Here is a 72,089-nt window from a genome sequence, read left to right on the forward strand (position 1 = left end):
TGTACAAGGAAGTTGAGATACTACTTAGTTATATCCTAGATATTCGTTGATTTGGTATTAGTAAACGTTGTTAGGCCTATGAGGGAGGGAACATGCGCTCCTAGAGTAGCCTATGTGTTCGTGTCGGAGAGGATTTTCAATGTAAATTGAAATGTACATTTTTCTAATAATTTCTACGAAGTCATTTTAGTGAAGTTATCCCAAAAACTGTGTGTCTTTAGAGTAATAACGTGCTCTCTGTGCGACTTTGTACTAGTTTTTCGCTTTCTTTGAAATTGTGGAAATTGTTTTATTCGTTTGTAAATGGACTAGCCTACTAAAGCCGGGTGCGCTGGTAGTTTACTTGAACTTCCTATTGTTAAACTTGCACTGAGTCACATGGCGAAGATCAGGGCCGGCCCTAGCATTTCAGCAGCTCTAGGCGACGGGGGGACGGGGACGGGGGGTGCTGCTGCGCGATTTGTTGACGGGGGGGGAGGTGCTGCTGCGCGATTTGTTGACGGGGGGGGGGGGGGGGGGGGGGGGGGTGCTGCTGCGCGATTTGTTGACGGGGGGGGGGGGGGGGGGGGGTGCTGCTGCGCGATTTGTTGACGGGGGGGGGGGGGGGGGGGGGGGTGCTGCTGCGCGATTTGTTAACGGGGGAGGCGCCCGGCGCTGGGCGGAGGCGCCGCACCGCATTGCGAAGCGTAATAGAGACAGTAGGGATTACGGAATGAAATTATTTTAATAAAAATAAAAAATAATTTTTTTTTTTTTTTTTGGTGCTCCTTGGCCAGGCGCCCCTTGGCCATTTGGCGCCCTAGGTGACCGCCTATTTCGCCTTTGCCTCGGGCTGGCCCTGGCGAAGATGGTAATTGGTGTATTTTTTGTGTTTTTTCCAGGTTATGACGGTGTCCAGAGGGTGATGGTCAACCGATCGTCATCACTGGAGGTGCTTCAGGGGTTGGACTTCGGACATAGGCCTCCTAGTGCGACTAGCAACCTCACCATAGTTGAAGTGGCTAAGCTGCAGCAGCGAGACAAGGTAGATGTAAAATTGTGCATGAGAACATTTGATTGTAACTGTAGATCTGGAATGAATAGCACCATGCATAGATGTGTTTGTTGAAATATAATTGTTTTTAACAGATAATGGAAGGGTGTGATTGTCTGTGAACTCAATATAATGTCAATGTACATTGTACATATAATGTACATTATACAATGTACATATAATGTACATTGTCATTGTACATTACAGTGAAGGTTCTTCACTATGCGTATGTGATAGGAAAGAGTGTTTATAGCTGCATGATACATGAATATCTGGGTTAGGCAAGTTTCCAGGATGGACAGAATATTGTTTTTTTTTTTAATGTCTTGAGCGTAACTATGTGTTTTTTCATTGTCTAGGTTGGCGAGATTGTGGTGAAGGTGGTGAGCTGCGAAGTTGCCAGTGAGATGGTTCCTGTGTATGGAACCCGGATGGAGGTGAAGGCCTGCAAGGTTGCCGACCGGAGTGGGCACATGGATGTGAAGCTGTGGGGAGGCTTGATTGAGCAGGTGGCTGTAGGGTCCTCCTACAGCATGAAGAACCTGACTGTGCGGCGGGATGAAGAGGTTCATTTGTCCACCACACGCCAGACCATCATTCAGCGCATTGCAGATGTGGAGGTGCCAGCAGAGTACGAGAGGCAGCTGTGTGACGAGCCACCAGAGGAGCTGTCTACCGTGGAGGGGAACATTACTGGCTTGGGCCTCGTGGACAAGTGGCAATGCAGTGGTTGCCACCGGAACCAGGCATCATTTGACTGTAAGGCTAGAAAGCATAGGTGTGAGGGGTGTCACATGTTGCAGTGGGTGGACAGTTTTCTGCCATCCATAAGTGGGACAGTGGATGTGGAGGATGTGGATCATCAAAAGAAGAGGGTCATGTTGGTGATGTCTGCACTTGTGCAGTATCTCAATGCCGAGAGTTTGCAGAGGTTGCTTTATGACTTGGAAGCTCTTGAAGACCACTTGATGGAGGGAGGTGTATTTCAAGTGAGATACAGCCTCAATGGAGTCATCACGTCTCTGAAGTCGGTAAAGGATGGCGAAGAGGTGGTGGATGCTGACCTGATGAAGGTCTGTGTAGATGTAGAGGCACAGCCATCCACCAGTAAGACTGTGTAAAAGTATTGTGTATATGTAAATTGTGTGTTGTGTAAAGGCATGTGCTCAAAATTGAGCACTTTATAGCTGTTGTGTGTTTTTTGGGGGAGTGCTTTTAAATAAAAAGAACAACTGTTTGCTGTGTGAGAGACGTGTCCTGTCTTTTAATATGTCCAAATGTTGATTGTCACCACTCACCAGCCGAGGATAGTATAGTATTGCAAATAGGCTTATGTCCATTATATATGTTGATCTCTTTGTCATTCTTTATGTAAAAAAACATGCACCAGTGTGGTGCTGAATGCAGAATGGCATTAGGATAAGATGAACAGCATTGATGAAATAGAGAGTAGTGCAAATTTATTGTATATTCCATTAAGATAATATCAAATGAAAGTTTTCGCAATACTAGAATCTATTGCAGATTTATATTTTAGTTAATGCAAGTGTCACCATGAAAAAGTGAGTGCCAGCTAACAGTGCAGAACAGGTTGCACATTGAACTTGACAGTCCAAAATGGCAGCGGGGTGGCTCATTAGCGGAATCAGGGAGTGTCCTCTCTTGTCATTTCATACTCTTTGACAGCGTGGTTACGTGCTCGTAGAGAGTGTTTGTAGGTTTGTACTGATTGTACAAGTTTGGAAAATTCGACAACGGCTCCTTTAAAGTTATTGAGGTAACGTAGTTGTACACATCAGACAATGTTCTTTTTCCAACAGAAATGTTTTCTACAAATTAACATTTATTTGGCGTTTCCTGGCGCAGCATTGTTGGTGGGCTAGCTTAGCCAGACTAGCCTGCTAGCTAGCTAGGTGAATGGCTAGGCATACTGGTAGCTTCGTCATGTAGCTAACGTGAGCTTTCACCCCGCTGTAATGGTGTGTTCGTTTGTGGTCGGAGGTGGCAAGTCGCAAGTGGCAAAATACCTACCTCCGACCTGTGTGCATTCGAGCTATATACCATTATATCACAGTTACCTAGTTATATCTATATACCATTATATCACAGTTACCTAGTTATATCTAGTGCATTCGAGCAACTGGGGGCTGAGAAACATATACGAATTTGCGACGAGGAAGTGCGAGTTCATGCGGTGTTTTATTTAATAATTCCTAGTAGCAAGTCGCAATTTGCCACCTCCCAGTTATAAACGAACGCACCATAAGTATCGGACAATGCTAGTTAGCCGAGCAGAGCACGTGTTTACATGTTGCTAGTGCATGTAAGGTAGCTTGGCCAGCTACTGCTAGCAACGTTTTGTGTGTAGCTCCTTTTCATAAGCTAATTAGTCGACGTAGGGACCAGTTAAGACTTTGAACAAACTATGCAGGTATTTATTTGACGTTGTCAGGCGCAGTAAAGCTTGCTTGCCCCAGGAGTAGTGTAAGTTAATTTGGGGTTCCTGTTAGTATTGTTATTGTTGCAGTTTATTGCTAGCTAGCTGGCGGTATGTTATTAGGTAGCTGTATGGCTAGGTGTCTTTAGTAGTCGAGCGATTTGTGCTTTGTTTTTCCATGAATATATTAGTGTTTGTCTGCAGGTGTCCAGTCAGGCTTTTCCCTTTGCTGTATACTACATCTGCATTTCAATAAAGTAGTGTATGCCAGAATTGAGCTGTATTTTACTGCATTTAGCAGAATGGTGTATTTGGCAAAAATGTGGCTGTGTTGTTTGTTTGCTGGAATGTTTTCTGTTGTGGATGTATAATTTTACAATATAATGTCATGCTTTCTAATGAGTGACAGCAGTTATTATTATAGAGTTAAATTGATGTTATCATCCGTATATTGTTTGGATATGTTTCAACAATAATCTGTGTACTATTTATATAGTCTGTGAAGTGTGGTGGTGGGGGCGGGTTTGTGTATACTATGGTAGTAGGACATTGCTTTTTATGGTCCGTATTCAAATGCTATCAATGTTCACACTGCAATATACTCGTGATCTGAAGTATGCCATTGTTTTTTTCCACAACAGCTGACTCCAATTACAAATGTGTGCTTCTCTGCAATGTGTTTTGACTCCAGTTTTGTACCTAACATAAATTTAAGCATTACAGCAGTTTTAACTCTCGACTGCCATACACCATCGCAGAATGTTGTGTGGCAGTCATTAGCCAAAAATGTAAGCATGTTTGCTGTGGTGTTGTAGATTTGTAATCTTTCAACCCAATGTCTTGCTTTATAATGAGTTACAGTAGTTATTATTTTGGGGTTGAAATTATCTTAATATCTGCATATAGTTTGGATATGGTTACACCATTAATTGGTGTACTCTTTATGTAAAGGACAATAAAGCTTTGAAGTGTGTGTGTTGGGGGGCCTTTGAGCAATTATTTTTATCACAGGGACATACATTTTGCATTCATTGAATACTAAGCTTTAAGGGGGGCTGTGTGATATGTTGGCTGTACTATAGATTAAATTAGATTAGATGTCGGAGTGGAGCAAATGGCAGAGCGGCAACATACGATAGTAGGGTACTACTTTTTATGTTTGGAATTCAGTGATATTAAGATGTAGATTACAAGTGATGTAAGCAGATGATACTTGAAATTGAGCTTTGTACTGTAAACCTTTAGTCTAGGTAGCCTATTTATGTGGTGTTTTAGCGTCGTTGTGGAAGTGTTTATGTTGGCAGGCTCCATTACTTAGTATCACTGTTAACACTGCAATGTGCTTGTAATGTAAAATATGCAATCCATTTTTTCCCATTCTAGCTGACTCCATCTGCAAATGTGTGTTCTGTGCAATGTGCTTTTGACTCCAGTTTTCTTGTTAATGTAAGTAAGCATAACAGTAGGTAGTTTATTCCACAGAGTTAAAGTACTGAGTTGTGTCAGGCAATGATGCCTGGAGGCAAGGATAAGATAAAAAATGGTCCCTCTGTCTCTCTCATGAAGATGTGTAGTTAAGTTGTCCAACTGTCTTGTGTTCTCTGTCTCTCTTTCTGTAGTGTAGTTGTAGAGAGCAATGCAGACGTGCTCCCTAGCTGTGTTTTAGATCATTCTTTTGAATCATGTAGCTTTTTGAAGTCTAACCAAGTTATAGGTAAATATGGATAGCATTGATTAAATAGATAGTTGTGCAAATCAATTGTATATTCCATGAAAATAATTTTCATAGTTTTTGCAATACTGGAATTTCTTGCTGATTTATATTAGTAAATGCAAGTGTCACTATGAAAAAGTGAGCTAACAGTGCAGAACAGGTTGCACATTCAACTTGACAGTCCAAAATGGCAGCGCGCTGGCTCATTAGCGGAATCAGAGGAGTGTCCTCTCTTGTCATTTCATACTCTTCGACAGCGTGGTTACTTGTGTAACGTGCTCGTAGAGAGTAGCTACTGATTGTACAAGTTTGGAAAATTCGACAACGGCTCCTTTAAAGTTATTGAGGTAACGTAGTTGTACACATCAGACAATGTTATTTTTTCAACAGAAATGTTTTCTACAAGTTAAGATTTATTTGGCGTTTCCTGGCGCAGCTTTGTTGGTGGGCTAGCTTAGCCAGACTAGCCTGCTAGCTAGCTAGGTGAATGGCTAGGAATACTGGTAGCTTCGTCATGTAGCTAACGTGAGCTTCCACCCCGCTGTAAGTCTCGGACAATGCTAGTTTCCCGAGCAGAGCACGTGTTTACATGTTGCTTAGTGCATGTTAGGTAGCTAATGTAGTTGGGCAGCTACTGCTAGCAACGTTTTGTGTAGCTCTTTTTCATAAGCTAATTAGTTGATGTAGCGACAAGTTAAGACTTTGAACAAACTATTCAGGTATTTATTTGACGTTGTCAGGCTGTGTTTTGACTCCAGTTTGAATTTAACATGAATTTAAGCATTACAGCAGCTTTAACTCGACTGCTATACACCATCGCAGAACGTTTCGTGGCAGTCATTAGCTAAACATGTAAGCATGTTTGCAGTGGTGTTGTAGATTTGTAATCTTTTAGCCCAATGTATTGTTTTATAATGAGTTACAGTAGTTATTATTATGGGGTTGAAGTTATCTGAATATCTGCATATAGTTTGGATATGGTTACACCATGAATTGGTGTACTCTTAATGTAAAGGATAATAAAGCTGTGAAGTGTGTGTTGAGGGGCGTATGAGCATATTTTTTATGACATGAAAATACATTTTCCATTCATTGAATACTCAGCTGTAAGGGGGGCTGTGTGATATGTTGACTGTACTGTAGATTAAATTAGATTTGTCAGAGTGGAGCAAATGGAAGAGTGGTAACATATTATTGTAGGGTACAACTTTTTATCGTTGGAATTCAGTGATCTTAAGATGTAGGCTATAATTGCAATTGATGTAAGGAGTTGATACTTGTAATTGAGCCTTGTACTGTAAACGTTTAGTCTAGCTAGCCTATTTTATGTGGTGTGTTAGCGTAGTTGTGGAAGTGTTTATGTTGGCAGGCTCCATTACTTAGTTTCACTGTTCACACTGCAATGTGCTCATAATGTAGAATATGCAATCCATTTTTTCCCATTCTAGCTGACTCCATCTGCAAATGTGTGTTCTGTGCAATGTGCTTTTGACTCCACAGTTTTCTTGTTAATATAAGTAAGCATAAGAGTAGGTAGTTTATTCCACAGAGTAGAGATGTGATGGTAGTAGAGATGTGATGGTAGTAGAGAGATGTGATGGTAGTAGAGATGTGATGGTAGTAGAGAGATGTGATGGTAGTAGAGAGATGTGATGGTAGTAGAGAGATGTGATGGTAGTAGAGATGTGATGGTAGTAGAGATGTGATGGTAGTAGAGATGTGATGGTAGTAGAGTTGTGATGGTAGTAGAGATGTGATGGGAGTAGAGAGATGTGATGGTAGTAGAGATGTGATGGTAGTAGAGAGATGTGATGGTAGTAGAGAGATGTGATGGTAGTAGAGAGATGTGATGGTAGTAGAGATGTGATGGTAGTAGAGATGTGATGGTAGTAGAGTTGTGATGGTAGTAGAGAGATATGCTAGTAGAGATGTGATGGTAGTAGAGAGATGTGATGGTAGTAGAGATGTGATGGTAGTAGAGATGTGATGGTAGTAGAGATGTGATGGTAGTAGAGATGTGATGGTAGTAGAGATGTGATGGTAGTAGAGAGATGTGATGGTAGTAGAGATGTGATGATAGTAGAGAGATGTGATGGTAGTAGAGAGATGTGATGGTAGTAGAGAGATGTGATGGTAGTAGAGAGATGTGATGGTAGTAGAGAGATGTGATGGTAGTAGAGATGTGATGGTAGTAGAGATGTGATGGTAGTAGAGAGATGTGATGGTAGTAGAGATGTGATGGTAGTAGAGATGTGATGGTAGTAGAGATGTGATGGTAGTAGAGTTGTGATGGTAGTAGAGTTGTGATGGTAGTAGAGAGATGTGATGGTAGTAGAGAGATGTGATGGTAGTAGAGAGATGTGATGGTAGTACAGATGTGATGGTAGTAGAGATGTGATGGTAGTAGAGAGATGTGATGGTAGTAGAGAGATGTGATAGTAGTAGAGATGTGATGGTAGTAGAGATGTGATGGTAGTAGAGATGTGATGGTAGTAGAGATGTGATGGTAGTAGAGATGTGATGGTAGTAGAGTTGTGATGGTAGTAGAGATGTGATGGTAGTAGAGAGATGTGATGGTAGTAGAGAAATGTGATGGTAGTAGAGAGATGTGATGGTAGTAGAGAGATGTGATGGTAGTAGAGAGATGTGATGGTAGTAGAGATGTGATGGTAGTAGAGATGTGATGGTAGTAGAGAGATGTGATGGTAGTAGAGAGATGTAATGGTAGTAGAGAGATGTAATGGTAGTAGAGAGATGTAATGGTAGTAGAGAGATGTGATGGTAGTAGAGATGTGATGGTAGTAGAGAGATGTGATGGTAGTAGAGAGATGTGATGGTAGTAGAGATGTGATGGTAGTAGAGATGTGATGGTAGTAGAGTTGTGATGGTAGTAGAGAGATGTGATGGTAGTAGAGAGATGTGATGGTAGTAGAGATGTGATGGTAGTAGAGATGTGATGGTAGTAGAGAGATGTGATGGTAGTAGAGAGATGTGATGTAGTAGAGAGATGTGATGGTAGTAGAGATGTGATGGTAGTAGAGAGATGTGATGGTAGTAGATATGTGATGGTAGTAGAGAGATGTGATGGTAGTAGAGAGATGTGATGGTAGTAGAGAGATGTGATGGTAGTAGAGAGATGTGATGGTAGTAGAGATGTGATGGTAGTAGAGATGTGATGGTAGTAGAGAGATGTGATGGTAGTAGAGAGATGTAATGGTAGTAGAGAGATGTGATGGTAGTAGAGATGTGATGGTAGTAGAGAGATGTGATGGTAGTAGAGAGATGTGATGGTAGTAGAGATGTGATGGTAGTAGAGATGTGATGGTAGTAGAGTTGTGATGGTAGTAGAGAGATGTGATGGTAGTAGAGAGATGTGATGGTAGTAGAGAGATGTGATGGTAGTAGAGAGATGTGATGGTAGTAGAGAGATGTGATGGTAGTAGAGAGATGTGATGGTAGTAGAGAGATGTGATGGTAGTAGAGATGTGATGGTAGTAGAGATGTGATGGTAGTAGAGTTGTGATGGTAGTAGAGATGTGATGGTAGTAGAGAGATGTGATGGTAGTAGAGAGATGTAATGGTAGTAGAGAGATGTAATGGTAGTAGAGAGATGTGATGGTAGTAGAGATGTGATGGTAGTAGAGAGATGTGATGGTAGTAGAGAGATGTCCGTATTCAAATGCTATCAGTGTTCACACTGCAATATACTCATAATCTGAAGTATGCCATTGTTTTTTTCCACAACAGCTGACTCCGATTACAAATGTGTGCTTCTCTGCATTGTGTTTTGACTCCAGTTTTGTACCTAACATAAATTTAAGCATTACAGCAGTGTTAACACTCGACTGCTATACACCATCACAGAATGTTGTGGCAGTCATTAGCCAAAAATGTAAGCATGTTTGCTGTGGTGTTGTAGATTTGTAATCTTTCAACCCAATGTCTTGCTTTATAATGAGTTACAGTAGTTATTATTTTGGGGTTGAAATTATCTTAATATCTGCATATAGTTTGGATATGGTTACACCATTAATTGGTGTACTCTTTATGTAAAGGACAATAAAGCTTTGAAGTGTGTGTGTTAGGGGGCCTTTGAGCAATTATTTTTATCACAGGAAAATACATTTTCCATTCATTGAATACTAAGCTTTAAGGGGGGCTGTGTGATATGTTAACTGTACTATAGATTAAATTAGATTAGATGTCGGAGTGGAGCAAATGGCAGAGTGGCAACATACGATAGTAGGGTACTACTTTTTATGGTTGGAATTCAGTGATCTTAAGATGTAGATTACAAGTGATGTAAGCAGATGATACTTGAAATTGAGCTTTGTACTGTAAACCTTTACTCTAGGTAGCCTATTTATGTGGTGTTTTAGCGTCGTTGTGGAAGTGTTTATGTTGGCAGGCTCCATTACTTAGTATCACTGTTAACACTGCAATGTGCTTGTAATGTAGAATATGCAATCCATTTTTTCCCATTCTAGCTGACTCCATCTGCAAATGTGTGTTCTGTGCAATGTGCTTTTGACTCCACAGTTTTCTTGTTAATATAAGTAAGCATAACAGTAGGTAGTTTATTCCACAGAGTTAAAGTACTGAGTTATGTCAGGCAATTATACCTGGTGGGAAGGATAAGATGAAAAATGGTCTGTCTGTCTCTGTCATGAAGCTGTGTAGTTAAGTTGTCCAACTGTCTTGTGTTCTCTGTCTCTCTTTCTGTAGCCTAGTTGTAGAGAGCAATGCAGACGTGCTCCCTAGCTGTGTTTTATTTAATTCTTTTGAATCATGTAGCTTAAAGCCTTAATGATCAGCAAAAACAAAATATAAGTTTTTGTGTCTATTTCTTTATGCTATGGCAGTACACCACAAACCTGGTCCAGCAATGCTGATCATGTGATCATATTATGCCTTCTCTATGTTAGTCTGGGATTCAGTCCATAGGGCTACATTACAGATAGTTTCTTTTTGAAGTCTAACCAAGTTATAGGTAAATATGGATAGCATTGATTAAATAGATAGTTGTGCAAATCAATTGTATATTCCATGAAAATAATATCAAAAGAATGTTTTTGCAATACTGGAATTTCTTGCTGATTTATATTAGTAAATGCAAGTGTTACTATGAAAAAGTGAGCTAACAGTGCAGAACAGGTTGCACATTCAACTTGACAGTCCAAAATGGCAGCGGCCTGGCTCATTAGCAGAGTCTAGCCTATTTGTAGAGAGCAATGCAGACGTGCTATCTAGCTGTCTTTTAGATAATTCATTTGAATCATGTAGCTTGTAGGTTTAGTGATCAGCAATAACAAAATTGAAACCTTTGTGTCAATGTTTTATTAACATGTGTTGTGCCCTATTGGGATCTTTCATATCATGTTGAACAGTCAGATCAAATGTTGAATGTAGAAGTTGTTAGTATGCAGATTTGTTATTTTTCAGATGCTTGTCATTTGAAGTCTAGTGGGTGCTCTCTTCATTGTGGAATGTTTGTGATTTTTAACATTGGTCAGCCAATTGAGTATACACCTAACTATATAAAATGTTATGTTTGCTTTAGGTGTGCACAATAAGCTTTGATTATGTACTCGGTGGGAACAAAACGCCCAAAATCTATGGTATAGGCCTAACCTTTTAAGCAACCATTACATAGGCTTTTGATCATGTTTCTGGGTAATCAATAACTGAAGTGTAGAAACATGAAGTATGTTGATTGTGTGTGCTGAATATTAATATGTGATGCTTTACAGCAGGATGAAGGAATCCAAGAGGCAAAATGATTATTGTTCAATTTATCTAGTGAGGATGCCTCCTCGGTGCGTCCCTAGAGAGGTGTTCCAGTAATGTCCAACTGGGAGGAGGACGCAGGGTACACCCAGGACCAGGTGGTGGGACTACATCTCTGCACTGGCCTGTGAGCAGCTAAAGATTCCCCAGGCAGAGTTGGTTGATGCTACTAGGGAAAGGGATGTCTGGCCCCCCCTGCTGGAACTGCTGGCTCTGCGACCTGACCCTGGATAAGCGGATGACAATGGATGGATGGAAACCTTTGTGTCAATGTTTTATTAACGTGTTGTCCCCTGTTGGGATGTTTCATATCATGGTGAACATTCAGATCCAATGTTGAAGTTGTTGGTATGCAGATTTGTTATTTTTCATAGCGGCAGACTGCTTGATTTTGTGTCCAGATGCTTGTCATTTCAAGTCTAGTGGGTGCTGTCTTAATTGTGGACTGAAGTTGTTAGTATGCAGATTTGTTATTTTTCATAGCGGCAGACTTCTTGACTTTAGTCAGTAACTGAACTGTAGGAAGACGAAGCATGTTGATTGTGTGTGCTGAATATTAATATGTGATACTTTACTGCAAAATGAAGGAATCCAAGAGGCCATATGATGATATTGTTGTCCAATTAATAACATCTGTGTAATAGTGCTAGAGGACCATTGACAAATGTTTTTCATCTGGAAATGTCTGTCATCTTGCCAGCAGTGACTCAGTAGGAGTGCAGTATAGTTTCAGATCACACATTTCAAATGACAGATACTATTTACTATGCACTCTGCAATAAGAAAAATGGTTGTGTTTATATGGGTCTCTTGTGACATTGGTTTTATGGGTAATGAAAGGTCTGACAAAATAGCCTAGATCAAGTAATAAGGAAAGAACAGGTCATATTAGACTGTCAAGACCATAGTGAAAGGGGCAGTGATACTCCTTGACACAAAAGCACTGCCAAAAGAGTGGAAGAGGAAGGAGATGCATGTTTAACTTCTTGACAACTGGATTGATGGCAAGAATCAGAGTTGAAGGACTGAAGGCAGTTGAGTTTTTTTGTTTTTCACATAAAAATTATATTTTATTTGGACTGTATCATATTGTGACTGTTGATAAATGTGTTGGGGTGGAGCAAAGTTAAAGAACTTAAATAGCAGCTATTTCTTTATATGCTGTGGTACCATTTTGTGAATGCTGTCACTGTTCACACTGTAATGTACTGTTAATATGAAATGCAATTGCTTTTTTCTGCTGACTGTTGTTATTAACATGTGTTTTACTTGGCTGTGGATATGTAATATCATGTATGAAATGCTAAGCCAATGTTGAATGTGGAACTATGTGCTATACAGGTGTATCGATTGTAATATCACCAGACTGCTGGGATTTGCCTGCATCTGTTTATGGCAAGTCTGTTGGGTACTGTCTTCATTGTGGAATGATTCTGATTTTTAATATTGGTCAACCAGTTGTATGCGTCTAATTATGTAAGTTATGTTTGTTTCAGGTGTGCAAAGTAAGATAAGTTCATGTGTGCACAATAAGCTGTGGTTACATAGTCAGGGTGGACATAACATCCAAAATCTACAGTATAAGCCTAACCTTGTAATCAAGCATTACATAGGCTTATGATATATGGTTGAAAGGATATTATATGAAAGTAGGCCCTCTATAGCCTTTCTCTGTCATTAAGCTGTGTAGTCTAGCTCTCCAACAGTCTTGTGTTTACTGTCTCTCTCTGTTGTTGTAAAGACCAAACCAGACCTGCTCCCTAGCTGTGTTATACATCCTTCATTAGAATGTATAGGCTTAATGACCAGCATCAACAAAAATTCATTTTGCCTTTGTTTCTGTTTTTATTACCGTGTTCTGCTCTGCTGTGGGTCTTTCATATCAGGGAAGAAATGCCAATTCAGTGTTGAATGTGGACCTACTTATTATACATGATTTTAATATGGCCATACTGATGGAATTTGTTATTTTCATCTCAAGCCTCAATGTTTAGACCTAACTATATAAGATGTTTGGTTCAGGTGTGCACTGTAAACCTAGTTCAGGTGTGCACAATAAGGGTTGGTTACATATTCAGGGTGGACAAAATGTCCAATATCTTTGGTATAGGCCTAATCTTTTATGCAAGCATGACAGGCTTTTGCTCATGTTTCATGGTAATCAGTACTTAAATGTCCTGCTTATTGATAGGTGATACTTTACAGCAAAATGGTATCCTGTCAGTTTATATTGTGGCTCCAAAGTGAATCTATAGTCACAAAGATAGACATAATAGATTTCAGTCCTTTGTGGCCCTAAAACAAGTTCCTATGCATGTAATTTATTTTAATATTGAAAGTACCACATGCTCTATAGAACAAATGCTGTAGGATGTGGGTTCATTTGGACCTTAAGTCAATTTCAACATCAGTAATAAGCATGCAACTTTTTTGTTTGTAGGTAAGCCATCTCTTCAAGGGACAGGATATCTAATGGTACTTTAAGTTGTTCTTTTTGTTTTCCATGTGTGATTGCTGCGTTGGGGATGGTGTACAATATCAGGTGAGAATATACAGTCCTACTCAGATTTTTTGTAATGATTCCCCTAGACTTGGTTGAGGAAAATCTCCTAACATTTGTCACTGTCTCTTAAATATGAGATTGGGAAAAGTAAACAATCACAGTGCCCATGCAGTGCTATGTTCACATAAGAGATCAGCAGTTCAGTGAAACTAGTGATTACTGACAATAGGATGAGGGTATCATATATTTATATCAGGTGGCATTTGAACATGAAAAGTTGTGATGTATTGCTCAAGTAATTTCAGTATGTTGTTAGGTGTTGATGAACTCAAATGTGCGCAATGTATAAATTAGGGATCATATTAATGATGCTGAACGTCAGCAAAAGCAAGGAACCAATTGTGGACTTAAGCAGGAAGTAGCAGACAGATTACCGTCCACTCAGCATCAACAGGGCCCAGGTGGAGAGGGTGGATGAGAGAGGTGTTCCAGTAATGTCCAACTGGGAGGAGGACGCAGGGTACACCCAGGACCAGGTGGTGGGACTACATCTCTGCACTGGCCTGTGAGCAGCTAAAGATTCCCCAGGCAGAGTTGGTTGATGCTACTAGGGAAAGGGATGTCTGGCCCCCCCTGCTGGAACTGCTGGCTCTGCGACCTGACCCTGGATAAGCGGATGACAATGGATGGATGGAAACCTTTGTGTCAATGTTTTATTAACGTGTTGTCCCCTGTTGGGATGTTTCATATCATGGTGAACATTCAGATCCAATGTTGAAGTTGTTGGTATGCAGATTTGTTATTTTTCATAGCGGCAGACTGCTTGATTTTGTGTCCAGATGCTTGTCATTTCAAGTCTAGTGGGTGCTGTCTTAATTGTGGACTGAAGTTGTTAGTATGCAGATTTGTTATTTTTCATAGCGGCAGACTTCTTGACTTTAGTCAGTAACTGAACTGTAGGAAGACAAAGCATGTTGATTGTGTGTGCTGAATATTAATATGTGATACTTTACTGCAAAATGAAGGAATCCAAGAGGCCATATGATGATATTGTTGTCCAATTAATAACATCTGTGTAATAGTGCTAGAGGACCATTGACAAATGTTTTTCATCTGGAAATGTCTGTCATCTTGCCAGCAGTGACTCAGTAGGAGTGCAGTATAGTTTCAGATCACACATTTCAAATGACAGATACTATTTACTATGCACTCTGCAATAAGAAAAATGGTTGTGTTTATATGGGTCTCTTGTGACATTGGTTTTATGGGTAATGAAAGGTCTGACAAAATAGCCTAGATCAAGTAATAAGGAAAGAACAGGTCATATTAGACTGTCAAGACCATAGTGAAAGGGGCAGTGATACTCCTTGACACAAAAGCACTGCCAAAAGAGTGGAAGAGGAAGGAGATGCATGTTTAACTTCTTGACAACTGGATTGATGGCAAGAATCAGAGTTGAAGGACTGAAGGCAGTTGAGTTTTTTTGTTTTTCACATAAAAATTATATTTTATTTGGACTGTATCATATTGTGACTGTGTTGATAAATGTGTTGGAGTGGAGCAAAGTTAAAGAACTTAAATAGCAGCTATTTCTTTATATGCTGTGGTACCATTTTGTGAATGCTGTCACTGTTCACACTGTAATGTACTGTTAATATGAAATGCAATTGCTTTTTTCTGCTGACTGTTGTTATTAACATGTGTTCTACTTGGCTGTGGATATGTAATATCATGTATGAAATGCTAAGCCAATGTTGAATGTGGAACTATGTGCTATACAGGTGTATCGATTGTAATATCACCAGACTGCTGGGATTTGCCTGCATCTGTTTATGGCAAGTCTGTTGGGTACTGTCTTCATTGTGGAATGATTCTGATTTTTAATATTGGTCAACCAGTTGTATGCGTCTAATTATGTAAGTTATGTTTGTTTCAGGTGTGCAAAGTAAGATTAGTTCATGTGTGCACAATAAGCTGTGGTTACATATTCAGGGTGGACATAACATCCAAAATCTACAGTATAAGCCTAACCTTGTAATCAAGCATTACATAGGCTTATGATATATAATTGAAAGGATATTATATGAAAGTAGTCCCTCTATAGCCTTTGTCTGTCATTAAGCTGTGTAGTCTAGCTCTCCAACAGTCTTGTGTTTACTGTCTCTCTCTGTTGTTGTAAAGACCAAACCAGACCTGCTCCCTAGCTGTGTTATACATCCTTCATTAGAATGTATAGGCTTAATGACCAGCATCAACAAAAATTCATTTTGCCTTTGTTTCTGTTTTTATTAACATGTGTTCTGCTCTGCTGTGGGTCTTTCATATCAGGGAAGAAATGCCAATTCAGTGTTGAATGTGGACCTACTTATTATACATGATTTTAATATGGCCATACTGATGGAATTTGTTATTTTCATCTCAAGCCTCAATGTTTAGACCTAACTATATAAGATGTTTGGTTCAGGTGTGCACTGTAAACCTAGTTCAGGTGTGCACAATAAGGGTTGGTTACATATTCAGGGTGGACAAAATGTCCAATATCTTTGGTATAGGCCTAATCTTTTATGCAAGCATGACAGGCTTTTGCTCATGTTTCATGGTAATCAGTACTTAAATGTCCTGCTTATTGATAGGTGATACTTTACAGCAAAATGGTATCCTGTCAGTTTATATTGTGGCTCCAAAGTGAATCTATAGTCACAAAGATAGACATAATAGATTTCAGTCCTTTGTGGCCCTAAAACAAGTTCCTATGCATGTAATTTATTTTAATATTGAAAGTACCACATGCTCTATAGAACAAATGCTGTAGGATGTGGGTTCATTTGGACCTTAAGTCAATTTCAACATCAGTAATAAGCATGCAACTTTTTTGTTTGTAGGTAAGCCATCTCTTCAAGGGACAGGATATCTAATGGTACTTTAAGTTGTTCTTTTTGTTTTCCATGTGTGATTGCTGCGTTGGGGATGGTGTACAATATCAGGTGAGAATATACAGTCCTACTCAGATTTTTTGTAATGATTCCCCTAGACTTGGTTGAGGAAAATCTCCTAACATTTGTCACTGTCTCTTAAATATGAGATTGGGAAAAGTAAACAATCACAGTGCCCATGCAGTGCTATGTTCACATAAGAGATCAGCAGTTCAGTGAAACTAGTGATTACTGACAATAGGATGAGGGTATCATATATTTATATCAGGTGGCATTTGAACATGAAAAGTTGTGATGTATTGCTCAAGTAATTTCAGTATGTTGTTAGGTGTTGATGAACTCAAATGTGCGCAATGTATAAATTAGGGATCATATTAATGATGCTGAACGTCAGCAAAAGCAAGGAACCAATTGTGGACTTAAGCAGGAAGTAGCAGACAGATTACCGTCCACTCAGCATCAACAGGGCCCAGGTGGAGAGGGTGGATGAGAGAGGTGTTCCAGTAATGTCCAACTGGGAGGAGGACGCAGGGTACACCCAGGACCAGGTGGTGGGACTACATCTCTGCACTGGCCTGTGAGCAGCTAAAGATTCCCCAGGCAGAGTTGGTTGATGCTACTAGGGAAAGGGATGTCTGGCCCCCCCTGCTGGAACTGCTGGCTCTGCGACCTGACCCTGGATAAGCGGATGACAATGGATGGATGGAAACCTTTGTGTCAATGTTTTATTAACGTGTTGTCCCCTGTTGGGATGTTTCATATCATGGTGAACATTCAGATCCAATGTTGAAGTTGTTGGTATGCAGATTTGTTATTTTTCATAGCGGCAGACTGCTTGATTTTGTGTCCAGATGCTTGTCATTTCAAGTCTAGTGGGTGCTGTCTTAATTGTGGACTGAAGTTGTTAGTATGCAGATTTGTTATTTTTCATAGCGGCAGACTTCTTGACTTTAGTCAGTAACTGAACTGTAGGAAGACAAAGCATGTTGATTGTGTGTGCTGAATATTAATATGTGATACTTTACTGCAAAATGAAGGAATCCAAGAGGCCATATGATGATATTGTTGTCCAATTAATAACATCTGTGTAATAGTGCTAGAGGACCATTGACAAATGTTTTTCATCTGGAAATGTCTGTCATCTTGCCAGCAGTGACTCAGTAGGAGTGCAGTATAGTTTCAGATCACACATTTCAAATGACAGATACTATTTACTATGCACTCTGCAATAAGAAAAATGGTTGTGTTTATATGGGTCTCTTGTGACATTGGTTTTATGGGTAATGAAAGGTCTGACAAAATAGCCTAGATCAAGTAATAAGGAAAGAACAGGTCATATTAGACTGTCAAGACCATAGTGAAAGGGGCAGTGATACTCCTTGACACAAAAGCACTGCCAAAAGAGTGGAAGAGGAAGGAGATGCATGTTTAACTTCTTGACAACTGGATTGATGGCAAGAATCAGAGTTGAAGGACTGAAGGCAGTTGAGTTTTTTTGTTTTTCACATAAAAATTATATTTTATTTGGACTGTATCATATTGTGACTGTGTTGATAAATGTGTTGGAGTGGAGCAAAGTTAAAGAACTTAAATAGCAGCTATTTCTTTATATGCTGTGGTACCATTTTGTGAATGCTGTCACTGTTCACACTGTAATGTACTGTTAATATGAAATGCAATTGCTTTTTTCTGCTGACTGTTGTTATTAACATGTGTTCTACTTGGCTGTGGATATGTAATATCATGTATGAAATGCTAAGCCAATGTTGAATGTGGAACTATGTGCTATACAGGTGTATCGATTGTAATATCACCAGACTGCTGGGATTTGCCTGCATCTGTTTATGGCAAGTCTGTTGGGTACTGTCTTCATTGTGGAATGATTCTGATTTTTAATATTGGTCAACCAGTTGTATGCGTCTAATTATGTAAGTTATGTTTGTTTCAGGTGTGCAAAGTAAGATTAGTTCATGTGTGCACAATAAGCTGTGGTTACATATTCAGGGTGGACATAACATCCAAAATCTACAGTATAAGCCTAACCTTGTAATCAAGCATTACATAGGCTTATGATATATAATTGAAAGGATATTATATGAAAGTAGTCCCTCTATAGCCTTTGTCTGTCATTAAGCTGTGTAGTCTAGCTCTCCAACAGTCTTGTGTTTACTGTCTCTCTCTGTTGTTGTAAAGACCAAACCAGACCTGCTCCCTAGCTGTGTTATACATCCTTCATTAGAATGTATAGGCTTAATGACCAGCATCAACAAAAATTCATTTTGCCTTTGTTTCTGTTTTTATTAACATGTGTTCTGCTCTGCTGTGGGTCTTTCATATCAGGGAAGAAATGCCAATTCAGTGTTGAATGTGGACCTACTTATTATACATGATTTTAATATGGCCATACTGATGGAATTTGTTATTTTCATCTCAAGCCTCAATGTTTAGACCTAACTATATAAGATGTTTGGTTCAGGTGTGCACTGTAAACCTAGTTCAGGTGTGCACAATAAGGGTTGGTTACATATTCAGGGTGGACAAAATGTCCAATATCTTTGGTATAGGCCTAATCTTTTATGCAAGCATGACAGGCTTTTGCTCATGTTTCATGGTAATCAGTACTTAAATGTCCTGCTTATTGATAGGTGATACTTTACAGCAAAATGGTATCCTGTCAGTTTATATTGTGGCTCCAAAGTGAATCTATAGTCACAAAGATAGACATAATAGATTTCAGTCCTTTGTGGCCCTAAAACAAGTTCCTATGCATGTAATTTATTTTAATATTGAAAGTACCACATGCTCTATAGAACAAATGCTGTAGGATGTGGGTTCATTTGGACCTTAAGTCAATTTCAACATCAGTAATAAGCATGCAACTTTTTTGTTTGTAGGTAAGCCATCTCTTCAAGGGACAGGATATCTAATGGTACTTTAAGTTGTTCTTTTTGTTTTCCATGTGTGATTGCTGCGTTGGGGATGGTGTACAATATCAGGTGAGAATATACAGTCCTACTCAGATTTTTTGTAATGATTCCCCTAGACTTGGTTGAGGAAAATCTCCTAACATTTGTCACTGTCTCTTAAATATGAGATTGGGAAAAGTAAACAATCACAGTGCCCATGCAGTGCTATGTTCACATAAGAGATCAGCAGTTCAGTGAAACTAGTGATTACTGACAATAGGATGAGGGTATCATATATTTATATCAGGTGGCATTTGAACATGAAAAGTTGTGATGTATTGCTCAAGTAATTTCAGTATGTTGTTAGGTGTTGATGAACTCAAATGTGCGCAATGTATAAATTAGGGATCATATTAATGATGCTGAACGTCAGCAAAAGCAAGGAACCAATTGTGGACTTAAGCAGGAAGTAGCAGACAGATTACCGTCCACTCAGCATCAACAGGGCCCAGGTGGAGAGGGTGGATGAGAGAGGTGTTCCAGTAATGTCCAACTGGGAGGAGGACGCAGGGTACACCCAGGACCAGGTGGTGGGACTACATCTCTGCACTGGCCTGTGAGCAGCTAAAGATTCCCCAGGCAGAGTTGGTTGATGCTACTAGGGAAAGGGATGTCTGGCCCCCCCTGCTGGAACTGCTGGCTCTGCGACCTGACCCTGGATAAGCGGATGACAATGGATGGATGGAAACCTTTGTGTCAATGTTTTATTAACGTGTTGTCCCCTGTTGGGATGTTTCATATCATGGTGAACATTCAGATCCAATGTTGAAGTTGTTGGTATGCAGATTTGTTATTTTTCATAGCGGCAGACTGCTTGATTTTGTGTCCAGATGCTTGTCATTTCAAGTCTAGTGGGTGCTGTCTTAATTGTGGACTGAAGTTGTTAGTATGCAGATTTGTTATTTTTCATAGCGGCAGACTTCTTGACTTTAGTCAGTAACTGAACTGTAGGAAGACAAAGCATGTTGATTGTGTGTGCTGAATATTAATATGTGATACTTTACTGCAAAATGAAGGAATCCAAGAGGCCATATGATGATATTGTTGTCCAATTAATAACATCTGTGTAATAGTGCTAGAGGACCATTGACAAATGTTTTTCATCTGGAAATGTCTGTCATCTTGCCAGCAGTGACTCAGTAGGAGTGCAGTATAGTTTCAGATCACACATTTCAAATGACAGATACTATTTACTATGCACTCTGCAATAAGAAAAATGGTTGTGTTTATATGGGTCTCTTGTGACATTGGTTTTATGGGTAATGAAAGGTCTGACAAAATAGCCTAGATCAAGTAATAAGGAAAGAACAGGTCATATTAGACTGTCAAGACCATAGTGAAAGGGGCAGTGATACTCCTTGACACAAAAGCACTGCCAAAAGAGTGGAAGAGGAAGGAGATGCATGTTTAACTTCTTGACAACTGGATTGATGGCAAGAATCAGAGTTGAAGGACTGAAGGCAGTTGAGTTTTTTTGTTTTTCACATAAAAATTATATTTTATTTGGACTGTATCATATTGTGACTGTGTTGATAAATGTGTTGGAGTGGAGCAAAGTTAAAGAACTTAAATAGCAGCTATTTCTTTATATGCTGTGGTACCATTTTGTGAATGCTGTCACTGTTCACACTGTAATGTACTGTTAATATGAAATGCAATTGCTTTTTTCTGCTGACTGTTGTTATTAACATGTGTTCTACTTGGCTGTGGATATGTAATATCATGTATGAAATGCTAAGCCAATGTTGAATGTGGAACTATGTGCTATACAGGTGTATCGATTGTAATATCACCAGACTGCTGGGATTTGCCTGCATCTGTTTATGGCAAGTCTGTTGGGTACTGTCTTCATTGTGGAATGATTCTGATTTTTAATATTGGTCAACCAGTTGTATGCGTCTAATTATGTAAGTTATGTTTGTTTCAGGTGTGCAAAGTAAGATTAGTTCATGTGTGCACAATAAGCTGTGGTTACATATTCAGGGTGGACATAACATCCAAAATCTACAGTATAAGCCTAACCTTGTAATCAAGCATTACATAGGCTTATGATATATAATTGAAAGGATATTATATGAAAGTAGTCCCTCTATAGCCTTTGTCTGTCATTAAGCTGTGTAGTCTAGCTCTCCAACAGTCTTGTGTTTACTGTCTCTCTCTGTTGTTGTAAAGACCAAACCAGACCTGCTCCCTAGCTGTGTTATACATCCTTCATTAGAATGTATAGGCTTAATGACCAGCATCAACAAAAATTCATTTTGCCTTTGTTTCTGTTTTTATTAACATGTGTTCTGCTCTGCTGTGGGTCTTTCATATCAGGGAAGAAATGCCAATTCAGTGTTGAATGTGGACCTACTTATTATACATGATTTTAATATGGCCATACTGATGGAATTTGTTATTTTCATCTCAAGCCTCAATGTTTAGACCTAACTATATAAGATGTTTGGTTCAGGTGTGCACTGTAAACCTAGTTCAGGTGTGCACAATAAGGGTTGGTTACATATTCAGGGTGGACAAAATGTCCAATATCTTTGGTATAGGCCTAATCTTTTATGCAAGCATGACAGGCTTTTGCTCATGTTTCATGGTAATCAGTACTTAAATGTCCTGCTTATTGATAGGTGATACTTTACAGCAAAATGGTATCCTGTCAGTTTATATTGTGGCTCCAAAGTGAATCTATAGTCACAAAGATAGACATAATAGATTTCAGTCCTTTGTGGCCCTAAAACAAGTTCCTATGCATGTAATTTATTTTAATATTGAAAGTACCACATGCTCTATAGAACAAATGCTGTAGGATGTGGGTTCATTTGGACCTTAAGTCAATTTCAACATCAGTAATAAGCATGCAACTTTTTTGTTTGTAGGTAAGCCATCTCTTCAAGGGACAGGATATCTAATGGTACTTTAAGTTGTTCTTTTTGTTTTCCATGTGTGATTGCTGCGTTGGGGATGGTGTACAATATCAGGTGAGAATATACAGTCCTACTCAGATTTTTTGTAATGATTCCCCTAGACTTGGTTGAGGAAAATCTCCTAACATTTGTCACTGTCTCTTAAATATGAGATTGGGAAAAGTAAACAATCACAGTGCCCATGCAGTGCTATGTTCACATAAGAGATCAGCAGTTCAGTGAAACTAGTGATTACTGACAATAGGATGAGGGTATCATATATTTATATCAGGTGGCATTTGAACATGAAAAGTTGTGATGTATTGCTCAAGTAATTTCAGTATGTTGTTAGGTGTTGATGAACTCAAATGTGCGCAATGTATAAATTAGGGATCATATTAATGATGCTGAACGTCAGCAAAAGCAAGGAACCAATTGTGGACTTAAGCAGGAAGTAGCAGACAGATTACCGTCCACTCAGCATCAACAGGGCCCAGGTGGAGAGGGTGGATGAGAGAGGTGTTCCAGTAATGTCCAACTGGGAGGAGGACGCAGGGTACACCCAGGACCAGGTGGTGGGACTACATCTCTGCACTGGCCTGTGAGCAGCTAAAGATTCCCCAGGCAGAGTTGGTTGATGCTACTAGGGAAAGGGATGTCTGGCCCCCCCTGCTGGAACTGCTGGCTCTGCGACCTGACCCTGGATAAGCGGATGACAATGGATGGATGGAAACCTTTGTGTCAATGTTTTATTAACGTGTTGTCCCCTGTTGGGATGTTTCATATCATGGTGAACATTCAGATCCAATGTTGAAGTTGTTGGTATGCAGATTTGTTATTTTTCATAGCGGCAGACTGCTTGATTTTGTGTCCAGATGCTTGTCATTTCAAGTCTAGTGGGTGCTGTCTTAATTGTGGACTGAAGTTGTTAGTATGCAGATTTGTTATTTTTCATAGCGGCAGACTTCTTGACTTTAGTCAGTAACTGAACTGTAGGAAGACAAAGCATGTTGATTGTGTGTGCTGAATATTAATATGTGATACTTTACTGCAAAATGAAGGAATCCAAGAGGCCATATGATGATATTGTTGTCCAATTAATAACATCTGTGTAATAGTGCTAGAGGACCATTGACAAATGTTTTTCATCTGGAAATGTCTGTCATCTTGCCAGCAGTGACTCAGTAGGAGTGCAGTATAGTTTCAGATCACACATTTCAAATGACAGATACTATTTACTATGCACTCTGCAATAAGAAAAATGGTTGTGTTTATATGGGTCTCTTGTGACATTGGTTTTATGGGTAATGAAAGGTCTGACAAAATAGCCTAGATCAAGTAATAAGGAAAGAACAGGTCATATTAGACTGTCAAGACCATAGTGAAAGGGGCAGTGATACTCCTTGACACAAAAGCACTGCCAAAAGAGTGGAAGAGGAAGGAGATGCATGTTTAACTTCTTGACAACTGGATTGATGGCAAGAATCAGAGTTGAAGGACTGAAGGCAGTTGAGTTTTTTTGTTTTTCACATAAAAATTATATTTTATTTGGACTGTATCATATTGTGACTGTGTTGATAAATGTGTTGGAGTGGAGCAAAGTTAAAGAACTTAAATAGCAGCTATTTCTTTATATGCTGTGGTACCATTTTGTGAATGCTGTCACTGTTCACACTGTAATGTACTGTTAATATGAAATGCAATTGCTTTTTTCTGCTGACTGTTGTTATTAACATGTGTTCTACTTGGCTGTGGATATGTAATATCATGTATGAAATGCTAAGCCAATGTTGAATGTGGAACTATGTGCTATACAGGTGTATCGATTGTAATATCACCAGACTGCTGGGATTTGCCTGCATCTGTTTATGGCAAGTCTGTTGGGTACTGTCTTCATTGTGGAATGATTCTGATTTTTAATATTGGTCAACCAGTTGTATGCGTCTAATTATGTAAGTTATGTTTGTTTCAGGTGTGCAAAGTAAGATTAGTTCATGTGTGCACAATAAGCTGTGGTTACATATTCAGGGTGGACATAACATCCAAAATCTACAGTATAAGCCTAACCTTGTAATCAAGCATTACATAGGCTTATGATATATAATTGAAAGGATATTATATGAAAGTAGTCCCTCTATAGCCTTTGTCTGTCATTAAGCTGTGTAGTCTAGCTCTCCAACAGTCTTGTGTTTACTGTCTCTCTCTGTTGTTGTAAAGACCAAACCAGACCTGCTCCCTAGCTGTGTTATACATCCTTCATTAGAATGTATAGGCTTAATGACCAGCATCAACAAAAATTCATTTTGCCTTTGTTTCTGTTTTTATTAACATGTGTTCTGCTCTGCTGTGGGTCTTTCATATCAGGGAAGAAATGCCAATTCAGTGTTGAATGTGGACCTACTTATTATACATGATTTTAATATGGCCATACTGATGGAATTTGTTATTTTCATCTCAAGCCTCAATGTTTAGACCTAACTATATAAGATGTTTGGTTCAGGTGTGCACTGTAAACCTAGTTCAGGTGTGCACAATAAGGGTTGGTTACATATTCAGGGTGGACAAAATGTCCAATATCTTTGGTATAGGCCTAATCTTTTATGCAAGCATGACAGGCTTTTGCTCATGTTTCATGGTAATCAGTACTTAAATGTCCTGCTTATTGATAGGTGATACTTTACAGCAAAATGGTATCCTGTCAGTTTATATTGTGGCTCCAAAGTGAATCTATAGTCACAAAGATAGACATAATAGATTTCAGTCCTTTGTGGCCCTAAAACAAGTTCCTATGCATGTAATTTATTTTAATATTGAAAGTACCACATGCTCTATAGAACAAATGCTGTAGGATGTGGGTTCATTTGGACCTTAAGTCAATTTCAACATCAGTAATAAGCATGCAACTTTTTTGTTTGTAGGTAAGCCATCTCTTCAAGGGACAGGATATCTAATGGTACTTTATGTTGTTCTTTTTGTTTTCCATGTGTGATTGCTGCGTTGGGGATGGTGTACAATATCAGGTGAGAATATACAGTCCTACTCAGATTTTTTGTAATGATTCCCCTAGACTTGGTTGAGGAAAATCTCCTAACATTTGTCACTGTCTCTTAAATATGAGATTGGGAAAAGTAAACAATCACAGTGCCCATGCAGTGCTATGTTCACATAAGAGATCAGCAGTTCAGTGAAACTAGTGATTACTGACAATAGGATGAGGGTATCATATATTTATATCAGGTGGCATTTGAACATGAAAAGTTGTGATGTATTGCTCAAGTAATTTCAGTATGTTGTTAGGTGTTGATGAACTCAAATGTGCGCAATGTATAAATTAGGGATCATATTAATGATGCTGAACGTCAGCAAAAGCAAGGAACCAATTGTGGACTTAAGCAGGAAGTAGCAGACAGATTACCGTCCACTCAGCATCAACAGGGCCCAGGTGGAGAGGGTGGATGAGAGAGGTGTTCCAGTAATGTCCAACTGGGAGGAGGACGCAGGGTACACCCAGGACCAGGTGGTGGGACTACATCTCTGCACTGGCCTGTGAGCAGCTAAAGATTCCCCAGGCAGAGTTGGTTGATGCTACTAGGGAAAGGGATGTCTGGCCCCCCCTGCTGGAACTGCTGGCTCTGCGACCTGACCCTGGATAAGCGGATGACAATGGATGGATGGAAACCTTTGTGTCAATGTTTTATTAACGTGTTGTCCCCTGTTGGGATGTTTCATATCATGGTGAACATTCAGATCCAATGTTGAAGTTGTTGGTATGCAGATTTGTTATTTTTCATAGCGGCAGACTGCTTGATTTTGTGTCCAGATGCTTGTCATTTCAAGTCTAGTGGGTGCTGTCTTAATTGTGGACTGAAGTTGTTAGTATGCAGATTTGTTATTTTTCATAGCGGCAGACTTCTTGACTTTAGTCAGTAACTGAACTGTAGGAAGACAAAGCATGTTGATTGTGTGTGCTGAATATTAATATGTGATACTTTACTGCAAAATGAAGGAATCCAAGAGGCCATATGATGATATTGTTGTCCAATTAATAACATCTGTGTAATAGTGCTAGAGGACCATTGACAAATGTTTTTCATCTGGAAATGTCTGTCATCTTGCCAGCAGTGACTCAGTAGGAGTGCAGTATAGTTTCAGATCACACATTTCAAATGACAGATACTATTTACTATGCACTCTGCAATAAGAAAAATGGTTGTGTTTATATGGGTCTCTTGTGACATTGGTTTTATGGGTAATGAAAGGTCTGACAAAATAGCCTAGATCAAGTAATAAGGAAAGAACAGGTCATATTAGACTGTCAAGACCATAGTGAAAGGGGCAGTGATACTCCTTGACACAAAAGCACTGCCAAAAGAGTGGAAGAGGAAGGAGATGCATGTTTAACTTCTTGACAACTGGATTGATGGCAAGAATCAGAGTTGAAGGACTGAAGGCAGTTGAGTTTTTTTGTTTTTCACATAAAAATTATATTTTATTTGGACTGTATCATATTGTGACTGTGTTGATAAATGTGTTGGAGTGGAGCAAAGTTAAAGAACTTAAATAGCAGCTATTTCTTTATATGCTGTGGTACCATTTTGTGAATGCTGTCACTGTTCACACTGTAATGTACTGTTAATATGAAATGCAATTGCTTTTTTCTGCTGACTGTTGTTATTAACATGTGTTCTACTTGGCTGTGGATATGTAATATCATGTATGAAATGCTAAGCCAATGTTGAATGTGGAACTATGTGCTATACAGGTGTATCGATTGTAATATCACCAGACTGCTGGGATTTGCCTGCATCTGTTTATGGCAAGTCTGTTGGGTACTGTCTTCATTGTGGAATGATTCTGATTTTTAATATTGGTCAACCAGTTGTATGCGTCTAATTATGTAAGTTATGTTTGTTTCAGGTGTGCAAAGTAAGATTAGTTCATGTGTGCACAATAAGCTGTGGTTACATATTCAGGGTGGACATAACATCCAAAATCTACAGTATAAGCCTAACCTTGTAATCAAGCATTACATAGGCTTATGATATATAATTGAAAGGATATTATATGAAAGTAGTCCCTCTATAGCCTTTGTCTGTCATTAAGCTGTGTAGTCTAGCTCTCCAACAGTCTTGTGTTTACTGTCTCTCTCTGTTGTTGTAAAGACCAAACCAGACCTGCTCCCTAGCTGTGTTATACATCCTTCATTAGAATGTATAGGCTTAATGACCAGCATCAACAAAAATTCATTTTGCCTTTGTTTCTGTTTTTATTAACATGTGTTCTGCTCTGCTGTGGGTCTTTCATATCAGGGAAGAAATGCCAATTCAGTGTTGAATGTGGACCTACTTATTATACATGATTTTAATATGGCCATACTGATGGAATTTGTTATTTTCATCTCAAGCCTCAATGTTTAGACCTAACTATATAAGATGTTTGGTTCAGGTGTGCACTGTAAACCTAGTTCAGGTGTGCACAATAAGGGTTGGTTACATATTCAGGGTGGACAAAATGTCCAATATCTTTGGTATAGGCCTAATCTTTTATGCAAGCATGACAGGCTTTTGCTCATGTTTCATGGTAATCAGTACTTAAATGTCCTGCTTATTGATAGGTGATACTTTACAGCAAAATGGTATCCTGTCAGTTTATATTGTGGCTCCAAAGTGAATCTATAGTCACAAAGATAGACATAATAGATTTCAGTCCTTTGTGGCCCTAAAACAAGTTCCTATGCATGTAATTTATTTTAATATTGAAAGTACCACATGCTCTATAGAACAAATGCTGTAGGATGTGGGTTCATTTGGACCTTAAGTCAATTTCAACATCAGTAATAAGCATGCAACTTTTTTGTTTGTAGGTAAGCCATCTCTTCAAGGGACAGGATATCTAATGGTACTTTATGTTGTTCTTTTTGTTTTCCATGTGTGATTGCTGCGTTGGGGATGGTGTACAATATCAGGTGAGAATATACAGTCCTACTCAGATTTTTTGTAATGATTCCCCTAGACTTGGTTGAGGAAAATCTCCTAACATTTGTCACTGTCTCTTAAATATGAGATTGGGAAAAGTAAACAATCACAGTGCCCATGCAGTGCTATGTTCACATAAGAGATCAGCAGTTCAGTGAAACTAGTGATTACTGACAATAGGATGAGGGTATCATATATTTATATCAGGTGGCATTTGAACATGAAAAGTTGTGATGTATTGCTCAAGTAATTTCAGTATGTTGTTAGGTGTTGATGAACTCAAATGTGCGCAATGTATAAATTAGGGATCATATTAATGATGCTGAACGTCAGCAAAAGCAAGGAACCAATTGTGGACTTAAGCAGGAAGTAGCAGACAGATTAATGTCCACTCAGCATCAACAGGGCCCAGGTGGAGAGGGTGGACAGTTTTAAATATTTCAGGGTGACCATTAAAAAGCACAGAACGTGATCCTGTTATATAAACTCCCTGGTAAAGAAGGCCTGACAGCATCTCTACCGTCTCAGCCATCTGTGGGACTTCATGCTCCTCCCCAAGGTGCTTAAGAACTTTCATACATGCACCATTGAGAGCATCCTGTCATGGAGCATCATTACCTGGATGGGAAGCAGCACCAAGAATGACTACTTGGCCTACTCAGCCGAGCAAACCACCAGAACCACTCTCCCCTACTTGCAGGATATCTACAACAGACAGTGTAGGTTCAAACCCAGCAAGATCCTTAAGGAGCCCAGCCACCCAAGCAACAGACTCTTCTCTCTGCTGTTCTTGAAAAGGCGTTACTGCTGCCTGAAGGCAAACACAGAGAAGATTAGGAAGAGCTGCTTCCCCCTCAGGCTGTCCGCCTGCTGAATGAAGACTGTATAACCCCACCCCCTTGCCTCCTAGAGGCACATTGTCATGTGGTATCACAAACTACCACTGCACTCACACACTTTACCTTACCTACTTGCACTCATATAATGTGCATTATCTTTTGAACTAGTGTGTGTTTATTATTTTTTATTTGTGTCTGCCAAATGGGTATTTTAAGCATTTCACTGCACATTGTACTCTATCATTCTGTATGTAACAAATAAAATGGCAATTTAAGAATTTGATCTAAGCATAGCAGTTTTCAATGATAACTGGAACATGTATTTTTAATTCATTTTAATGGTAGCACTATGTCATTTGTTGACATTAATGTTTACACCGTAACAATAGAACAATATACTCTTCCCCACTGAAGTGCTATAATAAATGATACAAGCAAGTTACATTATTTATGGTGAATAATGTAATAGTGTTCTAAGTGTGTGTTTGTTTTGTAGATGCCACGAAAACGGCAGTCCTGGCGGGGAGAGGCGATGAAGGAGATGAGGAGGGCCGCCTGCCCTTCTCCACCTATGGCTCCCATGACTGACCAGGTTAAACCTCCTCAAAAGGTCGACGAGGTTACACCACCTCTTGAAAAAAAGGTACCATTGACTATGACCCAGGTGAAACCTCCCGACAGGGTCGAGGAGGTTAACCTACCTGTACCTTTTGAAAAAAAGGTACGACCGGCTCTGACTCAGGTTAAACCTCCTCAAAAGGTACACGGGGTTGCGCAACCTCTGGAAAAAAATGCACCTCCAGTTTGGCTCGAAAGAGCGCCAGCACGCCCAGCACGTTCAACACGCCCAGCACGTTCAACACGCCCAGCACGTCCAACACCTCCCACTGCTCTAAGAGCTCCAAAATCTCCAAGTGACAAAAGTTTACAAATGAACAACAGTGACAAAAGTTTACAAATGAACAAAGTACCACAACAGATACTACCAGAAACCCACCCTGAAAGTGACACATTTCAAAAAAGAGAGTCTGCTACTAACTCTTGTGAATTGTCTCCCAAACTCTCTAGGTGTACCCCTGTCAATCCAGCATTCAACACAACAATAAGCACAACTGCTAATTCCCCACAGGTGTCTTACATACGTGGTTCATTCCATCAAGGTCATCAGCAGTTTGAACCATATGCTGGTAAACAATGTGTTCCTAACAGTCTTTCTGCAATAATCATGAGTGAGATGACAAATGTTTTAGCATGGGAAACCAGGAACTTGGATGAGATTCTACATCATGGGAACATGCTCTACGGCTCTTTGAGGAAAGCAGGTAAAATTGCAGATCCGAAACATGGTTTTGTTGCAGTCCATGAATTACCAGTGAAACATAAAATGTGTAACACAACTGTTTCAATAAAATACGGAGCTCCATTTACTGGTGTGGTCATGTCTGATTATGAAGAGCCATCGATAAATGTGTTGCCATTGGATCAAGCATTGCAAAGTGTTTTCACAGAATTTGACGCATGTTTGTTAACCTTGCACGCAAACACATGTGCCGTTGTCAGAAAGAATGGCTGGTATGCTGTCATCGATTCACATGGACGGAATAGCGAAGGATTTCATGATGAATATGGTAAAAGTGTGGTGGTTTATCATGCTGACATTGTAGCCCTGTACAGAAACATCTGTAGCCTTGCACACTCTTTGAATGTACTAAATGAGCAATTTGAGTTGACCGGAGTCCAAGTGAATGTAATCGATGATGCAGCGCAACGACACCGTGAGCAGGAGCCATCTGCTACAACAAGCGCCTGTAACAGTCAACCACTCTACAGTGACATGGTAAAAGGTAAACATAAAAGTCTTCCTACAAACTGCGTCATGACAATTGAGCCATCGACCAGTCCAGGTGCAAGTAATAGTCAACAACCAGTCTACAATGCAGTCTTAACAGGTAAACACATGGCAGGTGATGACAGGACAAATGCATTTAGCAATGCTGTGAATGTAGTGACATCAAACAGTACAGTGACCCGTGATCCATGTCGATACACAAACAAAGACAGCAATGAGGCGAACATCCGGAATACAGCAGTAAAGAGAAAAAGAGGTGACGAAGCACTTGATACGTCCAGTTCCGCACAGCTTAAAGCACCACATAGAAACACGCGCCCCACAAGTGTTAAATGCAGTACAACATTTCAACAAGGTTCTGATATAATTATGGAAATGAACACAGGACGTGACAGTGACATGTGTGAAATAACAGATGATGTCATACTTGCTGATATTATAAGACCAGAACTGACATTTGCACCCCTTACATCTGTAGATCAGGATCTATTGTGCTCTCAATTAAACATCACGAATCAAAGTGTCCAAGTTACTGAACCAAGTAAAGAGTTCACACCAATGGGCCATCTTTGCGAAACAAAGCAAATCAAAGGTGATGGGAACTGCTTCTTCAGAGCGTTGTCTTTTGCTATTTGTGGTAATGAAAGCATACATTTAAAAATTCGCCGTGCTATATTTCACCATGTTTGTCAGAACCCTTCCGCATTTCAGCAGTATTTAAGAGAAGATTATGTATCCATGCAGCAATACGTGAGCACATCAGGAATGCAATATTCAGGAAAATGGGCTACAGAACTTGAAATCTATGCAGCTGCTGCCTTATTGCACACAACCATTATGACATTCAATGCTGACAGATGGAATGTTTTCCCTTGTTATCATACACCCACAGATGTTCAGACATTTACTCTCACATCTAATGCAATATATCTGAATAATGCCAATGGAAACCATTATGACATTGTAACATGTGTCAAGGGAAGAGACGATCAAATGCTTTGTTCAGGAATGTGTAAAGATCGAGCAAGACAGACGAGCACAAGAACACTGAGAAAAAGATCACACAATGGAGATCAGGAACGTTGTAAAAGATTAAAAGCTGAGAAAGAGAGAGATAAATATCACAATGATGCAGTCTACAGTGGAAATAAAAATGCTGCCCTCAACAGCAAATACAGTATCGACAAAAAGTTCCAAGCAGACAGTCGTAGGTCAAGCAAGATAACATATGCGACCAATCCAGAATTCCAAGGATACGTTCGTAAGTACAGTAAAGAAAAATACTCCACCAATCCGGAATTCCGAGCAGACTTACTTCAGTACAGTAAAGAAAAATACTCCACCAATCCAGAATTCCGAGCAGACTTACTTCAGTACAGTAAGGACAAATACTCCACCAATCCGGAATTCCGAGCAGACTTACTTCAGTACAGTAAGGACAAATACTCCACCAATCCAGAATTCCGAGCAGACTTACTTCAGTACAGTAAGGAGAAATACTCGACCAATCCGGATTTCCGAGCAGACGTATGCCAGTACAGTAAGGAGAAATACTCTACCAATGTCCCATTCCAAGCAAACGTCCGTCAGTACAGTAAAGACAAATACTCCTCCGATCCCCAGTTCCAATCAGCCGCCCGTAAGTACAGTCAGGACAGGTATGCGGAAAAGAAAAAAAATCAAAATGACATTGATTTTGCAATTGAATATTTCAAAAAACAAGTTTCTGTAGGCCCTACATTCCCTTGCTCTGTTTGCCATCGTCAACTTTTTAAAAAGCAGGTCATCGAATGCAAACCATATCTTTATGAAAGCAAGGGTAAAGATATTGCTTCAATAGCAGAGAAGTGCATTACCTTGAAATATCTACATGAATGTGATAGGAACTGCGTACAGAATTGTGAAATGGCAAAGGGATCATTTTCTAAACTGTGGATTTGTCATACATGCAATCGAAAGGTGCTTTCTGGTAAAATGCCTCAAGAGAGTGTAGCAAACAATCTACATCTGGAAGAAGTCCCACCAGAACTAAAATCACTTAATGTTTTGGAACAACACCTGATAGCTCAGCATATTCCATTTATGAAAGTGCTTGCATTGCCTAAAGGAGGGCAAAATGGTGTTCATGGACCAGTTGTATGTGTACCTGCCAACCTAGCCGATGTCAATAGTGTTCTCCCAAGAAATGAGTGTGATGACATGATGATAAGAATTAAACTTAAAAGGAAGCTGACATATAAAGGTCATTATGATTATCAATATGTTCATACAGATCACGTAAGAAATGCTTTGGAATACTTGGTTACTCATAATCCCTACTATGCTGACATACACATCAATACAGAGTGGACAAACCCTTTAATGCAAACCAATGATAACGATGACGTTGGTACTGAACAGAATGATCACTCAGTCAAGAATGAAAATGACAATGTTGATGAAACTCATGAAGATAATACAATAAATGATAATGATACAGAAGACAATGATGAAGATCTTACATACACTGAGCAACAACCTGGACTCTATCTTGACTCATGCCTTCAACCAGTTGATTTAGCACAAGAAATAGCAGACCAACATTTTGACAGTATAATGTGTGTAGCCCCTGCAGAAGGAAACAGTCCTGTGAAACTATTAATGGATAAAACAAATGAGGCCAAATGTTTTCCAGTTTTATATCCAAAAGGGAGTCCTACTTTTCATGATGAAAGAGATGAGAAAATAACACTTGCAAGGTACCTAAACAATCGCCTTTTAAATGCTGATGGCAGGTTTGCAAAGAATACAGATTTCATATTCTATGCTCAATACATATCTGAGGTTCAACAAGTTGTTTCTAGTGTTTCTATAGCTATGAGAAAAGGAGTAGCAAAAAAAAAAACCAAGCCCATCACAGCTGACATGTTAACAGATCCAGAGTCATTAAGGAAAATATTACACTTCGATGAAGGATACAAGCATCTACGACATATCCGTGGAAGTCCAGCATTTTGGCAATCTGCACAAAAAGACCTGTTTGCTATGATAAGACAGCTGGGTATCCCTACATGGTTTTGCTCATTTTCAGCAGCGGATATGAGATGGCCCGAAATGCTTACCACCCTACTACACCAAGAAGGAAAACAGATTGATGTTGAAGATCTTGATTGGGCAGGAAAAAGTACCTTACTTAAACAGAACCCAGTGACAGCTGCAAGGATGTTTGATCACCGATGGCATTGCTTTCTAAAAGAAGTCATATTATCTGCAGCAGCACCTATTGGAAAGGTAATTGATTATTTTTACCGCGTGGAATTTCAACAGAGGGGAAGTCCTCATTGCCATTGTCTGTTCTGGGTGAAAGATGCACCACAAATCGATAAAAATGCAGATGCAGATGTTGTTGACTTTGTGGACCAGTATGTTACATGTGAGATGCCATCAACAGATGATGAAGAGCTGCATGAGATCGTAAATAGTGTTCAGAAGCACAGCAGCAGACACTCAAAGACATGCAGAAAAAATAAAACAGTTTGTCGATTTAATTTTCCAAGGCCAGTTTCTTGTCAAACATTCATTAGCCGAGCAAAATCTGTAGAACAAAAAAGTCATTCAATGGAGGAACTAAAGATGAAGCTTTATCGTCAAGATGACTGTGATAATACAGAACATGACAAACCTGAATTTATTTTGACCGTAGATGACGCACAAAACATCCTTGAAATGGTACGCAAAGCTGAAGCAAGTTTACCGGTACATGCAAAGTTTGATTCAATAGATGACAGACTTCACGCAGCTGGCATTATTCCAGAAATGTATCATTTAGCTTACAAGACAGTTCAAAACGACTTAAGAAAAGACACTGCAATCAAAATTCTCGAGATGGTAAAAAAAGCACTATCAAATCCTGAGGCAACATTTGATTCAACAGATGATTTATTTCAATCAATAGGTATTAATCAAGAAATCTTTGAATTAGCATACAACAGAGTTGCTAACAAAACAAGTGTTGTTTTAAAACGATCGCCAAATAGTACCTGGGTAAATCAATACAACAAAGATTTGTTACGAGGCTGGAACGCTAATATGGACATTCAATTTATCATAGATGCATATTCATGCGTTGTGTACATTATCTCATACATCTCAAAAGCTGAACGCCAAATGGGACTGCTACTTGATCGCACCCAGAAGGAAAGCCTCAATGGAAACCTTGATGCTAAACAAGCATTCCATAGACTTGGTGCTGCTTATCTTCACAACCGAGAAGTTAGTGCACAAGAAGCTGTATATAGAGTAACAAACATGCACTTGAAGGAATGCTCTCGCAAAGTTCAGTTTATTCCTGTTGTGGATACTGTTAGAATGACAAAGCCTTTGAATGTACTCAAGAACATGTCCTCGCAGGAGACAGATGATGACTCGAGTTTATGGATGATAAGTCTAACAGATCGATATAAAAACCGACCACAAACAAGACAATTTGAACATGTATGTCTAGCCACATTTATTTCAGAATACAGGGTGCTCTCAAAAGCAGAGATTTCCACGTCAAATTCTGAAACATTTGAACTCAACAAAAATATGGGACATGTGAAGAGACGTACACGAACTGAACCTGCAGTTGTGAGGTATCCAAGATTTTCACCTACAAAAGATCCTGAAAAATACCATCACTCACTTTTACAGCTGTTCTTGCCATATTATGAAGATTGCCAATTAAAACCTTTAGCTTTTGAGTCTTATGAAGACTTTTACAAACTTGGTGCTGTGACAAACGCTGATAATGTTTTACAAACAGTGAAATCCATCGTTGACACAAACAGATCCCTTTATGAAAAAGAAAGTACTAAAATTGATGAAGCAAAAGAGCTCTTGGAGCAGAATGGTGATTTGGAAAATGCTTGGGCCCAACTCTGTCCTGAATCTGAAAATGAAAGACTAGAATGTGTTGACTTAAGGAAAAAACAAGTTGACAATGATGACGACAATGATGATGATAATGGAAACCTCCCTGACCTGACCTCAAATGCACAACAGGTATGCACTACTGAAGCTCAAAATGGCCAAATGCGTAGAGAAGAAGCATTACATCTAATGAGATCTTTAAATGAGGAGCAATCGAGTATCTTTTATACCATTCGCAACTGGTGTTTACAAAAAATATGTGGAGAAAGTCCAGAACCACTCAATTGCTTCATCACCGGAGGTGCAGGCACAGGGAAGACACACTTGCTGAAAGCAATACATTACGAATCAAGTAGATTGTTGTCTCAAATGTCTGGTAGTCCTGATAACATCACCGTGCTTTTAACAGCTCCAACTGGCGTTGCTGCATATAATATTAATTCTGCAACTATACACAACACTTTCTCCATTGGTGCTAATGTCACATTACCTTATGTACCTCTCGGTGAAGAGAAAATAAATGCTCTACGTGCAAAACTGGGTGATCTACAAATACTAATTATTGATGAAATATCTATGGTTGACCATCGGCTTTTGGCCTACATACATGGCAGATTGAGACAAATAAAACAGACTGGGGACTATTCACTCTTTGGAAAAGTAAGCATACTTGCAGTCGGTGATTTTTATCAACTACCACCTGTGAAAGGTACAGCATTACATGCAGATGCAAAAGGAGTAAATTTGTGGCATGATAACTTCAAGGTTGCAAAATTAACCCAGATTGTCAGACAAAAAAATGCACGATTTGCTGAATTACTGAATCGGTTCAGAACACGTAAAAAGAATGAACCTCTTAATGACACAGATGCCCATTTGATAAAACAACGTGAAACTGGAGAGCAGTCCAACACAATGCACATTTTTGCCACCAATCGAGAAGTTGACAGGTACAATATTGAAATGCTGCATAATACATGTCCAGATGCCATTACTATAGATGCTGAAGATTATGAAAGAAACCCAAAAACTGGACGGATGGAAAAGAAAAAAGGTCATCATAAGAAAATCTTCAATTCTTGTTTATCACCGTCTGTGAGTATTGGAAGAGGTGCCAGAGTGATGTTACAGAAAAATATAGATGTTTCAGACGGTCTCGTGAATGGTGCATTTGGAACGGTTCTCCACATAATGTCTTCACCTGAAATTGCATTTCCCTCTGAAATTCATGTTCTATTTGATGATCCAAAAGTTGGCAAAAATCAAAGATCAAAGACCCGACAAAACATCTCTCAGAGTGCAACAATAATTGAACCACAAGAAGATCACGTGACAAACAGTGGTGGAATAAGACGCCAATTTCCTCTGAAATTAGCATGGGCATGTACAGTTCACAAAGTACAAGGTTTGACCGTTGACCATGCTGTTGTTTCACTGAAAAACATATTTGCAGCAGGACAAGCATATGTTGCGCTAAGTCGTGTGCGGACACTCAGTGGCCTTATTATTGAAAACTTTAAGGATTCAGCAATATATTGTAATGAGAGAATTGAAGAGGCCATACAAAACATGCCTGAGTTTCTTGTGCCCCAACTGAGTTCCACTAAAGACAGTTCATTTACAATGGTTCTACACAATGTCCAGAGTCTTAAAGCACACTTTAAAGATGTACAAGCACATCCATTCTTTATGAATGCTGATTGCATTTGTTTAACAGAAACATGGCTAACGTCTGTTGATCCCCACAATGAGCCACATCTGTCAGGTTTTGCATTTCAACACAATCCAAGATCAAATTGTTATGATGACAGCCATCCAGTGCTAACCAAATTAAAACAACAAGCAAGAGGTGGAGTTGGAATGTATTGTAGCCTTGATCAGACCATCAATGCCTGGAATCCAGAAACCTGTAATTTAGAGTGTTTGATGTTTGAGGTTCCACAGTTTAACCTGACAGCTGCTGTCTTGTACAGACCAAATTCATATTCAATAGCTATCTTTTGTCAACACTTAACAAAACTCATTAATACTTTGGACAGATATCCTGGAGGTAAGATAATTATGGGAGATTTCAATGAAGACATATTGACATCATCTACCATTGTAAGTATGATGCAGCAACACAACTACCTACAATGTGTACAAAATGCAACAACAGAGAAAGGTACCTTGCTTGATCATGTATATGTCAAACATGTTGACAATGTGACTGTATGTGTGCTACCAACCTACTACAGTTTCCATGAAGCTATTAGCATTTCTATAGTTTGACTTGTTTAGTTGGTATAAATTAATTTTGCCAATAGTTCTTTAATAGACAAATGATGGATTCATTGCTCAACATGTTTACTTGAAATCGTACATCCTTATTGCTTAAAGGTAATATGTACAGCTTTTTCTTCAAAATTGTGATTAAACCTAAGGTAGAACTCTGTGCCAACCTGGCAACCAGTACAACTGAAAAGTGGAGCGCGAGCAATCAAGTATGAGTGCGACACCTACTGGCCCGAAGGTATGAATCTCATATCTATCACCTTCAACACTTGTCATGTCAATATTATACTGTCACATGTCAATATTATACTGTGACAGTCAGTAATTGCTTTCATCCACTACTTAAGGGGGAGGGAGGAAGCAGGGGGGTATCCTATTTCAGGCAATCCCCTGCGGGACACATCAGTGCTTTCTCACTGGCCATGGGCAACCTTATATTAGACTGTTGTTAAAAAAACAACAACATGGCGTTCTCAGTTCTGAGTAGACTTTTCATGAATTCTAATTTTAATGCAGTTCGCTCACTGAATGATGTTTTTTTATTGCTTATTGCTCTTATCTGATCATATTTCCATCTTAATGTTTTATGTGGTGTTGCATTTCATTATTACCCTATTTATTTGTCTGTAACCTGTTATTTTGTGTTTTTACTTCATCTCACTTCTATATTTTATTTCTCTTCCCTTATCATAGTTTGATCATATTTCATGCTTTTATTTTTTACCCTGTTATCTGATAAATCATTTATATCTTTTAATGTGCAGTTTTTGTCAAGCACTTTGAGCTTTGTTTTATGCCATGAAATATGCTATACTGATAATGTTCATTATTATTATTATTATTATTATTATTATTATTATTATGGTGGCCTGAGTGAACCCAAGGAACACTTACAATCGACTCACACCCAAGTTTACCCAGCAGCAACAGACTACAGGACTGAAAAAAAGCTTGCTGCTGCATCTCAGTGTTTAATAGGTGGAAGACTTGGCACCAACATTGCAACAGACCACAAAACAATGTACATAACCACCACTACACCTGCTAGGGGTTCAACAGAAGGAACACCTGGCCCTGAAACAGCAAGTAATCAGAAGAAAGCTGCCCACCTATCCCCACAACCAAGAAGAACTGTGACACCTCCTGTGAACTATGCACCTTTGGACAGCATGGCAGAGGAAGTGAACCCTAAAAAAGATAAAAATCAACTCACATCCAAGTTCACCCAGCAGCAGCACACTAGATGATTGAAAAATAAACCCTGCGTCTGAGGGTTTAACAGGGGGAACACCTGGCCCTGACACCACAACACACCAGAGGACAATGTGCATAACCACCATTACACCTACTAGGGGTTAAACAGAGGGAACACCTGGCCCTGAACCATAAAGTAATAAGAGGCAATATGAACCCTACTCCAACAACCACGAAGAACTGAGACACATCCTGTGGACTCTGCTTGTTTGGACAACAGTGCTAGGATGGGAGAGAGGATAACACTTCTGGGGTGAGAGAAAGCTATGTTTGCAAAGCCTCTTCTGGGAAAAAAACACATTAATGCAATGTTTGTATAGATGTCCCTATTTCCTTAGTATTATTTTAATTAACCACCACAATTGTTCCATATTATCACTAGTATGATGTACTGGAGTCAAATGAAAACATGTCTTTGCAATGTATGTTTTCTTAAAGGCATTCCAGAAAATGTCCTCATCTTAGATTTCAGAAGATGATGGAACAGCCTCTTCTTAAGGATAAAGCATTTCATCAAACAATACCCTACAATCCAAGTGGCTTTGATGGACTAACAACTGAACAATTCATAGACGGACACAGGTAAAGATTGATTCAAAATAAGTCATACTTTCATACAAATGCATTTCACTAATTCTAAGACAAAGCATGCATGCATGTTGAACTTCAGATTCTATTCTCAGAATCTAAAGTGTAACCAGTATTTATTAAATTATCCACCATCATTGTTCCATATTATTACTACTATAGTATACTGGACTCATATCAATACATGTCTTTGCAATGTATTTTTCCTTACAGACCTACTATTCTCAGACTGGAGAGTGTCACCTTATAACAATTTTAGATGGCAAAATATGCTTCCTACAGGTGAAGTGTCTCATCAAACAATACCCTACAATCTAAGCAACTTGGATGAACTAGCAACTGAAAACTTCAATGGACAGAAACAGGTATACATTGATGTAAAATATGTAATTTCATAAAAAATTTGATTTAACTGATTCTAAGAAAAATCATGTATGTGTGTTGTACTTCTGATTCTCTTCTGAACATGACTGTTAACTGGAAATTTTCAGAAAAGGAAGCCAATTCTGCTTTCAAGAATGCCATCAATGAGAAGGTCTAAACAGGTGTCTCCCCATGCTATTTTGGAATATCGTACTTCTGCTTCCTCTGACCAAGAAAGACACAACAGTATTTACATGCCATGCCCTGATGGTGACAGACTGTGACATTATTGCATGTTCTACAAAAATGTTTTGAAGGGGAGAGGGAGAGACAAAGATTTTAATTTCTAATTATATTGCTCAAGATATACAGTATATGGTGATGATCATATGCTTAGCAATCCAAATCCCATCTCTTCCTGTTCAAATATCACTGTGTCCTTGCCCAAGACATTGAACTTCAAATTTCTCCCAATGAGCAGTCTACCACCTAAACGGGTGAATGAAAGGCCAATGTAAAGACATTAAGTGCAGCACATTAATCATTTTCTATTGAGATGTGTGTGTGTGTGTGTGTGTGTGTGTGTGTGTGTGCATCCAATATTGAGGGCATGTTCATGAGGGACAAAGAAACACAGAAACAAAAAGACATGTTTTGGAGTGGAGATGATGCTTTGAGTGAGATCACAGATAAAAATTGTAAAGAACTATAAGAATGAAAATAAATATGACATTGTTTATTGAGACCTGTGCATCACTAAGATCTATGTGTATTGTACTTATGATTCTCTTCTGAACATGATTGTTAACTGGAAATTTTCAGAAAAGGAAGCCAATTCTGCTTTCAAGAATGCCATCAATGAGAAGGTCTAAACAGGTGTCTCCCCATGCTATTTTGGAATATCGTACTTCTGCTTCCTCTGACCAAGAAAGACACAACAGTATTTACATGCCATGCCCTGATGGTGACAGACTGTGACATTATTGCATGTTCTACAAAAATGTTGTGGAGGGGAGAGGGAGAGAGAAAGATTTTAATTTCTAATTATATTGCTCAAGATATATAGTGTATGATGTTGATCATATGCTTAGCAATTCAAATCCCATCTCCTCCTGTTCAAATATCACTGTGTCCAAGACATTGAACTTCAAATTTCTACCAATGAGCAGTCTACCACCTAAACGGGTGAATGAAAGGCCAATGTAAAGACATTAAGTGCAGCACAGTAATCATTTTCTATTGAGATGTGTGTGTGTGTGTGTGTCTGTGTGTTTGTGTGTGTGTGTGTGCATCCAATATTGAGGGCATGTTCATGAGGGACAACCAAACACAGAAACAAAAAGACATGTTTTGGAGTGGAGATGATGCTTTGAGTGAGATCACAGATAAAAATGGTAAAGAACTATAAGAATGAAAATAAATATGACATTGTTTATTGAGACCTGTGCATCACTAATATCTAATAAACAAACATTAATATGTGGGTTGACATATCCAAAAAGATTTCACTTTGAAATTAGTCTGGATTCAAACAATACACTACTTTTTTGGCCCCTCATTACAATGAGGGAAGTATTGTGTACTAATATTTCTCTACATGAAATTAAAAAACAACATAATAAAAAAAGTTCACTTACTGCATTACTATGCAAATTAATAACACATCTATCTTTTGAAGATGAAACACATGATTTGCATGCCTTATTTAGTCTTCAGTACCAGAACCATGCACATGGGTGCACAACATCAGATGTATAGGTAACTCTGCAGAATACAGGACAACTATATAATGGGTCTGAACATCATGTTTCAAAAGAAGATTATGCCAAGTACAATTTAAAAACAACCACTAAATCATTTTGATTTGATTCCAGTAACAAAATATACTGGTCTGATGCAAAAGGTACACTTTCCAAACGTGACACTTTTTACCACTCTACCATCCAGTTTCTCACACATGACACATACAATACACACCACTGCACTTGTCACTCTTTGGACAACTAACCTTCCCATCAAACCTGTCATAACATTCCCTAGTTTATTCTCAATTGCACCCTTCTCCAACTATCACCTCTCTACCTATGTCACATGTTACACTAAATGCCTCTCTCACACAGACTCCCACAAAAGCCAGTTCATTTATAATGGCTCTACACAATATCCAGTCTTAAAGCACACTTTAAAGATGTACACACACATCAATTCTTTATGAACGCTGATAGCATTTGTGTAACAGAAACATGGCTGGCATCTGCCATAGCCACATTTGAGCTATGCATGTGACTGTCGTTGTCACCTGACAAGGTGCATCAGGTTAAATTCATGCAACAGCATCATCATACAACCACAATCACAGTTAATTCATCTGATGATGTGAAGTGAGTGTCAGGTCCTTTTAAGCATCTCAACACATTTATTCTATTTGGGGACATATTTTTAGGACCTATTTCTCTGCATGTCTACATCCCACCTGGTCATTCTCCAGGCCTTCCATCTGCCTGGAAGACCCACCTTTACCATCAAGTATCACTGCAGGGATAGCTTGACAATTCAGCAATCTGTGATCAACACTCACAATTCTTGTTTCTCTCTTAACCACAGTTTTCAGAAGAATGCCCCTCTCCTACCCATACATTTGGTGTAAGTAGGCTATGTAATTTAAGGTCTACATTTCCATCCAATTGACCTGAATGACTACTGTCAAACTAAAGTGGAGTCCATATGCATTCAATTGTAGTGATCTTGATTATTTCAGTTAAACAAGCACATTCTTCATATAAGAAGAGACGACACATTGGTTTAATTCTAGCAATGAAAATACAATGAAAGTGCAATGGGGGTCCCTTTGCACAACAATGCTTATATAAACCTCAAAATGTAATTTGACAGTGTTGTGCCCAATTAGTAAGTTGTAGAGCATGCCATCAGCTACGCATACAAGCATTATGAACCACATTTAGCCACGGGGGGCGCTACAGCAATCAATTGCGTTTAAGCCACTTTTAAGAATTTCGGCTCGTTATAGCGCCACCCTTTGGCCTAACTGCTTCATATTTCTTCAGTTACCTCAAGATATGGTCTGGTACTACTATATCTGTTTTCGGAAATACCATCCAAGCGGTTAGGCCTGAACAGGAAATTTGCTCTCTAGCGCCCCCATTCAGTTTAATCTGCCCAGTATTGGAGGCTTTGCCTCTGGCTGACATTGTTGATATGAACACAACATTTTGTGTTGTTCCATGCATTCCTTCAGAAGTGATATGCCTTTTTGTGAAAAGCCACACCCTCTGCAATATTCAATTGCTCACAGTGGCTATTTTCATTATGTTTTCTAAATTATGCCGAGATGGAACTTTAGATATTCATTGTTAGATTCTATATACTGTGCTTCATGTAGATTGACAAAACTTCCTAGGAGGAGATAGATTTCAAGTGTTTTTCAAAAAATGCAAAATTGTTGCAAATTAACATAATCCGAAGTTATAACTCCTTGAGGCAAATTTGTTTACCCTGATGAGACATATATGCCTCCAAAGCGTCCTGACTCTAGCTCCAACGGGGCATGACATATGACCATTCAAAGTTTGCATTTTATCCCCTTTTATGTATTTTGGCTTGTAATAGCGCCACCCTGTGGCCAATCAGGCTCTTCTTTCTCGAGTGACCATTAGACATACCCTGGTACCACCGTACCGTGGTTCGGAAAGCTCTGCATGGCGGTTAGGCCTAAACTGAAAATGAGCTCTCTAGCGCCCCCATTTGGTTTGATTCGGCCAATAATGCAGTGGCCGCCTCAGGTTATATCTGCACAGATGTGTACCAAGTGGCGTGGTGTTCTGCACAACCCTTAAGAAAGTATACCCCTTTATGTGAAAAGCCATGCCCCATGCCATTTTCATTGGCTCATAGTTGCTGTTAAATTTAACTTTTTCAACTTTTGCCGAGATGGAATTATAGATATCGGTCCTTAGACTGTGTGTACCCAGTATCATGCAGATTGGTCAAAGTCTCTAGGAGGAGATAGATTTTAAGCGTTTTTCAAAAAATTCAAAATGGCGGAAAATCTATATAACCGGAAGTTATGGGTCCTTGAGGCAAATTTGTTCATCATGAGGAGAGACATATGTGTGAGAAGTGTCATGTCTGTAGGTCAAACGGGGCCTGAGATATGCCTGTTCAAAGTTCGCAACTTCAGTCGGCTGCTATAGCGCCCCCTTTTGGCCAATCCATGTGAGACTTGCTTCACTGCTGCGGGGCCTAAGCCTCTATGACTCTGCCGAGTTTCGTAAAAAGCGACCAGTCGGTTATAGGGCCTGCCATAGACTTCCATGGCAGATAAATAATAATAAGAATAATAATAATAATACCATCAATTACAATAGGGGCTTCGCCCCCTTCGGGGCTTGGCCCCTAAATATAGCTGCAAGCAGCAATGACGGGGCCAAGCGCAACTAACGCATTTAAGCCAATGAGGAAAACACGCCATAGCTACATTGGAGCTATGCATGTGAGCATCTATGTCGCCTGACCAGGTGAATCAGGTCAAATTCATGCAACAGTATCATCATCACCATGATCATCATCATCATTATACAATTGCATTCACATTCAATTCATCTGACAGCGTCAAGTGAGAGTCAGGTCCTTTTTAGAATCTCATTACATTCATTCTATTTTGGTACATATGTTTTAGGACCTATTTCTCTGCATGTCTACATGCCACATGATCATTCTCCAGGCCTTCCATCTGCCTGGAAGGCCGACCTTTACCATCAAGTCTCAGTGCGGGGATTTCTTGATAATTCAGCTACCTATGAAGAACACTCACAACTTTTGTTTCTCTCTACACCTCACAGTTTCCAGAAGAATGCCCCCCCTACACTTGGTGTAAGTAGGCTATGTAGTCTGTGGGCTACTGTCCTCTCCCAGGATGAAGTGTTTAGATTAAAGGCTAAAACCCTCTCCCTGGTTGAAGTGTGTAAGCTATATACTGCAAAAAGTATACTTTCCAAACTTGATACTCTTTACCACTCTACCATCCAGTTTGTCACCCATGCCACATACAATACACATACTGCACTCGTTACTCTTTGGACAACTAACCTTCCCATCAAACCTGTCATAACATTCCCTAGTTTAATCTCATTTGCACCCTTCTCCAACTATCACCTCTCTACCTATGTCACATTTTACACTAAATGCCTCTCACACACTGACTCCTACAAAAGCCAGTTCATTTACAATGGCTCTATACAATATCCAGTCTTAAAGCAGACTTTAAAGATGTACACACACATCAATTCTTTATGAACGCTGATTGCATTTGTGTAACAGAAACATGGCTAACATCTGCCATAGCCACATTTGAGCTATGCATGTGACTGTCTGTCGCCTGACTAGGTACATCAGGTTAAATTCATGCAACATCATCATCATACAACCACAATCACATTTAATTAATCTGATGATGTCAATTGAGTGTCAGGTCCTTTTAAGCATCTTAATACATTTCTTCTATTTTGGGACATATTTCTAGGACCTATTTCTCTGCATGTCTACATCCCACATGGTCATTCTCCCGGCCTTCCATCTGCCTGGGAGACCCACCTTAAGAATTAAGTATTACTGCAGGGATAGCTTGACAATTCAGTAATCTGTGAACACTCACCATTCTTGTTTCTCTCTTAACCTCACAGTTTTCATAAGAATGCCTCTCTCCCCCCCTTACATTTGGTGTAAGTAGGCTATGTAATCTAAGGTCTACTGCAATGTCCCTGGATGAAGCATGTATGCTATAGACCATTCCCTTTCCCTAGATGAAATGTGTATGGTATAGACTACTCCACTCTCCCTAGGCTAATAGTTACTACCCTCTCCCGGGATGAAATGGGAAGAATGGAACTACCCTACAGCATCTAGAAGATTCAAAAACAATCAATAATCTACCCTCTCCCTGGGTATAATTCTGTAGTCTAATTGGCTACTCTCCCTTTTCCTGTTAATTATGTTCTATATAATATAGCTGATAATAGTGTTTCTGGGAGATTGGAATTGTGTCAATTACCTTAGATTTGCTCTTAACATGTTGCAGTAAACCTAGCCTACAAGGCTACTAATGACATGTCTGTAATGTTTAAGAAGTCTCACAGTTAAAGTAAGGTAATGTCCATCCAATTGACCTGAATGACTACTGTCATACTAAAGTGGAGTCCATATGCATTCAATTGTAGTGATCTTGATTATTTCAGTTAAACAAGCACATTCTTCATATAAGAAGAGACGACACGCGTTGGTTTAATTCTAGCAATGAAAATACAATGAAACTGCAATGGGGTCCCTTTGCACAACTATGCTTAAATAAACATCAAAATGTAATCTGACAGTGTTGTGCCCAATTAGTAAGTTGTAGAGCATGACATCAGCTACAGATACAAGCATTATGAACCCCATTTAGCCACAGGGGGCGCTACAGCAATCAATTGTGTTTAAGACACTTTTAAGAATTTTGGTTTGTTATAGCGCCACCCTTTGGCCTATCTGCTTCATATTTCTTCAGTTACCTCAAGATATGGTCTGGTACTAATATATCTGGTTTCGGAAATATCATCCAAGCGGTTAGGCCTAAACAGGAAATTTGCTCTCTAGCGCCCCCATTCAGTTTAATCTGGCCAGTGATGTAGGACTTCCCTCTGGCTGACATTGTTGATATGAACACAAAGTCTTTTGGTGTTCCATGCATTCCTTCAGAAGTTATATGCCTTTTTGTGAAAAGCCACATCCTCTGCAATATTCAATTGCTCATAGTGGCTCTTTTCATCAAGTTTTCTAAATTATGCCAAGATGGAACTTTAGATATTCATTGCTATATTCTATATACTGTGTTTCATGTAGATTGACAAAACTTCCTAGGAGGAGATAGATTTTAAGTGTTTTTCAAAAAATGCAAAATTGTTGCAAATTAACATAATTTGAAGTTATGGCTCCTTGAGGCAAATTTGTTCAAACTGATGAGACATATATGCCTCCAAAGCTTCATGACTCTAGCTCCAACGGGGCATGAGATATGACCTTTCAAAGTTTGCATTTTAGCCCCTTTTATGTATTTTGGCTTGTTATAGCGCCACCCTGTGGCCAATCAGGCTCTTCTTTCTCGAGTGACCATTAGACATACCCTGGTACCACTCTACCATGGTTCGGAAAGCTCTGCATGGCGGTTAGGCCTAAACTGAAAATGTGCTCTCTAGCGCCCCCATTTGGTTTGATTGGGCCAATAATGCAGTGGCCGCCTCAGGTTATATCTGCACAGATGTCTACCAAGTGCCATGGTGTTCTGCACAACCCTTAAGAAAGTATACCACTTTATGTGAAAAGCCACGCCCCATGCCATTTTCATTGGCTCATAGTTGCAGTTAAATTTAACTTTTTAAACTTTTGCCGAGATGCAATTTTAGATATCGTTCCCTAGATTGAGTATACCGGATTTCATGCAGATTGGTCAAAGTCTCTAGGAGAAGATAGATTTTAAGCGTTTTTCAAAAAATTCAAAATGGCGGAAAATCTATATAACCGGAAGTTATGGGTCCTTGAGGCAAATTTGTTCATCCTGAGGAGAGACATATGTGTGCAAAGTGTCATGTCTGTAGGTCAAACGGGGCCTGAGATATGCCTGTTCAAAGTTCGCAACTTCAGTCGGCTGCTATAGCGCCCCCTTTTGGCCAATCAATGTGAGACTTGCTCCACTGCTGCGGGGCCTAAGCCTCTATGACTCTGCCTATTTTTCGTAAAAAGCGACCAGTCGGTTATAGGGCCTTGCATAGACTCCCATGGCGGAATAATAATAATAAATATAGCTGCAAGCAGCAATGAACGGGGCCAAGCCATTAAGCATCAAAGCCAACAAGCGAAACAAACCATAGCCACATTGAGCTACCATTGAGCTAGCACTAGCCATTGATATCTATGAAAATACGATGAAAGCGCAATGGGGGTGTTGTTGTACAAAAATGCTTAAATTGACATAAAAAATAATCTGACAATTTCGCATCCAATGAGGGAGTTGTAGAGCAGGACATGGTCTACCCATACAAGCAGGATGAACTCCATCTGACCACAGGGGGCGCTACAGCAATAGATTGCGTTTTAGCAACTGTTAAGAATTTTGGCTTGTTATAGCGCCACCCTGTGGCCGATTTGCTTCATCTTTCTCCAGTGGCCATTAGGAGTGCTCTGCTGCCACTGGACCCGGTTTCGGAAAAATCAGCATAGTGGTCATGCCTTAACGGGAAATGAGCTCTCTAGCGCCCCCCTTTGAATTGATCGGGCCAATAATGCAAAGCAAACCTCTGGATGTATATAGGGACATGTCTATACGTTTTTGTGTTATTCTTTACAAGCCTTCAATAATGATAACCCTTTATTTGAAAAGCCACACCCTCTGCAATGTTCATTGGCTCATAGTTTCTGTTTTATTCAACTTTTCCAAAATGTGCCGAGATGGAACTTTAGATATTGGTCCCTAGATTCTTTGTACCGAGTGCCATCTGAATCGGTGAAACTTTCTAGGAGGAGATAGATTTTAAGCGCTTTTCAAAAAATGCTCAATAGCGAAAAATTTACATAACCGGAAGTAATGCAACCCCGGGGTGCATGTGTTCCTTGTGAGGAGAGGAATGTGTGTGCGAAGTGTCACCACTGTAGGTCAAACGGGGCATGAGATATGTCTGTTCAAAGTTTTCAAATTCAATCGATTGCTATGGCGCCCCCCTTTGGCCGATCCATGTATATTCCGGTCCAGGGCATCTTGGCATGACCCTCTACTACTAGGCAAATTTTCGTAAAAAGCGACCAGTCGGTTTAGGTTTTAAAGTCATTTCAAATGATTAGCTTTTCAAATACAAGCTTTAATATAGCTGCAAGCAGCAATAACGGGGCCAAGCGCAACTAACGCATCAAAGCCAATGAGGAAAACACGCCATAGCTACATTGGAGCTATGCATGTGAGCATCTATGTCGCCTGACCAGGTGAATCAGGTCAAATTCATGCAACAGTATCATCATCACCATGATCATCATCATCATCATCATTATACAACTGCATTCACATTCAATTCATCTGACAGCATCAAGTGAGAGTCAGGTCCTTTTTAGAATCTCATTATTTATTCTATTTTGGTACATATGTTTTAGGGCCTATTTCTCCACATGTCTACATGCCACATGATCATTCTCCAGGCCTTCCATCTGCCTGGAAGGCCCACCTTTACCATCAAGTCTCAGTGCGGGGATTTCTTGATAATTCAGCTATTTATGAAGAACACTCACAACTTTTGTTTCTCTCTACACCTCACAGTTTCCAGAAGAATGCCCCCCCTACACTTGGTGTAAGTAGGCTATGTAGTCTGTGGGCTACTGCGCTCTCCCAGGATGAAGTGTTTAGACTAAAGGCTACAACCCTCTCCCTGGTTGAAGTGTGTAAGCTATATACTGCAAAAGGTACACTTTCCAAACGTGACACTCTTTACCACTCTACCATCCAGTTTGTCACACACGACACATACAATACACACCACTGCACTCGTTACTGTTTGGACAACTAACCTTCCCATCAAACCTGTCATAACATTCCCTAGTTTATTCTCATTTGCACCCTTCTCCAACTATCACCTCTCTACCTATGTCACATGTTAAACTAAATGCCTCTCTCACACAGACTCCCACAAAAGCCAGTTCATTTATAATGGCTCTACACAATATCCATTGTCTTAAAGCACACTTTAAAGATGTACACACACATCAATTCTTTATGAACGCTGATTGCATTTGTGTAACAGAAACATGGCTAACATCTGCCAACGCCACATTTGAGCTATGCTTGGAGCATCTATGTCGCCTGACCAGGTGAATCAGGTCAAATTCATGCAACAGTATCATCATCACCATGATCATCATCATCATTATACAACTATGTCACATGTTACACTAAATGCCTCTCTCACACAGACTCCCATAAAAGCCAGTTCATTTATAATGGCTCTACACAATATCCAGAGTCTTAAAGCACACTTTAAAGATGTACACACACATCAATTCTTTATGAACGCTGATAGCATTTGTGTAACAGAAACATGGCTGGCATCTGCCATAGCCACATTTGAGCTATGCATGTGACTGTCGTTGTCACCTGACAAGGTGCATCAGGTTAAATTCATGCAACAGCATCATCATACAACCACAATCACAGTTAATTCATCTGATGATGTCAAGTGAGTGTCAGGTCCCTTTAAGCATCTCAACACATTTCTTCTATTTTGGGACATATTTTTAGGACCTATTTCTCTGCATGTCGACATCCCACCTGGTCATTGTCCAGGCCTTCCATCTGCCTGGGAGACCCACCTTTACCATCAAGTATCACTGCAGGGATAGCTTGACAATTCAGCAATCTGTGAACAACACTCACAATTCTTGTTTCTCTCTTAACCTCACAGTTTTCAAAAGAATGCCCCTCTCCTACCCATACATTTGGTGTAAGTAGGCTATGTAATTTAAGGTCTACATTTCCATCCAATTGACCTGAATAACTACTGTCAAACTAAAGTGGAGTCCATATGCATTCAATTGTAGTGATCTTGATCATTTCAGTTAAACAAGCACATTCTTCATATAAGAAGAGAGGACACATTGGTTTAATTCTAGCAATGAAAATACAATGAAAGTGCAATTGGGTCCCTTTGCACAACAATGCTTATATAAACATCAAAATGTAATCTGACAGTGTTGCGCCCCATTAGTAAGTTGTAGAGCATGCCATCAGCTACGTATACAAGCATTATGAACCCCATTTAGCCACGGGGGGCGCTACAGCAATCAATTGCGTTTAAGCCACTTTTAAGAATTTTGACTCGTTATAGCGCCACCCTTTGGCCTAACTGCTTCATATTTCTTCAGTTACCTCAAGATATACTCTGTTACTACGATATCTGTTTTCAGAAATACCATCCAAGCGGTTAGGCCTGAACAGGAAATGAGCTCTCTAGCGCCCCCATACAGTTTATTCTGGCCAGTAACGGAGGCTTTGCCTCGGGCTGACATTGTTGATATGACCACAAGGTTTTGTGGTGTTCCATGCATTGCTTCAGAAGTGATATGCCTTTTTGTGAAAAGCCACACCCTCTGCAATATTCAATTGCTCACAGTGGCTATTTTCATCAAGTTTTCTTAATTATGCCGAGATGGAACTTTAGATATTCATTGCTAGATTATATATACTGTGCTTCATGTAGATTGACAAAATGTCCTATTAGGAGATAGGTTTTAAGTGTATTTCAAAAAATGCAAGATTGTTGCAAATTAACATAATCTGAAGTTATGGCTCCTTGAGGCAAATTTGTTCAAGCTGATGAGACATAAATCCCTCCAATGCTTCATGAATCTAGCTCCAACAAGGCATGACACATGACCATTCAAAGTTTGCATTTTATCCCCTTTTATGTATTTTGTCTTGTTATAGCGCCACCCTGTGGCCAATCAGGCTCTTCTTTCTCCAGTGACCATTAGACATACCCTGGTACCACTGTACCGTGGTTCGGAAAGCTCTGCATGGCGGTTAGGCCTAAACTGAAAATTAGCTCTCTAGCGCCCCCATTTGGTTTGATTGGGCCAATAATCCAGTGGTCGCCTCAGGTTATTTCTCCACAGATGTCTACTAAGTGGCGTGGTGTTCTGCACAACCCTTAAGAAAGTATACCACTTTATGTGAAAAGCCACGCCCCATGCCATTTTCATTGGCTCATAGTTGCTGTTAAATTTAACTTTTTCAAGTTTTGCCGAGATGGAATTAAAGATATCGGTCCTTAGATTGTGTGTACCCAGTATCATGCAGATTGGTTAAAGTCTCTAGGAGGAGATAGATTTTAAGCGTTTTTCAAAAAATTCAAAATGGCGGGAAATCTATATAACCGGAAGTTATGGGTCCTTGAGGCAAATTTGTTCGTCATGAGGAGAGACATATGTGTGCAAAGTGTCATGTCTGTAGGTCAAACGGGGCCTGAGATATGCCTGTTCAAAGTTCGCAACTTCAGTCGGCTGCTATAGCGCCCCCTTTTGGCCAATCGATGTGCGACTTGCTCCATGGCTTCAGGCCCTAAGCCTCTACCATCATGCAAAGTTTCGTAAAAAGTTACCAATCGGCTATAGGGCCTGCCATAGACTTCCATGGCAGAAAAAAGAATAATAAAACTACCAATTACAATAGGGTCTTCGCCCCTTCAGGGCTTGGCCCCTAAATATAGCTGCAAGCAGCAATAACGGGGCCAAGCGCAACTAACGCATCAAAGCCAACGAGGAAAACACGCCATAGCTACATTGGAGCTATGCATGTGAGCATCTATGTCGCCTGACCAGGTGAATAAGGTCAAATTCATGCAACAGTATCATCATCACCATGATCATCATCATCATCATTATACAACTGCATTCACAATCAATTAATCTGACAGCGTCAAGTGAGAGTCGGGTCCTTTTTTGAATCTCATTACATTTATTCTATTTTGGGACATATTTTAGGACCTATTTCTCTGCATGTCTACATTCCACATGATCATTCTCCAGGCCTTCCATCTGCCTGGGAGACCCACCTTTAGCATCAAGTCTCAGTGTGGGGATTGCTTGATAATTCATCTATCTGTGAACAACTCACAACTCTTGTTTCTCTCTAAACCTCACAGTTCTCAGAAGAATCCCCCCCCCCCTTCACTTGGTGTAAGTAGGCTATGTAGTGTGTGGGCTACTATGCTCTCCCAGGATGAAGTGTTTAGATTAAAGGCTAAAACCCTCTCCCTGGTTGAAGTGTGTAAGCTATATACTGCAAAAGGTACACTTTCCAAACTTGATACTCTTTACCACTCTACCATCCAGTTTGTCACCCATGCCACATACAATACACACCACTGCACTTGTTACTCTTTGGACAACTAACCTTCATACCTGTCATAACATTCCCTAGTTTAATCTCATTTGCACCATTCTCCAACTATCACCTCTCTACCTATGTCACTTTTTACACTAAATGCCTCTCACACACTGACTCCCACAAAAGCCAGTTCATTTACAATGGCTCTACACAATATCCAGAGTCTTGAAGCACACTTTAAAGATGTACACACACATCAATTCTTTATGAATGCTGATTGCATTTGTGTAACAGAAACATGGCTAACATCTGCCATAGCCACATTTGAGCTATGCATGTGACTGTCTGTGTTGCCTGACTAGGTACATCAGGTTAAATTCATGCAACATCATCATCATACAACCACAATCACATTTAATTAATCTGATGATGTCAAGTGAGTGTCAGGTCCTTTTAAGCATCTTAGTACATTTCTTCTATTTTGGGACACATTTTTAGGACCTATTTCTCTGCATGTGTACATCCCACATGATCATTCTCCCGGCCTTCCATCTGCCTGGGAGACCCACCTTAACAATCAAGTATTACTGCAGGGATAGCTTGACAATTCAGTAATCTGTGAACAACAATCACAATTCTTGTTTCTCTCTTAACCTCACAGTTTTCAGAAGAATGCCCCTCTCCCATCCATACATTTGGTGTAAGTAGGCTATGTAATCTAAGGTCTACTGCGATGTCCCTGGATGAAGCATGTATGCTATAGACCATTCCCTTTCCCTAGATGAAATGTGTATGGTATAGACTACTCCACTCTCCCTAGGCTAATAGTTACTACCCTCTCCCGGGATGAAATGGGAAGAATGGAACTACCCTACAGCATCTAGAAGATTCAAAAACAATCAATAATCTACCCTCTCCCTGGGTATAATTCTGTAGTCTAATTGGCTACTCTCCCTTTTCCTGTTAATTATGTTATATATAATATAGCTGATAATAGTGTTTCTGGGAGATTGGAATTCTGTCAATTACCTTAGATTTGCTCTTAACACTAGAATAGCTGAGGGTGGGTCAAGGTGACCCATGCAACTACATTAAAAAATAATTCTCTGCAACCGTTCAAGTTACAGCGCCCTGCTTTCATGACTTTTCCTAGATATGTGCGTTTTACGTGTCAGTGTTTTTGAAACTTCGAAATCCCACCAGGAAAAGGTAGTTTGGTCATTTTTTTAGTGTATTCTAGCTAAAAGCCGGTCGGCCATCTTTTTTTACCTGACCTGAAGGCTGCAATGCTACTTTCTCCCAGCAGATGTCGCCTAGGTTCATCAATATGTTTTTTTTTTAATAGGAATCAAGGTTGAATGAATAATCCATCCTTACATATGGATATAAGAATGTGCACAGCAATAATATTTTTGTGGTAGACTATATGTGATTTCAACAATGAATGCAAAAGGTTACACTCACACAATGGCTCATTTAGATAAAACTATGTTTAATCTCAAAACGTATGCTATCAGCTCAACACAGGTCAAATGTCTTCAAACGAATAACACTCAATAGTCTGATGCAAATGTTGAATTTTGAAATGCTGTGAATGTCTTGAAAACACAGCCTTATGTTTATGGATGTGAATGCTTATGTAGGCTATTGAATGAATGCAAAATTACTAGGGGTGCAGGCTATTCAACCCTCTAGACCGTTTGCATTGGTTCAGGGAATAATATGTTACAATGTTGCACTTGGCACTTGGATCGTTTTTGTTCAACTGGCAATCTGGACAAAGCAAATATATAATATAACTGGGAGTATAATATAATTATAATTATATAGGAGCATTGGTGTGAGTAAAAAGAACTGTGCTTTATCCCTCTGGAGTCTGCGCCCGCGGTGGCGTCGTACGTTTTTATAGATTTTTCCGCCATATCAACACGCACAGAAATCATATACATAATTTTACACCGTTGTTTTGTGTATAAGACGTCTGTTTCGTGTCTTGAGATTTACAGCGTTTATGATTGGTTCCTGAAGGCCTACGCCGCCTTCTCTGAATCTCCATTGGTTGGTGCTTTCCCCATGGATTCAGCTGTCTATCAGTCTCAGACATAATAAACCAATGACCATCCACATTATTCACCACTTTCTATCAAGAGAGCCCCCCATTGGATAAAACTGGGCCATGTGGTTTGCAAACAACTAGGGATTATGTTTTGAATCCGGCTGGGCTAACGTTACCTGAATGAACTTAGGCTACCGGAGAAGATAAAATGAGCAAACAAACAAAAAACAGGAGATGTGCTGAGGTTTGAGAGGCTGTCTTTGAGTCCAGTTCATCAGAAGAGGAGCTTGGGGGATCTGGAGACGTGACAACAATTTGGATCTCGTCGATGATGTAAGTTTTGCTAGCTTCGCTAACGTTAGCCCATTCTTACCCGTAATGTTGATGTTACTGTAATGTTGCCGACTGCTTATGTTAGCTAGCACTGTTTATGTTAGCACTGTATGTTAGCTAGCTCTGTGTGTTTATGTTTTATGCTTAGCCACTGTTTATGCACACAAAATGATCAATCCTACTGTAAGTTACCTCATGAACTTATCAAGAATAAATATCCGCTCATTATATTTGTGCGTAAAGGGAGTAACTTAGGGTGGTTTCACACATAAGCTGTGTTCGGAATCGCTCCCTCGTTCAGCCCAAAATGGCTGACGCCCTATATAGTTCAATATAGTGAATAGGGAGCGATTCCGAACACAGTTTGTGCGCACCAAACGAGCTTTGGGCCCGAGAGCGCTCTGTATGGGCCTGTGTGAACACAACAATCGCAGACAAGTGTGCACTAAAACAGCCGCTCCGAGACCCTCCTGAAGAGGTGTTTTCGGAGCGGTCACAACCGATTTCTAGGGCGCTCCAGTTGTGTGAAACTGCCCGTTCTCGGACGGATGTTTGACCTAAAAAGACCCCGTAGTCAGATGCGCTGTGCATTGTGGGGCGCACTGTTTGTTTACTTGACTCTCCAGTGGAGTGCGAGCTAGCTATCGAGCTAGCGCAAAGGTGATGAGGGACTGAATAACTGAAATATTATAACTGAAATAACCGAAATAAGAGGACAATATACATGAATAAGCACTAGTGCTATGAGCAACAGGCGTTGTAACATCTCCATGTTTACTTCATCTCCAACGTTAGCAGCATACCTAGGCTAGTGCTTAGGCTAGTGCTAACATTACTCTGTCGCCATGAGTGTTATACGTTCTGCTTTTTGTGGTAATTGTAACGTTGAGTTGGCAACTTTGAAACATTTCAGTTGTGACCGTTTCTTGAACTTTTGTGAGACCTTTGTTCGTTGGCCACCATTAGGCTGCCTGACGCAAATTCATCTCGGCTAACGTTAGCTAGCTACAGTTTTGGCAATGTAATCGTCGTCTGATTGGCTATAAGCCAATCTTTAATCATTTTGAGAGAGAACAGAATAGCTCACTGTCCCAAATGCTCTGGCAACGTCTGTGAAAGTCCCCATGTTCATTTGGTCAATGAGTAGGCTGTGCTAGGTAGGCAGTTGGCACTACTAGCTAGCTAAGCTATTATTGCTAAAATTAGCCATCTTATTAGATTCTGCAAAACTTCCGATGTCTATCACAGGCTGGACAGTCATATCAATGTCTCTTCTGTGTGCAGTATTTCTGTCTCTTTCACTTTGTTAATTGTCCTGTCTCTCCCTCCAGCCCAGGTGGCCTATGGGCTCTGGCACATCCAAACTGGAAGGTGCCAGAAACTGGGAAAAACTCGAGGTGATGATGCAGGCGAAGGGCGAGAGGAGACATGAGGACCAGTACAGAGAACAGGTATGGAGACCAGAGTAGAACCAGGATGTTACTGTTATACTAGCACAGAACAGTGAAGATTAGCACAGACCAGCATATTCATGGGTTTCAAATGTAGTCCTAGACCTGCCATATTGGGGACCAACACAGGTGTTTCAATTGATCTTATGCAGTAGAACTAATTCATTAATTTGAAACACCTGTGTTGGTCCGGCAGGTCTAGGACTACATTTGAAACCCATGAATACGTGCAGACCAGGTACTCTATAGCCGGGCACTTGGTCTAGACTTTATCTTAATATTATTTTAAATATTATTTTAGACCACCTACTTTATCTTAATATTATTTTTTATCTTATTTTAGACCACCTACCTTGGGGCCCGAACATGGGACTCCACGCCACATCGTCCACAAACCACAGCATGCGACGCCAGTTCTTATGGTTGGTGTTTGTTTTTTCTGACCTGTTCACATTTTTTTTATTATATATACTTATCAAAGACCAATTCTTTCAGCCATTTACAAAGTCAAATTTATATTGAATTCTGTGTTTTAGATCGGCCATGACGTCTTGACTACACACAACCCCCCAGGTTATTCTGCTTTTGTTGTACAGCCATCAGACTACTGTACACCTGAGTTGTGTGCACAGTTGTGTACAGTTACAGTACCAGTCAAAAGATTGGACACCTTTGCATTCAACTGGATGAGAAGGTGTCCAAACTATTGATTGTTACTGTACATGCCATCTGTCTAGAGTATTTATATAGCCTACCATATGTCTAGTGTCCATCTCCATAATGTCATATGCTGTTCATACTGTACTATATGTATGCTGATATATGTTATGTAGCCTACTGTATGTTCGTTATGCTGCTTTTGAACATTTTCTTTACTGTACCTGTCTCCTCTTACGAGTATTGCATTAATCTGTGTTATATTGATGTGCTACTTTAAATAAAATTTAAAAAAAGTTCACATCTGTTCTCATTTATTGAATGCATTATTAGCAATATTACATGCATTAGCATAGCAACGTATAGAGTGCATTAGCATGCAGTGTGTGGGGAGGGTGGTGCAGTGTGAGCAGCAAGCCACCAACGCACTGACGGAGGACGTAGGGCCGCCGAGTTGGTCGTCAGCGGGCCGCTGGCTGCCCACTCATGATCTGCTAGCTGGGCAGAGTCCCCCTGGCGCACAGTGTAATGGGCCTGCAACTTTTGGAGGATTGGAATGATCTGGCCACAGGTTGGGTTTCTTTCACTGGAGACACAGAGTGTGGATGTGTGCAGCACACGCATCGGCTCCACAAACTCCTCTGCCTTCCTGAAGTCCCCTGTGTTCATGCTGTTGACTCTGTCCTTCTCCACCTACTTCCTGAGCTGTGGGTCCAACTGACAGGAAAACACAAACAAATCACACACAAACAAAATTAGTCACCCAAAATCTATCAATTTACTAGCATTAATTTTCGTATAGCCTAACTGAGTGAATAACATATTGTATGTTGCTGTTATCTTTAATGACAAAATAATAAAAAGCATGATTCAAAAAACGATAAATTAGCATTACACTTTAATATCATTCATTTTTCAATCATGCATCTATAATCAAAAGAATGTACTGAGATGTGATCTCACTGAGCAATTGCTGCTTCTCCTTCAAGACCACTTTGGCCTTGTGGGACGTCTTCATCCACACCACTGTGGCACGGACCCTGGCTGGCCAGTTGGACTTGTAGATCTTCTGAGCGGCCATGTAGAGAAGGGTTTGTACTTGAGGTTGAGAGCCGCTAAAGCCTCCCTATAGAAAATTGCTGTGGGAATGAAGCAGAACTACATTTCTTGGTAGGGCTGTAGGCTAACCAAAAGCCATACCTTGTAGCCCTCCCCAACCCCCACGGGTTTACATTGACATGCAAATAGGCCTAGCTGAGGAAACCCATGATGGTCTCATTTCATTACAGGCTACCATTTGACAACAGCGCACGCTGAGGGAACCAGTTGTCTCATTTCACTAGTGCTAGCTAGCAAACGTTGATGTGAAGCTAGATTCCCCCCCCGCTTCAGTATGTACGCCAAAGAGTTTAGAATAACTCATGTCATACAATAACAATAGTCATGTGGTTGAGCTCTATCACATATTTCACATTGTCAAACTTGACAGAACATTTGAACATTTTAAACATAAAGCAACAACAAACAAATTATAGCTTGCTTACCTGACTCACTCTGGAAATATGCTGTGGTAGGTAGGATCGCTCCAGTCACCACGTAACGTTAGCTTAGTATTGTGGTTTCTGCAGGTCAGTCAGGTGGGCGGGTCACGGTGCAACCATTTTTTTCTCTATTTAGGGCAAAGTTAATTGTAAACTGGTGAGTAAAACGTTTACATGAACTACGGAGAAATATCACCAACATTTACAATCAACATAAAAATAAAAAAAAAGATTAATTGCCTACAGTTAGGGTGGCAACTGGGTTGGCAAGGCATTTTTCAGGGGTGGCAATAAGATGATGTTTACTTTAGTTTATGTGGCATCTGATCTGGCATTTTATTTGAACATGTATGTTTTTATAGGCCTATCATCGTATCACTTATCACCCAATTTAATTGGTTTCGGTGTAGGTAGGGGAGAGCCGGTTCAAAATTCGCATTTTTTGGTTTGATTCCATCTACAACGAAAATAAGATAGAGATTCCAAATGTTATGACACAACTTGTCCTTCACTATTATCAACTGTAATGTTCGTGTCCTATCTCTGTTTTTTGGGCATGTAATTCTCGTTACTTTCAACAAATGTATTATTAGACATAATATCATACTAATATATAGCCTTCCTGAGCTGCCTGCCTGATGGTCTCAGGGCTAAAGAGACCGCGCGTCGTTTTCCTCACCCTAACTAACCTCCCCAACCCCCACGAAATTCAAATTAGTTTGAGCATACATTGACATGCAAATATGCCGTCTGTCTGCGGGTAGCGAATGTCAAAAGACGGGGAGCAACCTTATATTACAGCCAACTCTGTGATAAGCTGATGTGTACTTTTTTTTACATTTTATGACACACAACTTGCACATGTTCTTCACTATTATCAACCATATCATAATAATATATAGCCTTCAATGACCTACAGAGCTGCCTCACACTCTTGTTTGTAGCCCTCTGCAACCCCCACCCATACAGTATACTACAACTAAATAACATTGGTTGGATAGGCTAATAATAGCCTAATAAAAAACTGTTTGAGCTACCTAACGTTACCTACCATTAGCTCAACCGGGACAGTTTCCAGTTAGCGATGAGAGGCAAAGTCCCAAGCCCAGTTGATAGCCTCCATCGTGGTATGAGGGTTGTGCAATTGTTCACAATCCAGTTTCATACACCCAACGTTAGGCTAGCTAAGCTAGCTAGCAAGCAAGCAGTTGCAAAGTTGCAAAAATGATGCGGGGGGCAATATCTCTCGCTAGCTATGCATGCCGTATTATATTATTTTAAGAGTTTGCCCCAAAACACAAAAACGTTAATTTGAAGTTAAAAGCAAACAAAAGCTGGGGCCGTATATAAACTAGGCCGTCTCATTCATGACGGCGACAGGCACTGGCCTGGCAGACTGCATCGAATAGTTATCAAACAAGCTTGGGAACTAACGTTAGCTGGTATAATCCAATAATTCCCCCAAAAGAACCCCTCCACTGCACAAGCTTTTTACCAAACCTAGCTAATAAGCACAAGCTACTGAGTGCAACGTTAGCCCTGCTAACGGAGAGAACGGATTTGGAGGAGAGTGTTGCAGCTGGTGCTAAATGAGGCAAAGGAACATGTCAAATAGAATACAACAAACATGCGGAAAATGTATTCAATCACTTCTTCTTACGGCCAGTGTCGATGCAACTATTACTGCCCTCCACAGAATGTTGCTACATACGTCACGTCCGGATGTAAACAAGCCGGATTACCAGATTGGTGCTGCAGCCCCAACGAGTGCTCCAAATCCCCCCAATGCGATAAAAACCCGCCCAAATATTATATATTTATTTAGTATAATATATATCTATATATCATAATACATGTTAAGAAAAATGCCTTTCTGCTCAAATTCCCAAAATAATAACTAATGTGGTAAAACTGCAACACAAGCCTACCGCAGCGGCTTGGCTAAATCCGACCGGGCCTGAGTAAACATGGAATTCATCCATAAATCCATCTATAAATTGCTCAATAGGTGAATAGTCCTACATCATACTGCGCCAATGTGTTCTTATTTTTCAAGTGTTATCAGTGATATGCTTTCTATTTGATAATAGGGCTTGGGAAAACGTAGTCCCAGACACGACCATCTTATTTCTAGACAGGTGTATCTATTTTTAGCCCAAGCCGATACAGCCGCATTTGGTGTCACAAACACACACACGAGCGCCATCTAGCGGCCATTGTGTGTCAATAACAGCCTCCCATTCTAAAGACTGCGGGGGCATTTGACCCACCCCCCAGCTATGCTGGTAAGTTTCAAATGCTTGGCGCTGCTAGTGTTAACATGTTGCAGTAAATCTAGCCTACAAGGCTACTAATGACATGTCTGTAATGTTTAAGAAGTCTCACAGTTAAAGTAAGGTAATGTCCATCCAATTGACCTGAATGACTACTGTCAAACTAAAGTGGAGTCTATATGCATTCAATTGTAGTGATCTTTATGATTTCAGTTAAACAAGCACATTCTTCATAGAAGAAGAAACGACACTGCTTTAATTCTAGCAATGAAAATACAATGAAAGTGCAATGGGATTCCCTTTGCACAACAATGCTTATATAAACATCAAAATGTAATCTGACAGTGTTGTGCCCAACTAGTTAGTTGTAGAGCATGCCATCAGCTACCCATACAAGCATTATGAACCCCATTTAGCCACGGGGGGCGCTACAGCAATCAATTGCGTTTAAGCCACTTTTAAGAATTTTGGCTTGTTATAGCGCCACCCTTTGGCCTAACTGCTTCATATTTCTTCAGTTACCTCAAGATATGCTCTGGTACTACTATATCTGTTTTCGGAAATACCATCCAAGCGGTTAGGCCTAAACAGGAAATGAGCTCTCTAGCGCCCCCATTCAGTTTATTCTGGCCAGTGATGGAGGCTTTGCCTTGGGCTGACATTGTTGACATGAACACAACGTTTTGTGGTATTCCATGCATTCCATCAGAAGTTATGTGCCTTTTTGTGAAAAGCCACACCCTCTGCAATATTCAATTGCTCATAGTGGCTCTTTTCATCAAGTTTTCTAAATTATGCCGAGATGGAACTTTAGATATTCATTGCTAGATTCTACCTACTGTGCTTCATGTAGATTGACAAAACTTTCTAGGAGGAGATAGATTTTAAGTGTTTTTCTAAAATTGCAAAATTGTTGCAAATTAACATAATCTGAAGTTATGGCTCTTTGAGGCAAATTTGTTCAACCTGATGAGACATATATGCCTCCAAAGCGTCATGACTCTAGCTCCAACGGGGCATGAGATATGACCTTTCAAAGTTAGCATTTTAGCCCCTTTTATGTATTTTGGCTTGTTATAGCGCCACCCTGTGGCCAATCAGGCTCTTCTTTCTCGAGTGACCATTAGACATACCCTGGTACCACTGTACCGTGTTTCGGAAAGCTCTGCATGGCGGTTAGGCCTAAACTGAAAATGAGCTCTCTAGCGCCCCCATTTGGTTTGATTCGGCCAATAATGCAGTGGCCGCCTCAGGTTATATCTGCACAGATGTCTACCAAGTGGCGTGGTGTTCTGCACAACCCTTAAGAAAGTATACCCCTTTATGTGAAAAGCCACGCCCCATGCCATTTTCATTGGCTCATAGTTGCTGTTAAATGTAACTTTTTCTACTTTTGCCGAGATGGAATTATAGATATCGGTCCTTAGATTGTGTGTACCCAGTATCATGCAGATTGGTCAAAGTCTCTAGGAGGAGATAGATTTTAAGCGTTTTTCAAAAAATTCAAAATGGCGGAAAATCTATATAACCGGAAGTTATGGGTCCTTGAGGCAAATTTGTTCGTCATGAGGAGAGACATATGTGTGCAAATTGTCATGTCTGTAGGTCAAACGGGGCCTGAGATATGCCTGTTCAAAGTTCGCAACTTCAGTCAGCTGCTATAGCGCCCCCTTTTGGCAAATCGATGTGAGACTTGCTCCACTGCTGCGGGGCCTAAGCCTCTATGACTCTGCCGATTCTCGTAAAAAGCGACCAGTCGGTTATAGGGCCTGCCATAGACTCCCATGGCGGAATAATAATAATAATAATACTTACAATAACAATAGGGTCTTCGCCCCTTTGGGGCTTGGCCCCTAATAATAATACTACCAATAACAATAGGGCTTCGCCCCCTTCGGGGCTTGGCCCCTAAATATAGCTGCAAGCAGCAATAACGGGGCCAAGCGCATCTAACGCATCAAAGCCAACGAGGAAAACACGTCATAGCTACATTGGAGCTATGCATGTGAGCATCTATGTCGCCTGACCAGGTGAATCAGGTCAAATTCATGCAACAGTATCATCATTACCATGATCATCATTATCATCATCATTATACAACTGCATTCACATTCAATTCATCTGACAGCGTCAAGTGAGAGTCAGGTCCTTTTTAGAATCTCATTACATTTATTCTATTTTGGTACATATGTTTTAGGAACTATTTCTCTGCATGTCTACATGCCACATGATCATTCTCCAGGCCTTCCATCTGCCTGGAAGGCCCACCTTAACCATCAAGTCTCAATGCGGGGACTTCTTGATAATTCAGCTATCTATGAAGAACACTCACAACTTTTGTTTCTCTCTACACCTCACAGTTTCCAGAAGAATTCCCCCCCCTACACTTGGTGTAAGTAGGCTATGTAGTCTGTGGGCTACTGCGCTCTCCAAGGATGAAGTGTTTAGGCTAAAGGCTACAACCCTCTCCCTGGTTGAAGTGTGTAAGCTATAGAGTGCAAAAGGTACACTTTCCAAACGTGACACTCTTTACCACTCTACCATCCAGTTTGTCACACATGACACATACAATACACAACACTGCACTCCTATCTGTTTGGACAACTAACCTTCCCATCAAACCTGTCATAACATTCCCTAGTTTATTCTCATTTGCACCCTTCTCCAACTATCACCTCTCTAACTATGTCACATGTTACACTAAATGCCTCTCTCACACAGACTCCCACAAAAGCCAGTTCATTTATAATGGCTCTAAACAATATCCAGAGTCTTAAAGCACACTTTAAAGATGTACACACATCAATTCTTTACGAACGCTGATAGCATTTGTGTAACAGAAACATGGCTAACATCTGCCATAGCCACATTTGAGCTATGCATGTGACTGTCTTTGTCGCCTGACTAGGTACATCAGGTTAAATTCATGCAACAGCATCATCATACAACCACACTCACAGTTAATTCATCTGATGATGTCAAGTGAGTGTCAGGTCCTTTTAAGCATCTCAACACATTTATTCTATTTTGGGACATATTTTTAGGACCTATTTCTCTACATGTCTACATCCCACCTGGTCATTCTCCAGGCCTTCCATCTGCCTGGAAGACCCACCTTTAACATCAAGTATCACTGCAGGGATAGCTTGACAATTCAGCAATCTGTGAACAACACTCACAATTCTTGTTTCTCTCTTAACCACAGTTTTCAGAAGAATGCCCCTCTCCTACCCATACATTTGGTGTAAGTAGGCTATGTAATTTAAGGTCTACATTTCCATCCAATTGACCTGAATGACTACTGTCAAACTAAAGTGGAGTCCATATGCATCCAATTGTAGTGATCTTGATTATTTCAGTTAAACAAGCACATTCTTCATATAAGAAGAGACGACACATTGGTTTAATTCTAGCAATGAAAATACAATGAAAGTGCAATGGGGGTCCCTTTGCACAACAATGCTTATATAAACCTCAAAATGTAATTTGACAGTGTTGTGCCCAATTAGTAAGTTGTAGAGCATGCCATCAGCTACGCATACAAGCATTATGAACCCCATTTAGCCACGGGGGGCGCTACAGCAATCAATTGCGTTTAAGCCACTTTTAAGAATTTCGGCTCGTTATAGCGCCACCCTTTGGCCTAACTGCTTCATATTTCTTCAGTTACCTCAAGATATGGTCTGGTACTACTATATCTGTTTTCGGAAATACCATCCAAGCGGTTAGGCCTGAACAGGAAATTTGCTCTCTAGCGCCCCCATTCAGTTTAATCTGCCCAGTATTGGAGGCTTTGCCTCTGGCTGACATTGTTGATATGAACACAACATTTTGTGTTGTTCCATGCATTCCTTCAGAAGTGATATGCCTTTTTGTGAAAAGCCACACCCTCTGCAATATTCAATTGCTCACAGTGGCTATTTTCATTATGTTTTCTAAATTATGCCGAGATGGAACTTTAGATATTCATTGTTAGATTCTATATACTGTGCTTCATGTAGATTGACAAAACTTCCTAGGAGGAGATAGATTTCAAGTGTTTTTCAAAAAATGCAAAATTGTTGCAAATTAACATAATCCGAAGTTATAACTCCTTGAGGCAAATTTGTTTACCCTGATGAGACATATATGCCTCCAAAGCGTCCTGACTCTAGCTCCAACGGGGCATGACATATGACCATTCAAAGTTTGCATTTTATCCCCTTTTATGTATTTTGGCTTGTAATAGCGCCACCCTGTGGCCAATCAGGCTCTTCTTTCTCGAGTGACCATTAGACATACCCTGGTACCACCGTACCGTGGTTCGGAAAGCTCTGCATGGCGGTTAGGCCTAAACTGAAAATGAGCTCTCTAGCGCCCCCATTTGGTTTGATTCGGCCAATAATGCAGTGGCCGCCTCAGGTTATATCTGCACAGATGTGTACCAAGTAACGTGGTGTTCTGCACAACCCTTAAGAAAGTATACCCCTTTATGTGAAAAGCCACGCCCCATGCCATTTTCATTGGCTCATAGTTGCTGTTAAATTTAACTTTTTCAACTTTTGCCGAGATGGAATTATAGATATCGGTCCTTAGACTGTGTGTACCCAGTATCATGCAGATTGGTCAAAGTCTCTAGGAGGAGATAGATTTTAAGCGTTTTTCAAAAAATTCAAAATGGCGGAAAATCTATATAACCGGAAGTTATGGGTCCTTGAGGCAAATTTGTTCATCATGAGGAGAGACATATGTGTGAGAAGTGTCATGTCTGTAGGTCAAACGGGGCCTGAGATATGCCTGTTCAAAGTTCGCAACTTCAGTCGGCTGCTATAGCGCCCCCTTTTGGCCAATCCATGTGAGACTTGCTTCACTGCTGCGGGGCCTAAGCCTCTATGACTCTGCCGAGTTTCGTAAAAAGCGACCAGTCGGTTATAGGGCCTGCCATAGACTTCCATGGCAGATAAATAATAATAATAATAATAATAATAATAATACCATCAATTACAATAGGGGCTTCGCCCCCTTCGGGGCTTGGCCCCTAAATATAGCTGCAAGCAGCAATAACGGGGCCAAGCGCAACTAACGCATCAAAGCCAACGAGGAAAACACGCCATAGCTACATTGAAGCTATGCATGTGAGCATCTATGTCGCCTGACCATCACCATGATCATCATCATCATTATACAACTGCATTCACATTCAATTCATCTGACAGCATCAAGTGAGAGTCAGGTCCTTTTTAGAATATCATTACATTTATTGGATTTTGGTACATATGTTTTAGGACCTATTTCTCTGCATGTCTACATGCCACATGATCATTCTCCAGGCCTTCCATCTGCCTGGAAGGCCCACCTTTACCATCAAGTCTCAGTGCGGGGATTTCTTGATTATTCAGCTACCTATGAAGAACACTCACAACTTTTGTTTCTCTCTACACCTCACAGTTTCCAGAAGAATGCCCCCCCTAAACTTGGTGTAAGTAGGCTATGTAGTCTGTGGGCTACTGCGCTCTCCAAGGATGAAGTGTTTAGGCTAAAGGCTACAACCCTCTCCCTGGTTGAAGTGTGTAAGCTATAGAATGCAAAAGGTACACTTTCCAAACGTGACACTCTTTACCACTCTACCAGCCAGTTTGTCACACATGACACATACAATACACACCACTGCACTCGTTACTGTTTGGACATCAAAAATGTAGTCTGACAGTGTTGTGCCCAATTAGTAAGTTGTAGAGCATGCCATGAACTACCCAAACAAGCAATATGAACCCCATCTACCCACGGGGGGCGCTACAGCAATCAATTGCGTTTAAGCCACTTTTAAGAATGTTGGCTCGTTATAGCACCACCCTTTGGCCTAACTGCTTCATATTTCTTCAGTTACCTCAATATATGCTCTGGTACTACTATATCTGTTTTCGGAAATACCATCCAAGCGGTTAGGCCTAAACAGGAAATTAGCTCTCTAGCGCCCCCATTCAGTTTATTCTGGCCAGTAATGGAGGCTTTGCCTCGGGCTGACATTGTTGATATGAACACAACGTTTTGTGGTGTTCCATGCATTCCTTCAGAAGTTATATGCCTTTTTGTGAAAAGCCACACCCTCTGCAATATTCAATTGCTCACAGTGGCTACTTTCATCAAGTTTTGTAAATAATGCCGAGATGAAACTTTAGATATTCATTGCTAGATTCTATAAACTGTGCTTCATGTAGATTGACAAAACTTCCTAGGAAGAGATAGATTTCAAGTGTTTTTCCAAAAATGCTTATTTGTTGCTAATTAACCTAATCTGAAGTCATGGCTCCTTGAGGCAAATTTGTTCAACCTGATGAGACATATATGCCTCCAAAGCTTCCAAGAATCTAGCTCCAACGGGGCATGAGATATGACCGTTCAAAGTTTGCATTTTAGCCCCTTTTATGTATTTTGGCTTGTTATAGCACCACCATGTGGCCAATCAGGCTCTTCTTTCTCCAGTCACCATTAGACATATTGTGGTACCACTGTACTGTTTTTCGGAAAACTCTGCATGGCGGTTAGGCCTAAAATGAAAATGAGCTCTCTAGCGCCCCCATTTGGTTTTATTGGGCCAATAATGCAGTGGCCACCTCAGGTTATATCTGCAGAGATGTCTACAAAGTGGCATGGTGTTCTGCACAACCCTTAAGAAATTATACCCCTTTATGGGAAAAGCCACGCCCTCTGCAAATTTCATTGGCTCATAGTTGCTGTTATATTTAACTTTTTCAACTTTTGCCAAGATGGAATTTTAGATATCGGTCCCTAGATTGTGTGTACCGGATTTCATGCAGATTGGTCAAAGTCTCTAGGAGGAGATAGATTTTAAGCGTTTTTCAAAAAATTCAAAATGGCGGAAAATCTATATAACCGGAAGTTATGGGTTCTTGAGGCAAAATTGTTCATCATAAGGAGAGACATATGTGTGCAAAGTGTCATGTCTGTAGGTCAAACGGGGCCTGAGATATGCCTGTTCAAAGTTCGCAACTTCTGTCGGCTGCTATAGCGCCCCCTTTTGGCCAATCGATGTGAGACTTGCTCCATGGCTTCAGGGCCTAAGCCTCTACGACTCTGCCGATTATTATAAAAAGCGACCAGTCGGTTATAGGGCCTGCCATAGACTTCCATGGCAGATCAATAATAATAATAATACCATCAATTACAATAGGGCTTCGCCCCTTCGGGGCTTGGCCCCTAAATATAGCTGCAAGCAGCAATAACGGGGCCAAGCGCAACTAACGGCAACTAACGCATCAAAGCCAACGAGGAAAATACGCCATAGCTACAGTGGAGCTATGCATGTGAGCATCTATGTCGCCTGACCAGGTGAATCAGGTCAAATTCATGCAACAGTATCATCATCACCATGATCATCATCATCATCATCATTATACAACTGCATTCACATTCAATTCATCTGACAGCGTCAAGTGAGTCAGGTCCTTTTTAGAATCTCATTACATTTATTCTATTTTGGTACATATGTTTTAGGACCTATTTCTCTGCATGTCTACATGCCACATGATCATTCTCCAGGCCTTCCATCTGCCTGGAAGGCCCACCTTTACCATCAAGTCTCAGTGCGGGGATTTCTTGATAATTCAGCTATCTATGAAGAACACACAACTTTTGTTTCTCTCTACACCTCACAGTTTCCAGAAGAATGCCCCCCCTACACTTGGTGTAAGTAGGCTATGTAGTCTGTTGGCTACTGCGCTCTCCAAGGATGAAGTGTTTAGGCTAAAGGCTACAACCCTCTCCCTGGTTGAAGTGTGTAAGCTATAGAGTGCAAAAGGTACACTTTCCAAACGTGACACTCTTTACCACTCTACCATCCAGTTTGTCACACATGACACATACAATACACAACACTGCACTCCTATCTGTTTGGACAACTTACCTTCCCATCAAACCTGTCATAACATTCCCTAGTTTATTCTCATTTGCACCCTTCTCCAACTATCACCTCTCTAACTATGTCACATGTTACACTAAATGCCTCTCTCACACAGACTCCCACAAAAGCCAGTTCATTTATAATGGCTCTAAACAATATCCAGAGTCTTAAAGCACACTTTAAAGATGTACACACATCAATTCTTTACGAACGCTGATAGCATTTGTGTAACAGAAACATGGCTAACATCTACCATAGCCACATTTGAGCTATGCATGTGACTGTCTTTGTCGCCTGACTAGGTACATCAGGTTAAATTCATGCAACAGCATCATCATACAACCACACTCACAGTTAATTCATCTAATGATGTCAAGTGAGTGTCAGGTCCTTTTAAGCATCTCAACACATTTATTCTATTTTGGGACATATTTTTAGGACCTATTTCTCTGCATGTCTACATCCCACCTGGTCATTCTCCAGGCCTTCCATCTGCCTGGAAGACCCACCTTTACCATCAAGTATCACTGCAGGGATAGCTTGACAATTCAGCAATCTGTGAACAACACTCACAATTCTAGTTTCTCTCTTAACCACAGTTTTCAGAAGAATGCCCCTCTCCTACCCATACATTTGGTGTAAGTAGGCTATGTAATTTAAGGTCTACATTTCCATCCAATTGACCTGAATGACTACTGTCAAACTAAAGTGGAGTCCATATGCATTCAATTGTAGTGATCTTGATTATTTCAGTTAAACAAGCACATACTTCATATAAGAAGAGACGACACATTGGTTTAATTCTAGCAATGAAAATTCAATGAAAGTGCAATGGGGGTCCCTTTGCACAACAATGCTTATATAAACCTCAAAATGTAATCTGACAGTGTTGTGCCCAATTAGTAAGTTGTAGAGCATGCCATCAGCTACGCATACAAGCATTATGAACCCCATTTAGCCACGGGGGGCGCTACAGCAATCAATTGCATTTAACACTAGCAGCGCCAAGCATTTGAAACTTACCAGCATAGCTGGGGGGTGGGTCAAATGCCCCCACAGTCTTTAGAATGGGAGGCTGTTATTGACACACAATGGCCGCTAGATGGCGCTCGTGTGTGTGTTTGTGACACCAAATGCGGCTGTATCGGCTTGGGCTACAAATAGATACACCTGTCTAGAAATAAGATGGTCGTGTCTGGGACTACGTTTTCCCAAGCCCTATTATCAAATAGAAAGCATATCACTGATAACACTTGAAAAATAAGAACACATTGGCGCAGTATGATGTAGGACTATTCACCTATTGAGCAATTTATAGATGGATTTATGGATGAATTCCATGTTTACTCAGGCCCGGTCGGATTTAGCCAAGCCGCTGGGGTAGGCTTGTGTTGCAGTTTTACCACATTAGTTATTATTTTGGGAATTTGAGCAGAAAGGCATTTTTCTTAACATGTATTATGATATATAGATATATATTATACTAAATAAATATATAATATTTGGGCGGGTTTTTATCGCATTGGGGGGATTTGGAGCACTCGTTGGGGCTGCAGCACCAATCTGGTAATCCGGCTTGTTTACATCCGGACGTGAAGTATGTAGCAACATTCTGTGGAGGGCAGTAATAGTTGCATCGACACTGGCCGTAAGAAGAAGTGATATTGAATACATTTTCCGCATGTTTGTTGTATTCTATTTGACATGTTCCTTTGCCTCATTTAGCACCAGCTGCAACACTCTCCTCCAAATCCGTTCTCTCCGTTAGCAGGGCTAACGTTGCACTCAGTAGCTTGTGCTTATTAGCTAGGTTTGGTAAAAAGCTTGTGCAGTGGAGGGGTTCTTTTGGGGGAATTATTGGATTATACCAGCTAACGTTAGTTCCCAAGCTTGTTTGATAACTATTCGATGCAGTCTGCCAGGCTAGTGCCTGTCGCCGTCATGAATGAGACGGCCTAGTTTATATACGGCCCCAGCTTTTGTTTGCTTTTAACTTCAAATTAACGTTTTTGTGTTTTGGGGCCAACTCTTAAAATAATATAATACGGCATGCATAGCTAGCGAGAGATATTGCCCCCCGCATCATTTTTGCAACTTTGCAACTGCTTGCTTGCTAGCTAGCTTAGCTAGCCTAACGTTGGGTGTATGAAACTGGATTGTGAACAATTGCACAACCCTCATCCCACGATGGAGGCTATCAACTGGGCTTGGGACTTTGCCTCTCATCGCTAACTGGAAACTGTCCCGGTTGAGCTAATGGTAGGTAACGTTAGGTAGCTCAAACAGTTTTTTATTAGGCTATTATTAGCCTATCCAACCAATGTTATTTAGTTGTAGTATACTGTTGTATGGGTGGGGGTTGCAGAGGGCTACAAACAAGAGTGTGAGGCAGCTCTGTAGGTCATTGAAGGCTATATATTATTATGATATGGTTGATAATAGTGAAGAACATGTGCAAGTTGTGTGTCATAAAATGTAAAAAAAGTACACATCAGCTTATCACAGAGTTGGCTGTAATATAAGGTTGCTCCCTGTCTTTTGACATTCGCTACCCGCAGACAGACGGCATATTTGCATGTCAATGTATGCTCAAACTAATTTGAATTTCGTGGGGGTTGGGGAGGTTAGTTAGGGTGAGGAAAACGACGCGCGGTCTCTTT

Source organism: Borostomias antarcticus (assembly GCF_949987555.1).
Source record: "Borostomias antarcticus genome assembly, chromosome: 15".
Lineage (NCBI taxonomy): Eukaryota > Metazoa > Chordata > Actinopteri > Stomiiformes > Stomiidae > Borostomias > Borostomias antarcticus.